Below are 72089 nucleotides of genomic sequence, written 5' to 3'. Positions count from 1 at the left end.
AGAATGTGTCTCTTGGTTCAAAGATAGATTGAACCAAGTACACAAAAAGAAAAAAATAATAATCCTGTACATAAGTAACCTGTAGATTACCTGGAGTCCACATATGCATAAATAGAGGAGTTACGTTCAATGCACCCGGAAAGTAACACGATTTTATTATACTTCAGCATTCCCTAGCTATGGTATTCTACTAAAATCGAGGTCTACTTTTCAAGGAAATAACATGACTTTATAATGCTATGAGGACTGCTTTACGGTCATTGCTATTTTCTAAATTTACTGAAATCCATTTTCTAAATTAATTCTTCTTTATCCTATATGTCCTTATGCCCTTCTCTACTTTATGTGGTGAAATCCTACTCTGAAGTAAATACTCAATTAAAATGCAACACCTTCATCTTCTCCATGGATTCTATTACTGACTGGATCCTTTGATACTCATAATTTTCCTCCATGTTTCCCTAGAGAACTTTGCAAAGACTTTTGCTATAGCACTTATGCTAATTTGTCACTTTTTCTACTCAATGAGATTGGGAAAACTCAAAGCAGAACATTTCTTTAACTTTAAGGATTTTCTCAGAACCTAGCAGATAAGTGATAAATGAAAGCTTCTTAATGACCAATTTAAAAATGAATGAATGAGAAAGTAAATAATGAATCAAAGAACAGATGAGTGAATTAATTTGCAGATGTCAGTAGGCAGGGGAATTATGATTCTTCTTGTTTCTATGCATGGTTCCATTGCACTAATTATTTTCTCTATATAAAATCTGTGTTTGGGTCATTGGCCTCTGTCATCCCACATCCTTTTTCATGGTAATACATAATGTACCCTCAGTTCAGTTTGGATGTTTTCTGTCAATTTGGACTCTTTCTTTTACACACCTAAAATTTCCATCCCCACTTGTCTTCAATAGTCTTTTGACTTAGCATTCCAACTGCCTGGACTCTATCTTCTGTCTTCTTCAACTTCTCTACTGCTTCACTTGTTCTTTGTTTCTGTCTTTACCTATGAGTAAAGTTATTTTTTCCTTTCGCACACTAACTTGGAGCCTCCATTTTTCAGTCTCACCTTTTTATTCACCAATATGTTGCCTGATCATTCAGAGATTCCCAGACATATATCCCTCTACTTTCCTCCTTTCCACACACCTTTATTCTCTTCCTTTTCCAGATACCTGTGGTCCATAATAGCCAACACTTCATTAGAAACATTCTCAGAACCCTTGCTGTATCTCTATCAATTTAACATCATTGGAGAAAATCTTAGAATTTCTCATATTTATGCAACTATAGAGTGATGTTTTTCATCTCAAGTCTGTCAGGCTTTGTTTTCTTCCACAATTATTGCCTCTCCTCTTCTCCGAAGTGATAAAACTGACTCTTCAGTTTCTGTGATGTTTCTTCCAGTGAAATTGCAAATGAGTTTGTTAATCGTCAAAATGAACTTGTGAATAATTTCCCTTCCCTCTTGTTTTATTTTACTTAAATAAATACATCGATTTCTGAATTTGAACTTAGACAGCACTTTTTTGACTTAGTCCTTCTTGAACCCTTAGTTAAAGTTGGTGTTCTCTTCATATTATCTTTTACCATATAGATCTTTACTTGCAGCATTTCAATTTTGATTTAATTGAAGCTTTTTTTCAATATACTGCTTCTAATGAAGAAGGAAAAATGTCTATCTAAAATTTTAAAGATTACATGTTTCTTCCAAAATTGTATGACCCAAATGCATCCTACAAAGGTCAAGTGTTGGAATTTGAATGTCCACCGCAATGGAATTAGGAGCTGTGACCAAATAGGATGTGTTTAGGTCACGAGAGCTTCACTGTCCCAAGCAGATAAATGCACTGGAAGTGGATACTTTCTCTCTTCTGTTCTTCTGTAATGTGAGAACACAGGGTTTGCTCCATTTTTCTTTTTCACCTTTGTCTTATAAAGTGAGCAGCAGGTCTCAAACCAGATTCTGGCAATTTAATCTTGTACTTCTCAGCCTCTAGAATTCAGAGAGAAGGCATTTCTCATCTTTAGGAATTTCCTAGTCTCAGGCATTTTGTTATAGCATCACAAAGCAAACTAAGACACAAAATAATACATAAATATGGTTTAAAATTTAATATTAAAAGAAGCCTATGATATAATAGTTAAGTCCATTCCACTCTAACTTCCAACTGCAAACACCCTATCTTTTCACAGATGAAATTACATGGAGATGTTTAAACTACTTTTATTTTCTACAAAAATGATTATTCCCTGAGTGTATAAAATCATTAACAATTGTGTTCCTATAATAATAGATGAAAATATATCTTTAACATTTTTCCTTAATTTCCATTTAAAAATTACATCTAAAATATGATTGTATACTTTTAACATATCACAAAATACTTGATTTATTTCATGTTTTTACTAGTCTAGTATTTGAAGGCCAAATTTTTGACATCCTGATTTGCTATATGATCATAATGCTTCCTATAGTGCTTCTCCATCATACCTCCAAACTTGCACATTCCTGACAGTCGTTCTTTTAACTTTTAAAAATTGATAACCACACTTTCCCTCCCATATCCATATTTAAGCCTATAATTTGTAGTAAAATGTATGTAGGATTTTCCTTTTCATATTAAAAGAACTGATAGACACTAGGAATAGGACTGTTTAAATGACAGTCACAGCTGGGCATAGTGGCACATGCCTGTAATCCCAGTACTCAGGAGGCTGAGATGGGAGAATTGCTTTGAGTTCTAGGCCAACCTAGGACACATAGAGAGTTCAAGGGAAGCTTGAACTGCCAGTGAAACTTTCTCCAAAAAAACAAACAAACAAAAAGGTTGTTCACATGTGACTTCTTATTCTTGTCCCAGCACATGTTTCAATTAGTTTTATAGAAATAAGCAGATTTTGTAGTTGTTTTCACATTTAATTTGAAGTTCTAGGTTCTCCTTCATTCTCAAACACAGTGTGTCTATTGACTACGGTACTGGTAAGCAGTCTAAAACAAATAGAATGGGACAATTTGAAAATGCCTTTCACATGTTTCTCAGAAATACCACTTTAAAATCACAGAACATGAAATTGAACAGAATTGAGCAGAAGTGAAACAGATCTCAAGTATAACACCAAGCAGACTTTAAAAAATAAAAATAAATTTGAAGAGTCCACAAAAAGGCATGCTGGCCTCACTATCCAGTTTAATGCCTTTATATATCAATTGAAAAAGAGCACAGGCACATAAAATACTCTTAGAATTGTGGGACCTATACACTTTTGAATTAGAAGTGCATATGAACATAGAGACTGCTGCCTGCCTAAATCATTCTGGCCATAAATTCAGGACAAAGAGAGTGAACAGTCTAAAATCCTTCCATCTATATTAGCTAAGTTCTGTGTTTTCTCAGCTTGAAATGGAGCCAGAGAAGGTAGCATTCACTGGAATAGAACCTACCCACCATGGATCACCTATGAAGGTCAGGAAATCTCAGCTAAGATAGCCTCCTGGATAAGAGCAGCCATAAAGCTAGGGAGGCAATGAAGACTGTCAAGCCCGAAGAAGAAAAGGATTGCATTACAAAAGTTGAGATTTTAAAGAACTCTTACATTTATGTAATATGAATAGTGCTGGTGTTAAGAAACTTCTAGTATTCTAGTTATCACAAGGGAGATCATTCCGAGGACATTTGCAAGAAGTTCTCCTTCGATCTTCACTAGCAAACTTTGTCAATGGGCATAGCTGACCAGAATGAAAACATTTGCTAGTAAATGTAGTTATGATTCTGGGCTATGTCGTCCTTCACTAAAAAACAGAGGGAGGATAGGTTATGATGTGATGTCTAGAAGTCTCTATGACATATACTTTTTGTATATTGTCATTTCCATTTTTTCAGGTCAGATGTTTTTCTTCATTGTTTGATTCCTTCCATAAATAGTTTTAGGAAAGTCTACCACCTTGAACCAGAATCCATACTGTCTTACTTAAAATTGAAATTATAGCATGTGCTCTAGAGTCTACCAATTAGTAAGTGCTCAAATTTACTAACTTGATAAATGAATAAATGATTAGCTAGAATTGAAAAGAGCTAACCCATAAGAGGCATGAAATAAATATTAGTTCTTCTCATTACTTTTAGGAAAATGAAATAGTAATTTCTACATGCATTTAGATTAAGTGATAATCTTTTTTTGAGCAGTGTAGATATTAAATTACATATGTATTAATAAAATGTGTACTCTGTTTACTTAAATTCAAATGTTCTGTTAACTGTATTGTTAATTGCACATATGTTCAAAATTATTTCTAATTTTTCTTCTCTAATAATATTCTTATGAATACATAACAAATCTAAAAAATCACAAACTACCATATTTATCCAGGTATTACTCATTACATAGATGAAGTTTTCAGGTCAATTATATAAATTCAATGACAATTATCAAAGTAATATACCACAGTCAACTAATTATAACGTTTTCCATAAAGTTTAATTTGTAATTAGACAGATACATTACATGGAAAAAATGGAGAGTGGAAAGCTTTTACCATGCAATCACAAGACTGATTTTCCTTCAAGGATGGTCTGTGATTGATCAGTAGAAACAGTGCTAAACCAAAGTTAGTTACATTATTTAAAAGTCATGCCAGTGATACCAGAATCAGGAAACCATTTGTTTTCTCAAAATACACATTTAGTCATTTATTTTCTTTTTTATCTTAAATTCTTTTATTGGTACATTTTAGGTATACAATACATTTACATTTATCTTTGGGTGCTTGTACCTTTACATCATGTATCTTGGTTCTTATTTTTTCCCCTATTGCCTGTGCACCCTTCACCCCTAAACCTTTCCCTATTTACATACTTTGTTTCCATTTTTTTTCGTTCCTCATAATTTTTCCTTTCCATTCTTTCCTTTCCCCTTCCCCTCCCACCACGCCTACCCCTTTGGACCTTTTCCTATTTCAAAGTATCAATTATTAGTTATTAATCCTTTTTGTCTTTATTTACACTCTCAATTTCTCACACTAGAGAAACTATTCGGTATTTACACATGCATCTTATTTATTTCACTTCAGAGTGTGGCCTCAGTATGCATCCATTTAGCTATGAATGACTCTAGTTTCTCGTTCTTTATGGCTGAGTAGTACTACATTTTATTTAAAAAACCACATCTTCTTTATCCAGTCTCCAGTTGATGGGCACTTGGGCTGTTTCCAAGCTTTAGCTATTACAAACTGTGCCACCATAAACACGGGTACACACATATCTTTGTGGTATGTTTCTTTTAATTCTTCCGGGAAAATACCCAGCAGGGAAATAGCTGGGTCAAATGGGACCTCCAGTCCTAGTTCTTTGAGGTATCTCCACACTGATTTCCATAGTGGTTGCACCAGGCTGCACTCCCACCAACAATGGAGAAGGATTCCTTTCTCTCCACACCCCCACCAGCATTTGTTACTGGTTGATTTCTTGATAGCAGCCATTCTTTCTGGGGTGAGGTGGAATTTCAGTGTAGTTTTCAAGTGCACCTCTTGAATGACCAGTGATGTTGAACATTACTTCATATGTTTATTTGCTACTTTTACTTCTTTGTCTAAGAAATGTGTGTTCATTTCAGATGCCCATTTTTGAATTGGGTCTTTGAATTTGGGGGGTCTGATTTTTTTCAGTTCTTTATATATTCTAGATAGTAGCCCTTCATCTGAGTTACAGCTGCTAAAAATTTTTTTCCAGATGGTAGGTTGTCTGTTAGCTCTGTTGCTGGTTTCTCTTGCAGTGCAGAAGCTTTTCAATAAGATGAAATCCCAGTTGTTGATTCTTTCTGCTAGTTCCCATGCTACTGAGGTTTTGTTCATAAAGTCTTTTCCTATGCCAATATCTTCAAGAGTTCTACCTAACTTATCTTCCAGCATGATTAGTGTTTCTGTCTTAACATTTAGATCTTTAACCCACTTCAATCTTAGTTTAGTGCATGGTGATAGATATGGGTCTAGTTTTAATCTGACAGGTGAAATCCAGTTTTTCCAACACTGTTTATTAACTAGGCTATCTTTCCTCCAATGAGGGTGGTTGGTTCCTTTGTCAAAGATGAGGTAGGCTGGGGATTTAGCTCAGTGGTTTCGGTGCTTGCTGTGCAAGCACAAGGACCTAAGTTCGATCCTTGGTACCAAAAAAAAACAAAGATGAGGTAGCTGAGTATGTCTGAAGTTGTTTTTGCATCTTCTAGTCTATTCCACTGATCCTCAGGTCTGTTTCTTTGCCAGTACCATGCTGTTTTTATCACAGTAGCTTTGTTGTATAGCTTCAAGTTGGGTACTGTGATACCCCTAGCCATGTCTCTGTTGCCCAGAATTGCTTTTGCTATTTTAGGTCTCTTCTGGTTCCAAATGAATTTTTGGATTGTTTTCTCTAATTCTGTGAAGTATATTGTTCGAATTTCAATAGGTATTGCATTAAATCTATAAAGCAGTTTTGAAAGTATGGCCATTGTCACTATATTGATTCTTCCTACCCAGGAACAAGGGATGTCTTTCCATTTTCTTATATCCTCCTTGATCTCTTTTTTCAAGGTGCTGTAGTTTTCACCATAGAGGTCTTTTGCTTCCTTTGTTAGATTGATTCCTAGATATTTCATTTTTTTGGATGCTATTGTAAAAGGAATTGTTTCCCTAATTTCTCTCTCAATGAGTCTGCTATTTGTGTTTAAGAAGACTATTGTTTTTTGGGTGTTGACCTTATACCTAGCTACTCTACTGAATCTGTCAATTAAGTCCAGAAGTCTTTTGGCAGAGTTTCTTGGGTCTTCTATGTAAAGTATCATATCATCAGCAAATAATGACAGTGTAACTTCTTCCTTTTCTATCTTTATTCCTTTTATTTCTTTCTCTTTTCTGATTGCTGTGGCTAATGTTTCCAGAACTGTATTGAACAGGAGTGGTGATAGTGGGCATCCTTGTCTTGTTCCTAATTTTAGCATGAAAGTTTTCAGTTTTTGACCATTTAGTATGATGTTGGCTGTTGGTTTTTCATAGATAGCCTTAATCAGGTTGAGATAAAGACCTTCTATCCCAATTTTCTGTAGGGTTTTTATCATGAATGGGTGTTGGATTTTGTCGAATGCTTTTTCTGCATCTATTGAGATGATCATGTGGTTTTTGTCCTTGACTTTGTTAATATAGTGTATTACATTTATTGATTTACAGATGTTGAACCATCCTTGCATCCCTGGGATAAATCCGACTTGGTCAGGGTGTATGATCTTCTTGATGACACTCTGTATTCTGTTTGCCAGTATCTTGTTGAGGATTTTTGCATCTATGTTCATTAGGGAGATTGGCCTGTAATTCTCTTTTTGGGTTGAGTCTTTCCCTGGTTTTGGAATCAAAGTCACACTTGCTTCCAGGAATGAGTTTGGAAGCCTTGCTTCCCTTTCAATTTCCTTGAAGAGTTTAAAGAGTAATGGCATTACTTCTTCTTTAAATGTCTTGTAAAATTCAGCAGTGAAGCCATCCGGACCCGGGCTTTTTTTGTTGGTAAATTTTTTATTACATTTTCAATTTCATTCATTGTAATTGGGGTGTTTAGAATTTCTATATCTTCTTCATTTAACTTTGGCAATTCATATGTATCTAGGAATCTCCATTTCTTCTGTGTTTTCCATTTTATTAGAGTACAGGTTCTCGAAGTAGGTATTGATGATCCTCTGGATTTCTGCTGGTTCTGTTGTGACTTCCCCTTTTTCATTCTTAATTGCATGTATTTGAGTCTTTTCTTTCCTTTTTTTGATAAGGTTGGCTAAAGGTTTATCGATTTTATTTATTCTTTCAAAAAACCAACTCTTTGATTCATTAATTTTTTTGTATCATTCTCTTAGTCTCCATTGCATTGATTTCTGCTCTGATCTTTATAATTTCCTCTCTTGTGTGGGCTTTGGGTTTGTTATTCTCTTCTTTTTCTAGGAGTTCGAGGTTCTGCATTATTTATCTGAGTTCTCTCTGTTTTCCTAATATAGGCATTAACTGCTATGAATTTGCCATGTAAAACTGCTTTCATTGTGTTCCATAGATTCCTGTATGTTGTAATGGCATCATCGTTTACTTGTACACACTGTCTAATTTCTTCTTTAATTTCCTCTGTGACTCATTGGTTGCTCAGGAGGGTGTTATTGAATTTCCATGTGTTTGTGGGGTTTTGCAGTTTCTTATGTTATTGATCTTCAATTTTATTGCACTATGGTCTGATAATATAGAGGGGGTAACTTCAATTCTTTTACATTTACTTTGACATGTCCTATGAGCTACCATGTGGTCTATTTTGGAGAATGACCCATGTGCAGTCAAAAAAAATGTGTATTCTGATTTTGTGGGGTTGAACACTCTGTAAACATCTAGTGAGACCATTTGTTCAATAGCTTGGTTCAGTTCTAGAATTTCGTTGTTAATTTTTTGTCTAGATGATCTGTCTATTTGTGATAATGGGGTATTGAGGTACCCCACTACAATTATATTAGTGCTTATTTGGTTTTTCATGTCCATTACTATATTTTTTGTATAGTTGGGGGCATTCGTATTTGATGCACATATATTTATGATTGTCATCTCTTCCTCTTGGACTGTTCCCTTCACAAGGATGTAATGACCATCTTTGTCTCTCTTAAATAGTTTTGGTTTGAAATCTACTTTGTCTGCCAATAAGATTGCTACCCCTGCTTTTTTCTGGGTTCCTGTGGCATGGAGAGCCATTTTCCATCCTTTTACTTTCAGTCTATGAATTTCTTTTTGAGCTAGGTGTGTTTCTTGTATACAGCATATTGCTGGATTTTGCTTCTTAATCCATTCTGTCAGTCTCCTTCTTTTGATTGGTGAATCGAGGCCGTTAACATTGATAGTTATAATTGAGAGATATTGACTCATCCTTGTCATGATGTTTTACTGTTTTTGGCTCTTATTTCTTCTTCCCCCTTTCCCTTTAGTTTCTTACCTTGTGTGGTGGCTTCCTTCTGTTGAGCCTCATGGAGTTGTGACCTTCATTGCCTTCTTCTAGGATATTGCTTAGAATTGTTTGGAGTGCTGGTTTGGTGTTCATAAAATTTCTCAGGTGTTCTTTGTCATGGAAGTATCTAATTTCCCCATCGATTTTGAAAGATAATTTTGCAGGATACAACAGTCTAGGTTAGAAGTTATTTTCTTTTAGGGCTTGAAATACTTCACTCCAGGCTCTCCTTGATTTGAGGGTTTGTGTTGAGAAGTCTGCCGTGATTCTGATGGGCTTTCCTTTATAGGTGATTTGTTTCTTTTCTCTAATTGACTATATTATTTTGTTTTTCTGTTGGGTTTCTGGGATCTTGACTATTATATGTCTAGGTGTAGATTTTTTTTGATCATGGCTAGTTGGAGTTCTAAATGCCTCACTTATCTGTATGTCCAATTCTCCACCTCTGTCTGGGAAGTTTTCTACTGTTACTTCTGTGAACAGTTTTTTTTTATGTCAATTGTACTTTCTCCTGTTTTTCCATGGACTCCTATCAGTCTTATGTTATTCTTCTTTGCATCATCTAGCAGCTGTTGAATTGATTTCTCATGGTCCTTTACTATTTTTAAGAAATCTCTGTTCTCATGGTCCTTCACTGCAATCCTGTCTTTGATATGTGATATTCTATCTTCAGATTTCCTTAATCTGCTGTGCATGCTTTCCATGGAATTTTTAATCTCCTGAATATCTGTTTGAATCTGTTTCATGGATTCCATTTCTTTCTTATGTTGGGCGATCGTATTTTCCATTTCTTTCTTATGCTGGGCATTCTTGGCTTCCAGCATTTTTCTGAGCTCATCTATTTTTTTTATCAGTTTCTGTTCTAGAGCCTCTAATCATGTCTTTCACTCTGCTCATCATCTCTCTATTTATCTGGGAGATTATTTCTGCTTTGAATTTTTCTAGAGCCTCATTCATTTGTTTTGTTACTTCCTGTGCTATCAGTTCATGGTGTCCAGGTGGTTGATTATCAGACTTTTGCACCTCATTTCCCCCAGAAATTGCCTTTTGTTGGGTGGAAGTCTGGGTTTGTGACTTGCTTAAATGACTTCTCATTTTTGTTTTTGGTTCTGTCCCTGGTTTAGTTCCTGAGTTGATATTATGAAGTTGTTTATTGTAAGTATCTTTGTTGATCTATTTAAAACTCTTATGGAATGATTACTTCTGAAAGGTGTCTACCAGATATAGCTGGTCTTTAGGTTTTGAGTCTCTAATGACTCTGAGGCTATCTCATTTTCATTATACCAGGAAGGAAAACTGTTTAGATCAATCACGACACCTTAGCCCAAGTCATACAATCAGCAACACCATAGCATCAAATACCTCTTAAAGAATGACAATTTGTGGTAGTTATTAATCTATCACCTTTAAAAAATAAAGGGCCTCCTTCAAGGTGTGTCTCTGCTGTCGCAGTAGACAAGGTGGGCAGCAGTGTGCAGTTATAAGTCAATGAGTCTCAGTAAGCTAGTCCTAGACCCGTTAGATTCAGGCAGATTTCTTGCAAGTCCCAAGTTGAGCTCCCTGTCCTCCTGCAGGGTTGCCCTCTGCAAGTTTCTACTGCAGGTTTCAGTTGCTTTTCCCCTGAAGAAAGTCCAGTTTCTGATGGGAGCTGATAATCTCTCCAACATACCAACCACGGTGGTCTGGTGTGCCTTTATTGCAGAGATTGCCTTCACTTTTCCAGTGGGCTTGTTTTCCTCAGGGAGCCTGAGACAGGTGCTCTCTCTGTTGTTCATTTCTGGCACTCAGGACAATGGCTTTTATGTCCTGCTGTGCCTCTGCAGTGTATAACCAAGTAGCTGCACAGCCAAAAGTCCAGAGGCCAGGGGAGAGGGTGGGGAGATATTGTTAGCTGTCAGCTGGTGGGCCTGCCCCAGAGTGTGCGTTGGGGGGTCCTCCTCACCCTGTCCTGGTGGCTGATGGAAAGCTGGTGGAGCAAGCCTGAGCAAGCAGGTCCTGGTCAGCCTGCAACCACTCAGCCCCATTTGGCCCCGCCCTAATCATTTATTTTCTAACTGATAACAAAGAATACAAAGGGGAAATATCAACAGACTTAACTCCCACACACTAAAGTTAAAAAAAAAATTTTGCAATCTGTGAAAATGAATAATATTATTACTATGTCATTTTATTATCATACCAAGTATAGATTTTAAAATTAGCCCAATCTGACTTCTGTAAAATCAGCTTCATTGTGGTACAGTTTATAGAAAGAGACAACGCAATTTTTTTAACTTATAAATGTACATGTCAATAATCTTTGGTAAATGTATGTTTATCAAATTATGTGGAGACTTAGAACACTTTGTGTCACCTTTGATTCTGCCTCATGGCACTTCATAATTAATCTTTTATCCCTCACCCTGGTCCACGGAAACCAGGGATCTGAAAAGCAATTGTTATGCTTTTACTAAAATTTTTATATAAATTGAATATGTTTCTTTAGGTTTGATTTTTTTTAGGAAATGCTTTTGAGACTTATGCATGTTTTTTTCCTGAATTAGCACCATTTTTCTTTTTGTTATTTAGCAATGATGGTATTTCCATGCCTCCATATACCTTAATCCATTAATTCACTCAGGATTGTTGACATTCAAATTGTTTCAATTTTAAAGCTATTATGAATAAAGATAAGGACATTTGTTTTTGTCTTGGGTGAGTATGTGTTTTCATTTTTTCTATGGATATATACAGGGGTATGATTCCTGGATTATAGAGGAAGTGTGTGTTTAACTATTTGTGAAGCAATGTAAATAATGTAACTGTTTTTTCGAAGTACACACATCATTTCCTCACACCCAGAAATGTGTGAAAGTTGCTCTTGTTCCACTTTCTTACCAACACATATAGTTAATCCTTTTCAATTTCAGTCTTTGTAGAGGGAGCACACTTATTTCTCACTGATGTTTTTGTTTGCAGCTTCCTAATATAAATGATGCTAAGTATCTTTTCATATGCTTATTTTCCATTCTTTGATGAAATGGCTCTTCAAATCTTGCTCAGTTTTTAATACAGCTGATTTCTTTCTTATAGGATTGTAAACCATTCATTGTTAATATTCTAGACAAATTCTTTATCCCATGTATATATTTAACAAGTACTATATCTGTCTGTAATTTGGCTTTTCCTGTTCCTAAGTGTCTTCTAACAAGCAAATATTTTAAATTTTGATAAATCTTAATTTGTATTCAATTTAATTTATATTGCTTTGTTTAATTTATATTGAAATAACAATTTCACAGTATCTATGTCATGCAATTTTACCTAATCAAAGATCCAACATTTTTCTCATTGAGTTTCTGTTTTACCAAATAGCAATCCAAGTGTTCTAGTAACATTTATTTCAAACATTACTTCTTTCATTAAACTATTTTGGCACCTTTTTACAAACTGACTATGGATCTGTTTCTTAATGTTACAGTTTGGACCACTGATGTATGTCTACTTCCACGCCAACACCACCCTCTCTTGATGACTGGAGTTTGTGAGTAAGCCTTGAAATCAGGTAAATTCTTTAGCTTTATTTCTGTTGGTAGTAGTTGTTTCAACTATTCAAGGAAGTTCATATTCCCAATTAATTTTCAGAGTCAAGTTTTATCTTGTACAATATTTTTAATTTCTAGAAAATTTTCAGTTCTTAAACCCCAGTACCAATAGCTCCATTACCTTCTGTTGTTAGAGAATCTGTCAAACAGATCCATTTTCTGCATGTATAGAAGAAATAATGAAATCAAATTTATAAAGGATCTATTGAATTACTGATAAATAGCTTCACAGTTTGTGACATATTATGTATTCTATAATGTCACTTTCTACACTACGACTTTTTTTTCCTTCCTAAACATAAACAGCTTATAGTCGCATGCATGGATAATTATTGGATTTTAACTGCTTGGACATAGAGATAAATTTAGATACAAATGTAAGTTTTCAAATATTACTGATTTGATTCGATTAACAAAATCTCGCATATGCCTCTGGATGTTTGAAATTACAAAATCAGCTTTCACAAATATAAACACTATATAAATGGACCTTTTTGTAATATGTACTATTATTTTCAAATTGAATGGAATAAAATATATTATTATTTCTCTTTATATCCTTGAATTGTAGTGCATTTTTGATAGTTTATTTTCCCATGACTGTGTTTATAAAATGTTAATTTTAGCTTATTCTTGAAGGCCATATTAAAAATTCTATATTTGAATACTTCCCATTAATTATTTGAAAAGAGAAACTGTGTGCAATCTTCAGTTCTGACCTTGGGAAAATTTATATAATGCTGAAACCCTGCACATATTTGCCAAAATCTTTATCACTTCTCAGTGTGAGGGTCTTTCTTGCTTTCTTATTTTAAGTGTCCAAATTTGCTTTTGTTTGTATGGATAAAACATAAAAATAAGGATGTAAAAAGTAGACAAGTTCTGGTAATAAAATCCAATATTATTTGTTACTCACTATGGATTATATGCTGAGAGTTCCAGGGGGCATATATAATCAATTTCTGTCCTTGCTCACATAGTATTAGAGTGAGTATACTCTAATCATTTCAACTACAACTGAGGCAGACGATAAATAGGCTCCTCCAAATCTCCATGATTCAGGTGAACATTCCAAAGTTTCAATCATTATGTATTTCCTGGATGTCTTCTAAAAACTCAAAATCAACAAATTCAAGGAAATCATATCTTCTTCTAATCTGTATTCTGTACTCATTTTCTTTATAAACACTGACTTTTCTGATTAATAAAACAATTATAAAGTAACTATTGACAACGTTAGAATGACAGATACCTCAATGATGCAATACAAATCATCTTTGGTTTCCTAATTTAGCAGTGAGTTCCTTCCCGGACATCTACACATATAATATATATTTATTATTATAGATGTTAATATCTATTAAAAAGAACTGGCTGAAGCTGAGATAAAAACATATGCCTCCTATTCTTGCTTTACTTATATTATAAAAATCTACACCATTAAATAGTCTTTGAAAAATTTTAATGAGTATATAATAACTTATAAGAAAAATATTTGCCGTGTTGGTGTTTGTATTCTTTATAAACTATGCTGCAGGAAGTAAGCATTCTTTATATTACATCATATATCATACATCTGATTGTAATTTTATCATGGGCTTCTTGTATACAAATTATCACATTATTTAATTCTTAAAATGTTTTCGGTATAGGATCAACTTACATTTCAGAAGGATTTATTTACATAATTACACATTACAAATTGTATCAAACTCTTGTTCTGTGATGATTATCATTTTAAAAGTCTTTGCCTATGTAATGGGTATATTTGTACTTCATATTAATTTTATTCACTTTCTTTACTGCTGCAAATAATCTTGTCACTTTAAATTATTGCATCTCTAAATTTTGAGATATTTTGAGTACTTTTCTCCTTTTAAATTTGAACTGATATTTTCAATGATTTACTGTATGTGATTGATACTTTACTGTATTTACTGTATGTAACTGATACTGTACTATAACTGATATTTTCAATGATTTCTTGTATGTTCACAGATACATCATTTCATTTTTTCCACTCTTATGTTTCATAACTCCTTTTGCACCTTTAGTGTATTCTCATCTAAATTCTGGCAGAATATTTTTTACCTTTCCTTCACATCATCATTGATTTGATTTTTCTGTTTATCTTTCAAAGTTTTCTGCCTACAATGAAGACTTCATTTTGGGTTGTCCCTGTCATTTCATATTTGAAAGATTCTTTCCTTTAATCTCAGTCTATGAATATTTACTCCTCAAAATAGAATCTATTTTAATCAAAGTAGTTTTTCTCTAAATTCTCTTTTTTGTAAATTTCATTCAAATTTCTAGTCCCTCTTTGTCTTCAGTACTGACTTTCCTTTCCTTTATGTTGCAGGATTTTTAGGAGCCCACTATTGTCTTGAAGTTTTTCTTATTTGCTCAGCTTTGGATGTTGAGAGCTCTGCTGAGGTGTAGCATCTGATGACATAGGGGCATTATTAATACCCTTGTGGGGGGTGACCTGAAGGACAGATCATCCAGGAAAATGGGTGCACTATTTAAGGAGGAACATCTATAAGCCAAGTCATGCCTGCATTCTTCCAACCCTGTTAGTTAAATCTCCCTCAGGCACAAGAATGATTTAACTACAGGCTAAGGTTGAGAGAAGACATGGTATATACTTGAGGAAGCTACTTCCTTTCTTCCACTCTTTGATATACACTTGCCTAGAGAGGCCATCTATTCTACATTGCTTTTGTATTCCTTACAGGGACAGATATCCACAGAGCTGGCTTATATTTTGTCCCCAGAAACTATGCATATCTAATTTATTTAAGGAGCATTAGTCAGACTACTGACTCCCTTACAGTCATATTTTTCAAAGTCATCTTTAACTGTTATAAAGATTATCTGGATCTCCATCTGCCTAATTCTTCCATATTAATATTTAGTACTATTTTAATTCAAGAGAAAAAGATTGAACTCCTGAATTTCATAGCATATTTTCATTATTGATAGCCCTACTCTTCTCAGTTTATTGACTTATTTTTAATCCAATAAATCTTCCAAAATCCCATTCTCTCCTTCAAGTAGTAATTCCATATTCCATGCATTTCTTTATATTTAAATGCATTTTCAAAAAGTCCATTCCAGTGTTTCGAGTCTATGTATTTTAATTTACATAAACACTATCATGCTGTGTATATTACACTCTCTCTTTAAACAAATAAACATTTTTTCATGACCCAACATTGATGCTAGTGTACCATTATTTCTTATTTTGAATATATAGTTACATTGTGGAAACTGATATTATCTTAAACAATTGAACACAGGTAAGGGAGTAATGAACATCCTAGAATGTGTCTCCCTATTGAACTATAAAAAGATTTCCCTGAGATCCACATGGATTGAAATTGCTGGTTGATGCAGATTATTTTACTTAATGTCAGTAAACAGTGCCAGCAGGCCGGATGGCTTTAACTCAGGCATTTCTGTAGTAGTTCTTACAATAGGATTTAATTCTGATACTATATTATTTTCCTATCTTTTACCATTGCCTTTTTCTATTTTCCTTTTCTTGATTTTAATTGAAGAGGGTTAAATTTCTTTTGCTGGTTCCAAAGCTCTCTTTTTTCTTATGTTGGTTTTCCTTAAACTAAGATTTATCATAACATGTAGGTACCCAAAGCAATACCTCCTAATAAGTCCTCCTATAAACATGGGTTCTTTCCTTACTGCATTATATTGATATTGTCTATGATTCTAGTTCATGCTTATAATGAAAATACTTTCCATTCCTTTGTATAATCTTAGAATTATAGAAACTATTTGTTCTTTCTTGCTTTTTCATTCAACTGAGGATTTCAAATCACTTTTCATTATGGCTCTTTTTGAGAAACCTAAAAGTTTTATTTCCAATAATATTTATTATAATATTTTGTTCTCTTGAACAACTTTCAAAATTTAAGTGATAAGTTCAATATTCTTTTAAATCAGAACATTAAAATACATTCAATTGCCCTTTTGCTTGCAGTATTTCTGTTGAGAAGCCACATGTCCATTCACTCATTAAAACTTCGAATTTTGTTATCTTTGATAACCTTAAATTCACAGTGCGTTAGGATTTTGATGTAATCCCTACTCTTTGTCATACATATTTGAAGGGGAGGTACTTCACCTGTCTAAATATCAGAGAAATTTATGTTCATATTTCTTCACATATTTTTTAAAATTTAATTTTCTTCTGAAACTTCTGTTGAATTTTGAATGTTATCTAGCATACATAGTACGATCAAAAGACAGAGTGAATATTTAATGTTTTAATATTTATTACAATAAAAGACAAATTGCCATTATTCCCTTCAAAATATTCCCTCTCACTTTAAACACACACATCCCACTGTTTTTACCACTTTCTGAAGATATTCTGGCAGCCACTGTCATGTCTAGTTGCACTGTCCTGGCTGTCTTGATGTCCTTAACTGATTCAAAATATTTCTCCTTTCAGGTCACTTGGACTTTGGGGAAGACTTAGAAGTCACACAGTCCCAGGTCTGTTGAATAATACGAGCAAGGACACACTGTAATCTTTCACAGGTGTTGTATGGCACTTGGCAGCAGCAGTCACTGTATTTTGGTCACACCTTGTAATGACACTCAAGGAAGAGACCTTGCAGAGTGACAAGAACAGGACCAGGGATGTAGCTCAGAGGTACAGCACCTGCCCAGCAAAGTGTGAGGCCCTGAGTTTGATTCCTGGTACCAAAAACAAAAAAACCAACAACAGAATAAAATAGAAAATGACGAGAACAATGATATAAGTGTGTTCAAAGTAAGGGGGAGTATTTTTAGGGAAATTAACGGCAATGTGTCTTTTACCATAATTTTTAATTTAACCATTAATTTTTTTTACCATCCTTTGTATTTTTTTTAAGGTTTTTCTGTATTGTCTCCTGTTTTTCTCTCTCTGCAGGAGATCCTCACTATGACATTCCTATTCATTCATTTAAAATTTGGCTTTATCCATCCTAGTATTTATCTTTTCCTATTTTGGAACTATGTCTTTATATTTGATTTATCCACCTAAGATTACCTTCCTTATTCTTTTTTTAAATGACTAATATCCTTTATCTTCCTAAATATAGTCATAATATTTTGTTTAAATTCATGCTTTGTTTTCTATTGAAATGTTGAAATGTTTCTCCTGTACATTGTACATGTAGTATAATTTATTTTCTTATGAATCATACTCTTTCCTTGTTATGTTCCCCTTGCTTTTTAAGCTACTTTCCCTAGAAAAGAGAAACTAAGAATTGTAAAGTTTAGGCTCCAGTGTGCAGTAATCTTAGAAAAGAGCCCCAATTTGGGTAATGATAGACCATATAGAACCAAATTGACTCCCTTTATTTTACTCAAAAGGCAATTTTTCTATCCCATCATGCTACTAAATCCTCTTATCAACTTAAATCAAGATTTATGTTTTATTTCCAGGGAACCTGGAACATAAGATGCTACTATGGTTATTACATTGGTTCTTTAGATTTCATAGAATTTTCCTATGACTCAACTTTATTCTTTATAATAAACTTCCTTTACTACACAAATAAAAAAATTTTGTATCATAATAAGGCCAATGGGAAACTACTTCTGATATAATTCTAGGCAATAATATAGGAGTTTTGAGAAATATTTATATTTAAAACATTAAATCACTGAAACTATTTGCACTTTACTTAATATAGTCAATCTGCAAGTCCATACTAAAAACATAATTTATAGCCTAACAAAATTTAAACAGTAGGTCTCTTTGTCTGCATTAGATATGTGTTAGGAATCCTAGCAGATGCATGTACTATGTTTTTTCCTACATGTACTTACCAAATATAAAGTTTAATTCATAAATTAGGCACAGTAAGAAATTCATAATAATAATTAATTCAGGCTATTTAACAACATACAGAGATGAATGTTATTTGAAATTTATGAATTTCTTATTTATGGAAATTTCTTATTCATATTTCTAGACCCTATTGACCGTAGTTAACTGCAATTACAGAAGATGAAACCATGAATTACAGAGTGGCACTGTACTGAAATGTCAGTCAATGAAATGGACAGTTTCTGCTTCTACTTCAACTGACCAAATGAACAACAAGAAACTCCTGCTAGCAATGAAAACTTAAGGTGTTTGTTTGCTCAAGTGTTTTATGTTTGCTTTAAGTATTAAAATCAAGTATCAGTTACCAAGTATTTTCCAAGAATCACAGTTTTTACTGTTAACTTTTCTGCGCTATTTTTATAGGTAAATTTTTAGCCATGGTGTGGTTCACTTCTGTTTTTAAATACACAATGTCTTTTGATAAAAAGTAGGATGTAATAGATATCTGACTTGTATTACTTTAGCAATTCATTGTCGAATTTGTAAAATTTTTTCTCCTAATACCTGATGGTATTCTTTCCCTCACATTGATATGATCATTATTCATTTTCCATTTCTGAGACAAGGAAAACAATAGCTTTATGATGCACAGGGAAAGCTCTCTCAGGCCCCAGTCACTTTTCATGCACTAAGGACTGATGTCAGTGACTGTCAGATACAAGCGATTTTCTCCATAAATCTTTTCTTTGCAAAAGTGAATCACTGTTCCCTAACACCTCACAGACTCTTTCTGGTTTCCTGTCGTATAAAATTTAATGAGAACAGCCACAGAAAACATCAAGAAATGGAGTATATGTCAGTGAAAAATTCTCAATTTTGTTGAAATATTCTCCTATAATTACTTGGGCTGCTTTTTAGCTATACTCTTAAAAAAAAAAGTGGGGAAAATAGCTCTTCTTATAAACATCCAGTATTGACACTAATATTGATCAGTAATGTGTGTGTGTTGAATGCATACGTGTAGACCTGCATATATACATATAAGTTACATTACACATACAATCACAGACTCAGGCTCCTGACATCATGGGACTTACACTGAAACTCAAGCTTATAGGATGTCACGGTGGAACATGCTTCCTCCCTGGCCAGACTCTAATTATGAGAATCTCACTTAATTCATTTTTCTCCTCTGCAACAGCTGTCTCCTGCTTGACTGCTCCTGTTGTCTCTTGCCAGGGTCATGCACCTGGAGGCAGACAGCTGGGCCTCTTTGATGGAAGATTCCCACCTCTCTAATTCACCTAGACCTCTCTAATTCCCTGCCACCCATCATCTGCCACAGGTACAGCTTTACGACTGTGTGATCGTCTCACAAGATATATCTGTGCGCTTTGCCCTTTGGGTACACTAATCTTTTGTTCCGAGACTGTGTTTCTTGGGGGAGAGGTTATTGTTTCCAGTCGGAGGGTGTAAAAGGTAATGAGAATGTACTTAATTTATGGTCTCTGTTTTCATTTGGCTCATCTGTGTTTGTGTGTACTTTCAAGATATTTCCCAAAGGAGCACTTAATTCACCCAAAATATTTCACATATAAATCCACCCTTATGTGGTAACTTCACTGACATACGGTATAAACTCATTTCTTTCTATTTGCCAATTTGGCTCAATAAGCTCGGGAAGGAAAAGTTTCCCTGATCAAATGGAAGAAAAAAAGAACTCTAATAGAAGGATGATAGGTCCCTTTTCTACGGCAATTCCCACATTCCCTCCAAATGAAACCCATAAAACACTTGCAGTTTTATTTTTTGCAAAATAATGGAGGGCTAGCTGTTGGATAGAAGAAGGAACTAGTTTAAAGGATTGCTGATGTTGGAGATTTTGAGTTCTTTATTCTCAGAGTTAAAAGCCTTTGGAAGAGCAAAAGATTATATCTGTGTCGGCATTTTACTACGGCAGGATCAAATGCCACTGATTCCTGCTCATTAGGACTTCTTCTGCCTCACCTGGGAGACTTAAAGAAGTCTTTATGAGAGCACGGTGCGGATTAACTTCATAAGCGAGAATAATAAGAAAAAAGTCTGTACGGTTGGTGTTAATTTGTGAGAGAATGAGATCATTTAGTTGCTATGCCCTGGAAACCTTTAAAAATTTAAATACATTATAGTCAGAAATATACTTATTAAATTCTTTAAAGGCTATGAGAGATGAGGTTACTGCAATGAGACTTTACTCTTTTACCCAGTATGAGAAAGACTAGTTTTGGTGATCTCAAAGTAAAAATAATAGCAATGCTAATAAAACTACCAATTTTCTTTGATTGATTTGAGCAAATTAAAGGGAGAGCATAGTTTGCTTGGGTGTGTACTTGTTACAGCCTCTAATTTTAATTCAGAAGACATTTAGCATCATTCTAGTATTTCTACCAATATATAATACATTGTAAGTGCATATAGAGACATTTTCTAAAGATTTGTATTGATCTGATTGCCATTTACTTTCAAGATAATTTTGAAAGGCCCGTAAAACAGATTGTCCTACTATATAGTTGGAATAGTTGAAGCCCAGAAAATAGGAGGGGGTTTCAGGGTCAGAATGTCTATTGGTGTCTGGTTTTCCTTTCTCTAAACTTTACAGCTTCCAAAACAGTCTAGAACCTCTTTTAAAACTGCTGGGTTTTTTAGAGTTAATGTGACCAAATGCATATTCTAAGAATTTCTTCATACTATGCAAATGTGATATTAAGTCCATATTTACAGATAAAAAAATCTCTGGTATAGAACAACAAAATGCCTTCAAACAATGTAGTTACTATTGTCTTTCATGGTATTTTGTTCAGTTGTTTAATAAACAAAAACTTTTTTTAGGACCTATGCTATACTAGATACCAGGCAAGTATGACAAAAGTAAGTAAAAAACAAAAAATACGCAAGAGGCAGATAGTAGCTCACTAGCAGAGCATGTGATTTACTTGCACAATTTCATGGGCTCAATACCCCTGCCACCTAAAAAATAAGACAGTTATTGTAATCAAAAATAATGTTTTTATTATTTCTGTAATTATATTGTGGATTCATTATGTTTACATATCTAATTTACCCTCTTGCCAACTATATTTTAATATTGAAGAATCGAGATTGTTTTGTGATTACAACTGACATATAAACAAAGTACTTTCTTTAAATCATAAAGACACTAATTAGAATGTCCTCAATTGGAGTATTCACAATTGAATCATGTCACTACCCTGATCTTTTAACGATGCATTTTAATGGAAAATTTTAATTTTCTTTCCTTAATTAATATGTAAAAAAGTAGTTTCACTGTCTGCTCTAACATAATAGAAACACTGAAATATCTGATATTCATATCTATTACCTGGTTTAAAGGTCATTCAATGAAAGAGGTTATAAGGAATTGCCACACCTCAAATTCTGCAGCTCACAATATGGAAAAGAAAAGCAAGAGAGGTCCACAGAAATGGAGACACATGGAGCTCTGTCCCTGCTTTGACATTCTCTGATTCTCAGAGATCAAATATTTCCCTCTCTTTCTTTTGCGTTTTTTTAGAATGTACTGGTCAGAGTCTAGAAATCGTACCTTTTAGAACTGTATATAACCTGTCTTTTTCCAGCAAAGTATGTGATTTCACAGAGAAATGAACCTTTGTAGATTTTGCTCACTGAGGTACTATTGATTACGGTTGGATTTTATTCTAAGGCCTCCAGTTGTAAACAAGGTTAGTCTTGCATTATGGCCAGGCTGGTGGATACCTTCTATGTTTCATGTATTCTTAAAAGGTGTATGTCCTTTCAAGTTTAGATGTTATATCCTATAAATATCAATCAGGTCAACTTTGTTAGATTTGTTAATTCATTTGAGAATTTGTTTGTATTTTTGCTGTTGAGAGACGTGTGTTAATCTCCATTATGAACACGTGTATGTCTCTCCTTTTAATACTGCCAACATTTGCTTCAAGTGTTCTAAAGCTATGTTGTTACACACATACAGATGTGTTATTGACATAAATTAAATTTTTTCATAATGTGAAGTCCGCTATATCTCTTGAATATTTTTTCCTGTCATATTTTCCTGGTACACATGTAAATATCTCAGATGTACATTGTCTCTTCTTCTTTAGGACTACTCAGATATATTGACTAACTAAAATTCTTTCTTTTATTGTCTATTTTAAAAATAGTATTATTAGTTGTTCTACAAATGAAAACATGCCACTACCTTTTGTGTTGTCTAATATAAAATGTGTTTTCGTCACTTCCCAGATAAGACTAGAACTCTAGAGCATGCAAGTTTGTTATTATCATGCATTTTGATTATGTATATATTTTAAGCCTGGGAATACAAAAATAGTTTGCAGTTTACTGACCTATTTACCATCTCTGTAGCTCTTTATATAGTGTAACATCGCTCTGTTGTCTCCAGATGCTTTCTTCTGCCTCAGGATCTCTCCTCGGTGTTTCTCTTAAAGGGAACATTCTGGGCGTACATTTATTTTTTTCTCCTCTCTTAATCTGAATAAGTCCTTCTTCATGTTTAAAGGACATTTTTGCTTAGTGTAGAATTCTATGTTGGCTCGCATTTTCTTTCATCAGTTTACAGTTGCTGTTGTCCCCTGGCCCACATTGTGCCTATTGAAACATTAGCCTTCTGACTTATCATTGCTCCTCTGATCATAATATGTGCTTTGTATGTGTCTGCTTTCACTCCTCTTTTGCTTTAGTTTTCAGTCATTTGATTATAAAGTGAATGGCATTTGGGATGAAATGTCAACTTGATTGGCTTTGGAATTGGCCTTGTGGTTTGGTGGAGTACATACACTTCTAGGTAGGTCTAGGTGGGTCACAGAGCCTTGGCCTTGGGCTCTGTATCTGGCCCTTGCCCCTTTTTTCTTTGGCATTGTTCTTCTCCACTACTCCCTGGACAACATGAGCTGAGCAGCTTGGCTCCACCAGGTCCTTCTGCCATGATGCTTAATTGTTGGTGGCATGGAATTAGTTCCCCAAACTGTGAGCTAAATTGAACCTTTCCTCCTTTAAATTGTGATGTCATGTATTGTGGCTCAGTGACAAGAAAGCTAACTCACAGAAAGTCCTCTGTGATTTTTTTCACTGAAATTACTCTGCTCCAGATATTTTTGAATCAGTGCCCAGTTTTCATTGGTTTTGAAGAATTATTTTAGTGTCATTTCCAGTTTTCTTTTTTTACCTTTCCTTGTATCTTTCTAAGACTACAGTTACATAGAATCAAATGCCTACATTACATTTACTATCTCTCATATACAATTTTGTGTTGGACTTGGTGCTTCATCCCAGTTACACAACAACCTATATCTAAATCACTACACATTTATTTTGTTGTGCCCACTCTGTGGCTCAGCCTATTAACCTTTAAATTGTAGTTGAGTTTTTCATACATATAGATTTTACTTAATATTTCCATATATTTCAAATTTCAAGAAAATTCAATATAATACTGATTTTCTCGAACAGATCAAAAGTAGTATATTATTAAATGCAAATTTTATTACAGTAAAAGACACAGTGTCATTAATCTCCCTCAAACTACTCCCTCTTGTTTCACTTATTCCATCATTCTTGCCACTTCCTGAACAGTGACAAAAATCTTCTTTCATGAATGTCTCTACAAGGTTTGATAAAAAATTCTGTGTAGGTTCCTACTGAGTTCCATCCAACAGAAAAGAAGCCCCATGAAAACATTAGGTGTGTCCTCATCCACTTTATTCACTGTATCTCACACCATATGATTTCTGGCCCTTCCTCAAAGTGAAAATGACCATAGAAGATAAATGTTGTGAATGGAATCAGGACTTTGAGGCAGCCAGGATATAGCAACTGAAGACATTCATGAAAGAGGACTTACAGAACTACTTCAGAAACTGGAAAGAATGATAGCATTGGTGTGTTCAAAGGAAGGAGTGTTTTGAGAAGAAATGAATGGCAATGTGCCTTTTACTCCAACAAGTTCTGAAACACTCATCACATATTTTATCAAACTTCTTATTAATCATAGCAATAATTAAAATACATCTGTATTAACTTTAAAATGTCTGTCTCTGGATTTCTTTGTTTTTAAACTTTGTTTCCCCTGTTGGCATAACTTGTGATATTAAATGCATATATATATATATATATATATATATGTTACAATTTTAAAACTCTGTATGATGTTTAATATTTGTAAGTATGAAAAAATTATTGAAAGTAGCAGGTACTATCTAGACTGCAAGGTAGTTTCTTTATCTCACAGTAGTTCATATTTAAACTTAATTCTCCCTAGATAATTTCCTATCATATTTCTGATTTTACTCTTTCCTGTTCATATAAATAGGAATATAGCCAGTACTTTTTTGTTTATGAACAAAAACTACTGTACATTGAAGTAAGCAATTAAACAATTGCTTATCATAATTTATTACAGAGTAATTATAAAACAAAGCAAATAAAGTAATGAATTTAATGTACTGGGAACCTGGATAGGTGGAAAGAAATGGAGACTTCATTGAGATTTTAAAATACCAACATTTCTTAAACATTTAAATATGTCATGGTGGATTAACTAATGGTCAATTAAATCAGCTCAACTAAATCAGCATAGTCTGGGCATGGAAGAACCATCTGAAGATTGTTGCCAAGACCATAAAAAGAGAACAGTAGAGGAAGATCGCTGGCTGTTGATTTTCTTGGACAAGCTTGCCACAGATGGGTGGTTTTCCTGATGAGAACTGGGATGATCTCTCATTGTAGGAGGAGCTCAGGTCCTCCCTGTCATTAGGAATGGCTGCTGTTCTCCTCAGGGGAGCTCTGATCTTTACCGTGTCACTTCTTGGCTCCATGGTAGATTCTTCAGCCTGGTGGCACAAATCCTTCACCCCACTGGCACAGAATTTCTAGTTTCCACCACCAGCCTTTGAGCCTTCCTGGTGCAGATGCTCCATACGGATTTGTGGAGGACATTGCCTTGGACTCTAGGCCTTAGCTGGGTTTGTGTTGGACATTGCTGAGGGATCCAGGCCCTTGGCTGGATTATTTTGGGTCTCTAAGGCACGGCTAGATCTTTTGCACTGATCTGCATTTGACTTTTTGGGTGAGTACTTTAAAATAATCCTATAAATTATGTGCCCTGTATTAAATCTATTCCCTTGCAAACCCTGATCACAACGTATGTATTAGCAAGGCAAATCTAGTATGCCAGGATGAATGAATTATGGACTAAATCCAATAAGAAGTAGGATAGGAGGTAAAAACTGAATGTTATATATAGGGAAGTCCAAAAGTATAAGATAGGTAGCAACAAAGCTGCTGTGTGTGGGGCGGGGGATTTAGCTCAGCAGTGCCTTCACCTGCCGCACAAGCGAAGGTCCTGAGTTCGATGCCCGGTACCAAAAAAAAAAAAAAAGATCCTGTTTGAGACTAACCCATACCAAACCATGAAAGATCTTGCAATCAGTAATAATTTCTCATAGGACACAGATGTGTAAATACCAAATAGTTTTTCTAGTGTGAGAAACTGAAAGTGTAAATAAGGACTAAAAGATATAATAGATAATGTGAAATAGGAAGAAAAGGGGCAAAGGAGAAGGGGAAGTGGGTGGGGTAGGCAAAAGGAAAGAAGGAAATGGAATTAATATGAGAAAAGGAAAAAATGGAAACAAAGTCTTTGCATATAGGGAGGGGTGGAGGGGTTGAAGGGAGGCCAGGGAAATGGGGAAAAATAAGAATCAAGATAGATTATGCAAAGGTGCAAATGTCCAATAATGAATGTCATTATATTGTATACCTAAAATGTATCAATAAAATCAATTTTTTAAAAAAATCAATAATTTCTCAAATTTGGAAGCATGTGAACGTGTTGTGGGGAAGCCATTGAAGTGGTACAGACAGAGAAGGGGCAGGAAAATTGAAGTAATAGGATATGTGAAATATGGAATCATCAGCATGCACATTAGCGGTCCGAATAATTTCACTAAAGAAAGTTGTCTGGGAATTGTAAGTATGCCAGAATATGAAAGGAAAAAGGAAAAGAATTCCACAGGTTACTGGGTGAGATGAAGTAAAACATCTAGGACGACAAACCAAGGGGTCACACTGTTTGGAGCACAAGGAAAGTGTGTTGTCCAAAGCCCAAAGCAGGAGACTTTCCAAAGAGAAGGCATGATCAGAATCCCTGACGTTTACTCAGCGATCATACACTAAAAACTGCGCCTTAGGTTGGGACGTTTTTAACCCCTCAAAACATGAAATTTCAGAATTTGAAGGGATGAATGGATGGTAAATGAGTGAAGGTGACCCAAGCTTTGAGTTTTCTGGGTCGATCAAACAAAAAAGAATTGAGGAAAATTGAACTGCATTGGAACAACGAGCATGACGCATTCAGAGAAACACAGAATAGTAATTACCGTGGTAAGGACTTACCTTGCCAGCCTATTACAGAGTGGAATTGTGAAACTGACATAGGCAGAAGACCTTCAAAGTCATCCAGAGAAATTCACACCCTCTGTAGGAGGCTCTGAGCTTTGGTGAGCTCTCTGACATGTACACGGACATTTTTTGGACATTGTCTAAGAAAATAATATGGCCATTGTTAGTATGGCACCTTAGCAATTGCTTGGGTAAGTTTCTTTTTCCATCTTTGCCAAAAGAGCAAATTCGACTCACAAACATATTTACAAGTTAAACAAGGCCTCTGAATGGGAATGCTCAAGTTATACACACCAGCTATAACACTTTAATACTACATTTTATCTCTGCACACAGCTTGTACCCATGTCTAACAATAAGATTTCTGCTTGACTTTGTTCCTAAATTTTATTCTTTGGGTTTCTATCTTATTGTTCCATGCATGTATTCTGATATGCAAGATCTGCGAGCCCCATCCTTCCTCAGAACCCCTGAAATCATTTTTAAAAGATAATGTATATATTTCATTTACCTCACTCAGATATTTCTTGTTCTTTGAAATCTGATTCAATATCAACTTCCTGCAAGCCTTCTTTTATTAAAGCCTCTCATCTAAAGAGAATTTTCCCCCTTAGCATGCAGTCCTAATTATTTTTTATTATTGCTTGAATAAGCCATATTTTTGTGACCTCTCTTACATCATGTATCATGATTTCATTTAAAACTCTATTCAAATTTAATATGCTCTATGTCAACTATCTAACTCGAAAGTATGATCTTTGCAGAGTTTTTTTAAATTATGCACTCTTCCAAAGAAGCTAGTTTTGTCATCACATTTTTGATAATACATTGATATCTTTCAAATACTGAGTCATCTGTTAAATACTGTATGTTTACTCTCTGCAGAGGATGGATTTACACTCCTAGGTAGATCTGTTGCAAATGTTCAGATGTTCTGGTCGCATGTGGCCTGTATTAACAATTTTGAAATACTAGACATAAGAGCAACTTGTATCTCAGTCAAATTCTCACCATGGCAACAGCTGCTTTTTTCACAAACAATGACACAGATTTCTGTTGTAGGTAGAGCAAAGCTAGATGCTCAAATGTGTTTTGTTTTGTTTCTAAGCTGGAGCTGTACATATACACACAATAGTTTTATTTAAACAGATTAAAAATACGAGATTCTTTGGGAATCACTTTTGTTCAGGACTCATTTTAGAAATGAAAAATGATTTCTGAACGTTATACAAAAGGAAGATTACAGTCCTAATCATTAAGAATAGCATTACCTATATTATCTAAGAAGAGAAGACTGTGAGCTATCTGCTCAAATAAATTGTTTGACCACGGATTTATCTAATTTATTGAGTAAAATGAAAAGATTTTGGGGGGAGAAGGCAGGGGCTAAGTAACACTTCTAACAGGTAACAATGCAAAAATAATTTAGAATGTAGGGATGCACATTTCTTGAACATTCAAGTATCTATATCATATTTTTGGCTTTCTATAACCATAGCTCATTAAACTTTTCATTTTTTTTTAATTTACTAGTTTTGCCAGGATTAATAACACTCTCAATCAAACATTTACACAAACAGAACTGTAAAAATAATAATATTCATTTTCTATTTTTTCTACTATTTTATTTCCTTTCCCCTGAAGCATACTGAAGATCTAACTAACATTATCACTTCAGTGGATTCTTTCTAAGCTTTTATCTGGCCTAACACAACTGAAGTCCACTTCTAAGAATTTCAGTGATTAGAAGATAAGGAAGGGGATTCAAAATAGGAAAAGTCTGAATGTATGGCACTGTATGCTGAAAATAAAAGGTTTTTCAATAAGAAATACTCTTTATTTAGATAATGTTACTTGAACTATAATGTACTTGTCCTCTTCAGCATTTTTCCCCTGTATTTCATATCTTAAAAATATACTTGAAAGTACAGAAAAAACGTTGTAGGTGCCAGTGTCTTCAGGATTCTAAAACTATACACAATGGTAAAGCATTACCTATTATGTCCCAATATCTGATTGTGAATATCTCATCCTAGAAAATGTGATTTTTCTTTTATGATTATATTAATTCATAGGATATATGTACATAAGTTTGGCCCTATATAAAATCTACTATTATGTTGGATATCAAAGTACTTTTGCTGTCTTTGTCAATTCTGCTGCTGAAATGCTATTTTATTTTTGAAAAGACATACATTGGATAGAGGATAAATCTATGTCCATTAGTCAAGCTATGATGGAGTTCATTTGTAGCTGAGTCTAGAGGATTCAATTCATTGCAATAAACTTTTACTGCTTCTTTTGGTTCCATGTCTTTAGATATTATGGATATGGAAATGTGCTGGAGATTGTCAAATGGATCAGAAATACCAGAAAACAGGGTGAACAAAGATCCATAATGTAGCATGATGAACGTCATGAGAGAGGGGTTCCCAAAGATGTTGTGGAACAGATGATAGAGATTATAATTCTGTATGGGGAAGAAGGGTTAGAAAGGGAACCTTCAAAGCACAGCATAGCTAGGTGTAGAACAAATAAAGAACAAGTAAAATTTCAGATGCAGTGTCTTCTTAAATCTATTGCCCTGTATCTTTCACAGGGCATATATATCTAAATTTTATACACTACAATTTGTGCACTTACTTTAAAACCTTTCCAAATTTTCATTTATATTCCTCAAAAAGCTGAAAAATATTATATGAGAATTGTTCTTCAAATGAGTTTGACTCTTATTAGGAGAGATACACAGAGAATTCTAGAAAATCACTAATATTCTGAGACTTTCTGATCTACCTTAAGTATCTTTAACCAAGGAATGAGACACTGAATTAATTAGAATTAATAAGATATATTCACTATTTAATTTTCCTTCATTCAGTGCCAAATCACCAGTGTTTATGTGGAAATAACAATATCAGAATTCCCTAGCTTTTCTTTGTTCTCAAACCTTTAATAGCTGCTTCTGTACCTGAGTGATACAGTAGAGCCAATCACAAAATAACTTTGGTAAATTACTATCAATATAACAATTTACTAAGCTCCCATGACCTTAATGACTTGTTTCCCAATTTGAAATGATTCCAAGGCAAGTGCACTGGATTCCAACCATTCTTCCTGCCCCAGAGCCCTTAGTTCTTTCATTGCCTCTCCACTTGTATCTTCATGATGAATTTCTGTTAATATTTCATTAGCAGACAGAATTTTTATTTTTCCAACATTTACATATTAATAATAGTAATTCATAACTTATTGGAACTTTTCAAGTTACATCACTCTAGAACTTTCTCTCAAGTTCCAATCAAGTCCATCTCCTTGCCCAGCAAAAATAATGCTAAAATACTGTGCTTCTGGGCCAGGGATTTAGCTCAGTGGTGCCATCGCCTGCCTCGCAAGCTCAAGGACCAGAGTTCAATCCCCAGTACACACACAAAAAAAAATACTGTGCTTCTGAGAATAGTATCATTATTAAAATGAAAGAGAGAATGAGGAATTAGGTGTGCAAGGCCAATGTACTAAGCAGAACACTGGAATCTGTATGAGAAGGCTTGCTTGATAAGGGAATATCTACACTTAGATCCTTGAAATAGAAAACCAAGAGCAAAAGACACATAAGGAAATACCAATGTGAACATGCACTTTTAAGTTCAAGTGAAAACCCCAAAATTTGAGTAAGAACAAGAAGACTGAGATGAATGTGAGGTAGATCTGTAGTAAATCTTGTAAGTAAATCTTGGCTCTTTCTCATGCTATTCTCATTAATGGCCCAGTGGTGGCAAACCACAGCCAGCTGTTTGTTGTTATTGAAAGCTCTAAAAGGTTCGCCATCTCTGAAAGGCTGTGTCCTCACGGGTGTACCTGCACCCACTGCAAAGGAGCATGTCAGTGGATTATATTTAGGTATTAAAATACAGATTCTAAAGAAAGTACATAATAATTTGTGGAAGGGGGTTCTAATCAAAACCTAAAAAGCTATTCTTCAATCAAAATTAGAATCTTTTCTAATTAAATGTTCCTTGCTGTAGGCATGCATGGATATTCATCAGTCATATGCAAAAATGTACTTTTAGATGACAGTTACATTCTCTGTACAAAGAAGAAAAGAGTCATAAATCTCTTCTGCAAATCGAAGTTCGTTGTCTTTGCTCTGATTGATTTATTACTGCATATTAGAGACTTTGGGTATATTTGAAGTTACAAACAACATCTTTAAAATTTTCTGCAGATATACTTTTATATTTAAAATTGATGGGCTACTACAGAAGACTTGCCTTTCTGTTTTATGGACTGTTAGAGACAATTTTGATATCATTTGTTTAAACTACATTTGTTGGTTTTCCTTTGACTATTGTATTTCATATTCTGATATCTGAGAGTGGGCAAAGATTAATATTCCTATAGACCAATTATAATTTTAAAAATATATATGGCTTTTAACTAATTTTGGGGGGTATAACAAGGCTCCACGAAGAGATACTAGAGAAACTGGTTCATATAAAACCAAAGTGTCAAAAATAGCAAATTCAATTCTGTAAAAGAGAGATGTTAAAAAAGTCCAAAACTAAAGAGTTAAGAAGATGTCAATTTAATTATGATAACAATCATAAATCAGCCCATTTTGATTGGAATAAACTAAATACAAAGATTGTTACTATTTTGTAAAAGGCTAAAATAATAATATAACACATATTCCTATAATATAAAATAGAGGCTGAGAGAATTTGTAGAAGTAAGGCTTCAATTATTTAAAATCAGCAAAAAGCAATTAAAATCACTGAATAAGAGAAGCTAGAAAAGTACAATATCCAAGAAAATGAGGATAAAAGTAATGATCAAGAGAGGTGTTAATGTATTTTGATAAATTGAAAAAAACAATTTATATAACAACCAAGAACTGTTGAAAATAAATAAAATAGAGATCTTCACAAACCTGAAATAATTAGGACATTGCTGTATGGGCCAGTGGTAGATATGTAGATCAATAGAGCAGAAGAGAGAATCTAGAAATAAACTATACTCATACAAGCAACTCATTTTCAATGTAGGTACATTTCATTTTTTAAAAAGGGTAGACTTCACAGTAAATGGTACTGGAGTAATCAGAAAAATAATGAATCAGAAAAAAGAAAAGTATCACACAGAAACATTGACTTAAAATTGATCTAAAGTTAGATGTATAAAATTTATTTATAATCCAATGGAAATACATTTGAATGATTTGGGATGTGGAAAATAACCTATGCAGTGTAGATTTTTAATTTCAATGCAAGAAGACATTGAAAAACTGCTTAATAATAGTGATAGAGGAGACAGAAAAGTCATGAGTCTCACACTGCCAAATAAACAAAAAATCACGGCACTTTTGCCCTGTACAGTTAGGGCTATAGGGACTATGAGTAGCCACAAAGACTTGGGGCTTTGAAACTCTGTCTCCTGCTTCTGCTCCTGTCTGGGCATCAGCTTCATTCTCTCCTGCTGGTCTCTATGGCTCAGAACTGTGGTACAATTCTTTTTTTTTTTTTGTACCTGGGATCAAACTCGGGACCTTCTGCTTGCAAGGCAGGTGGCAGAACCACTGAGCTAACTAAATCCCTGGCCCATGTGGGGCAATTCTTACAGCATCACTGTCAGAGAAGAAAGGACATCTTTCAGGGCCATCCTTTTAGAAAATTATGGATATAACGATATTGGGTAATATTTCCATCTTTAAACCAAAACTGAAATCAGTATTCTGTAGTACACACACACACACGCATACACGCATGCACACACACACATACGCACACACATGCTTAGTGTGATCCACAGTTTTACTTTCTGCACTTTCAGTTATCCATGTTCAACCACAATTAAAAAAAGTTAAATGGAAAAGTACCAAAATTAAAATAGTCAAAATTGCGCATAACTTTTTGTAGTATATTTTATAATTATTCTATTTTATTATCAGTTATTGGTATCTAGCTCTTATTATGACTAATTTACAAATTAAATTTTATCAGCCATGTGCATTTAGGAAAAAAACATCTTATGGATTATCTGTGGTTTCAGATAGCTACTTAGAATCTTTGGTGTAGCCCTGTGGATACGAGGGGAATGCTCTATAATATAGAAATGAGTTTGAAGCTATGCAGTCTCTGATACTGCAACTCACCAATCTTAAATGAATACATATATATATATATATATATATATATACAAATACACACATGTACACACACTCCATGAACATATACGTGCCATCAATCACAAAAAAGTGATGTTAAATGTCAATGTCAATACTGTAATTGCAGCCTAATAGTCATTAAAGAATGACTATTTTGAATAAGTATAGTTTATTTCAGAAATATGTTGGCTGATAATAGAAGAATGCATTTACATATATCAAAATATTCCAAACTTTAAAGTAAATAATACTATTGTGCTGTGGATATCATTGTGAAAAACAGGTTTAAAAGGAGGAATCTCATAAGGATAAAAACTTATTTTAGCAATATATATGATGAAAGACACTTCTCAATGGGATAAGGAAGCTTTCTGTTCCAAAGTTACATCGTCGTATTTAGTGGTAAAATAGTGAAATTTTGCTTCATATTAAGGAAAAGTCCAATGTCTGCTATAATCATCATTTAAAATTAATAATCCTTTTTTAATTGAAACCAATACAAGAAATAGTATTATTATACAGGGAAATACATGGTCTGCAGTGGTAGAACACTTCTTGATTTTTTGAAAATTCAAGAGAAACACTCGTAATATTTCACACTTAATCAGAAAATTCAATAGTCATTTAAGAAATATTAGAATAAAAATAATTTGCAAGGAAAATACAAATATAATGCTGGCCGGTGATGAACTGGGCTGATAAAGACGGACTGTACCCTCTTTCTAGGCTATGGGAATTCTGGATAATATACTTTCAAATATATTTTATAATTAACTAGTAAAATGGTAAAGGAAGAAACCACAGAGTACTGTGAATTCAGAAATAAATTCAAATGCAAATGATGCAGGAACCTGGTGCTTTGTTATTCCAATGAGATTTAGACACAAGGGGTTACAGACTGAGAGGTGTTTCAACATCAAGCAAGACAGCCTAAGTCAGAAATCATAGACTTCTTTACTCTCTTCCTGGCTTATGATTAAAAAAGTGTTCACCCAGGAGCCTGGAGAAAGAGTAAGAAATCTTAAGTTCAAATTGTATTTTAAATGGGGGGGGGGGAATATGGATGAGACAGAAGCCTCCAAAATTAATCACAATTTTGAAAAAAAAATAAAACAAAGCATGGTTACACAAAGAAAACACATGGAAAAATTCAAACTACTTTCATGTTTTGAAATACATAAAAAGTTTAAATACAGAATCTAGAGCTAGTGAACACCTGGTATCAGTTGAAGTAATGCAGGAATACTTTCATAATTCAAGATATGTAGATATAGAATAAATCATCTATATTTTCAATTTTTCAAAGTACATAAGAACAGGCAAGTGACCAATAACTATGGAGAGTCACTTAATAAAGCAAGTGCAATATTCAGGGCCCCAGAAACATAAAACAACACTACTTTCTGAAAAATGATCTCAAAGTAAAAAACAACAATGAAAGACATAATAAAATAAGAAAATACATACAATATAGTGAAAATCAAAGTTAAAAAATCCTAATATAATTTCTCATAGTAAAATAAGCAGTATTTTACACAAAGAAAGTGATGTAGGAAATAAATATAAGAAATGATCCAGAATGTATTACAAAAAGATAAAGATACTTATAGACTGCTCAGGAAACAGAATAGTAAAGAATTGCCAAAACCATTATCATAAGAGTTAGAGGATGAAAGAAATATGCAATAATAATTCAAAGAAGAATTAGTGAGAAATTTTAGAATTAACTAAATATTTGAGTATTCAGCTTCAGGGAGTACTGCAAATAAATATATAAATATGTCACGGAAAATGAATGTTCCAGAAAAATAAGGATATATGTATAGCCTTAATAATTTTTTGTATCTATACAGTTGAAATAATATATTAACAGTATACTTTAAATATTTAAAAATCAAATTAATAAGGAAAAATTATCAATCTTGATGAATATATGCATCTCAATTATTCTAAGATAAAGATAAAATTAAAATATTCACATAAATAAAAATATAAATATATTCCCAAACCCGAGTGACTCTGAAGTCCACAGGCTCTCACTAAAAGGATTCCTTTATTTTTCATTTTTATTTTTTACTACCAGGGATCAAACTCAGGACCTTCCACTTCCAAGGCAGGCGCTGGAACCACTGAGCTAAATCCCTGGGCCTGAAAGGACTACTTTAAAGGCTTTCATCACTTACCAGTCCAATTATTTAAATACAGAATGACCAAAATTGCATTTTTTAAATTAATTTTTATAAGACAATGTAACAGGAAATATAAAAAATGACAATTTCATCAAATTTATTCAATAAAAGTATCAACTGGTGGATATGATACTAGCCTGAGTAATGCTCGCGATAGTCAGTATTTACACAAACATGGTGCCCCAGGTAAACTCTTAAGTGGTTAATAAAAAGTAAGGGCCAGGGATGTAGCTCAGTGGTGCCATGCCTGCCTGGCAGTTGCAAGGTCCCAAGTTCAGAAAGTAAGACAAACACAAAGGAGACAGTAATGTACAAAATACAATGATAAAAAATGAAATCAGATCAAGTATTGTAAATTTAGTACTCACTAGTTCTTAGGTTACCATACTACTATATCCTTCTCTATAGCTTTGATGTTTGTATCATAATGACAGAATGGCAAGGACCAATGTACAAATCTATAATTATATTTGGCAAAATAATCACCAAGTATCAATACATAAAAAGCATAAATTTTGCTAAGATCAAATATTTAATTCCAGTGGACAACTATGAGAACTCAAATTCAACATATAATCATCAACAATGTTGGTCCTGAATGTGACTTTTGCAGTTCAAACACAAGATCTGCTGGTTAAACTTGAATTAATTACCAAATGTTCCTTATCTGTAAAATAATAACAATAATAATATCTACCTCATAGGATTATTGGAGTGTTAACATATTATAAATGTGTCAAGAACAAAATCAGATGCATAATTATCAATTTACAGATAATTTTAATTTACCAGGGTATGAGCCAATCTAACTTAAAAAAAAAAACAACTATTAGATAACAACTAATATTTGAGAGTATTTAGAAAAAGCTAACCAAAACCCTCAAAAGTTTTGATCAGAGTCTAAAAGCTCCCAGAAAGCCATGAGGAATTCTGTGAGAAATTATTCTGTCATCATTTCACTATCTGGGTTTACAACATTATCTTTGCTTTCTACTACATGGTTTTTGTTTTTTCTACTGACCTTCTCAGCTTCTTCTTCCTATAAGTGTTTGAAATTCCACTCTTAAATTTATATTGGTTTAGTTCCAGCGACATAACCAGACTGACATAATTTGAACATGCACTCAAAGTTACTGTGTTAGACATCTAATCCCCAAAATCCTATGCAGATGGTACCAAAGGGGGCCTTTGGTAGGTAATTCAGGTTCAATGAGTTATAAAGGTGGGACTTGATTAGGCTGTAGCTTTCTAAGAGGAGGACACACTCACCCTCCAGCCGTGGTACCTCAGCCTTCCAATTATAATATAGCAGGAAGACCTCTTCGAATGTTAACACCTTGATTTTGGACTTCCCAGCCTCTGGAATTGTGAGGAACAAATGTCTCGTATTTATAAATTACTCAGTCTTTGGTATTCTGTTATAGCAACAGGCAGAGGACTAAGATATGGACGAACAGGGTTTAGATCCTAATTTTTAAGAAAAATGACTTGGATATTCTAAACTTGAACCAGTTGTCTGACTACTGCAATCCATTCCCAGAAAGCCAGGGTTAGAAATTACAACCAACGGAAGGCAGCTCCTTGGATTAGGAGTCATTGTGACCTAGGAAGGAATCAGTACTATCAATACTATAATCAACACTTTGCCTACACAGTCCTAAATGATATGCTATTATGTTTTACTTTGCAATACCACAACATAATTAGTTTTTTTAAAACGTTAAGTGGTGAGAATTCAGGGTGGTTTAGGAAATCATAAATGTAAAAGTAACTGAATTAGCACTTTTTCATGCCAGTAAATCCAGGTTGAGAGGAAAGCAGTATTTTTCACTCATGATAATATACTTTCATATATCAAGATAACATACTATCAAATATAATTATTATTGTGTCTTTAAGCAACTTCTCAAATTAAAATACATCATTATCATAGGGGCTGGGGATTTAGCTCAGTGGTTTCGCCTCCTGCTGAGCAAGCACAGGGACCTGAGATCAATCCCAGATACCAAAAAAGAAAAACAAAAAACAAAAAACATCATTATCTTGGTTTTATTTAAAGGGTTATAAAATTCAGTCTCTGTGTCTTTGTCTCTGTCTCTGTCTGTTTCTCTGTTTCTCTCTCTGTCTCCACCCCCGCCCCCCCATAGGCATATACAACATCTATACATTCAGCAGGCCAGCCTGTGCTAAAATGACTTTCAAGAATTATCCCAGCTTCACTCCTGCATGTGTATTCCATTCAAAGTTTCAATTTTTAACAAAGGAAGATGTTACACTTTTCAAGGAAACGAGGCGCAAATATTATCCAATTTAAATTTTCTTCATATGTCAGTATGTGTTGATTATGCAGAAGATATTTTTTATGAAACTTACATCATCCCAGACATTGATCTAAATATTTTATATAACTCATTCCAGTTATGAGAGACTGGTTTTATCATCACCTTAATTCTAAACGTGAAAAAATTGACAATGAAGGCCAATAAGTAATTTCCCCAATATCATACATAGAGCAAGAACATAGCTAGTATCCAATGCAAGCACTGTTAGAGAGAGAGAGAGAGAGAGAGAGAGAGAGAGAGAATCTTATATAGAGATGAAGCTAACCAGATAAAATAGGTGAGGGATAAAAGGAGAGAAAAGAAGAGAGTAATCATGTAATAGATAACATGCAAATGCCCCAGTATTTCTACGAAAATCAATAGATTTGTCCTATTTTTAACTTTAAAGTGAATACTTCTAAATAGTTTTTTCAAACAATGTAACTAAGGACAGTTATATGTGTTTTAATAAAAGTTTAAGTACATACAACAGCATTAGCTGCCATTCTATACAAGGAAATACTGCTTAACTTAATTTTTGAAATTTCTTAATTCTAGGTTTTATAATAATTTTATTTAAATGAACTTATTAAGCCTCAATCTCTATTTCAATATTTTGAGATGTGATATGTGATTCATTAAAAACAAAGTGCTTTAATTATAAGAGTCACATTAAGATATATTGCTTAGGAACTGCTTTTAAATTATTCTTTCCAGTCTATTACAATGTTAATTAGATTTCAACTTTAAACTACACACACACACACACACACACACACACACACACACACATATATATATAAAATACTAAATTCATAATGGTATTTAGTACTCATTAACTCAGTCTGGCTGGGTTACAATGATTTTACAGTGGAAATGAAAGATTCATTTTTACATATGTAATGTTGAGAAGTATATTAGACTCAATTATGATATTTTATTATAAAAATTAAAATTCTGGCATTTGATTAATTAGATTATTCTTGGTAAATTAAAGCCATTATTTCCATTACCTCTAAATCATATCGCACTACTGTACATACATAAAATATATTTGAATTTAATTCATATAAGTTGAAGGGGCTATTCTTTCCAATATGAAACTATTTCAAAACCTTAAGGATAAATAAAATAACATTTTCATGCAACTTTGTACTAGGTTATATATTGTGCTTCGTGACTTCGCCCAAAGCCATGCACATTTGGCCACGCCAGTATTTAAGTAGCAGTTTACAGAAAGAATTCAGAAAATACTACTGACAGTATGGTTGTTTTCTACAAACAAAAAATGATGTGTGAATTTGTAAAGAATTGTGCCTTCCAAAAGGAAAGTAAAGCTGTAAATAATGCAAATTGGCAGGGTTATAGAATATAAAGATTTCAGAGACTATTCTCAGTTATAATTGGAAATCATATGGAAGGAAACAGGTTATTCCATTTTATGTATTGCTAAGTGTTGAATATATAACTTGCTAAGGAATCCATGTCTACCAGAGAACATAAAAACATTTTAATATTATATTTCTTAATGATCAGTTATGAAACTTCAAAGTACATCATGTGGTAGCTGAAGAATAATATTTTCTGATGTCCTAAAATGCTAAATAAAATATAAAAAGGCTCTGAGTTTAAAAGTCATTTAATTTACAGTTTATACTAGATTAAAGAATATTTTATATGTTCAGATTTGACAATGTTAGATATGGAAACATATGACTAATATTTTACAGAACTGCACGGCAAATAGTACTTTAAAAATTAAATGGAAATCATTAGCTGTTTAGCAGACAACTGAGGGAAACAATTTATTTTTATTTTTTGTTTATTTATTTTATTTTATTTTTTGGTATGGGGGACCTTGCGCTTGTGAGGCAGGCGGCGGAACCACTGAGCTAAATCCCGGCCCTACGGAAGTAGTTTAAAGAAGGAGACTAATTCTCTTAACTAGCTGATATATAAGGTTCTGTATCACAACATTTAAAAAGAAGGAGGGAGAGGTAGAGAGCAAGAGAGAGAGAGACAGAGGGAAGGAAGGAAGGAAAGAAAGGAAGGAAGGAAGGAAGGAAGGAAGGAAGGAAGGAAGGAAGGGAAAGGAAGGTGAAAGACAGTGGGAGAGAAAGGAAGAGAGAAAAGGAAGGAAGGAGGGAGGGAGGAAGGGAGGGAAGGAAGGAAGGAAGGAAGGAAGGAAGGAAGGAAGGAAGGAAAAGGAAAGGAGCCAGAATAGTCTGAAAGAAAAGAATACCTCCCAGTTTTGAGAGTGAGAAAGGAGTGCTAACCATATCAACTTTCAGATACAACACCTAAAGGGGATAAATTACCCCAGGCAAGTCTCTCTGAAAGTGATTTCCAGGGTTGCTGTGATGGAAGCTCGTTTTAATGGAGAATTCCTGACATACGCCCCTGCTTGGGACTAAAGTTCAGCTCTGAAATCATTTTTCTTTATGTGGTGGTTCATTCCACAGAAATGGCTTTGCTCAGAAGGGTCTTAACCAGGTATAGACTACTCTGATGTTCTCTGTCAAAAGGTCAGGAAAGAAACAGAAACAGGCCCAATGAAAACAACGGAGACTAAAACATAATGTGCAATGAAGCAGAGAGAAATGGGCTTCATGTCTCCCAGATCTGAAAATTAAAAATATATATATATATATATATAAACAAGCTTATGTTTATGTGCATCTTTTTAATCACATAATCACTTTATTTGCTAAGATTTGAGTAATAAATATAAAAGATAGTAAACTGTATTTTTCTTCTCAGTCTCCAATGAAATTATTTTAGAATACATTGCTTTATAATGTTGACCAAACTGATAAGACAGTGTCCACAGCACTTGCTTATTTCATGTTATTGGCAGAATTATAAACACTATATTGCCTAGAAACTGGTGGAATGAAAATTTATGCAAAGTAATATCAATCCAACTAGGTTACCTCAATCTATTTATACTCTTTATAGAGCAAAGCAGTCGTTTCGGGTTAAGCAGTCAAAAGATTAATAGAGATTATGTATTTTCCAAATTTTTATGAGAAAAAAACTCAATAGGGTTATATAAGCATGAGTTGCTTTGAATACTTGTGACATCAATCATGAAAGTTTTAATATTTAAATTTTGAAGTAAACTAAAAATCAAAGTGGAAATACATAACTGCACATTGATTTTATCTTTAAAATTTAAAACAAAAATTTGATTTTGCACAACTTTAATTCATTGAATAGTTTAAAGAAATGGAGCATTTTATTATTGATATAGATTGCATGCAAGCCCAGTGAGCATAAGAGACATGTTATTTTTTGTTTGATTTATATCTTATATTATTTGCTCTTCTTTTCATTAGTTAAAAGTTTACATGATATAGTACCTAGCTATTTAAAAAGAAAAATAAGGGGAAGTGGAGAAAATGGGTTAGAGGCAGGCTATGCTCGCAAATCCTTTACAAATATTCCTCCAAAGCAACCGACTGAGACAGCTTTGGATTGCTAAGCCATTTTAGATGGAACACCACCTTCACCACCACCTTGTTAGAGCAACCAGAAGATGGACTTGGGGCCTCACCTGGGCTGGGAAGGACTCTTGAGTACCTCCCTCGGCCTAGGCACAGTAATGCCTATATTTTCCATAACTCCAAGATGTAACTGTCACCATCCTGCAGGGAGGAAATTGCTTCCACCCTTAATATTAGAAGGGGCCACTGTAATGCTAAAATCATGAGCTCAAAAAAGAGACCTCACCCCCAACTTCCTGGAGCCTAAACCCTGGGTGAGGGGATTCTTACTGCAGACAGACAGCAAGAAGCCAAAGGTAGCAGCAGCTACTGAGCTCTTGAGGTTTTTGAATAGGAGGGGTCTGGGATGCCTGCCCTGCAGAGACCGGCAGAGGGCTGAGGATAGTTCCCACACACCCTCCCTCCTGCAGTCTGGTGAAAGACACCCCAAACCAAGGCAGCAGTGGGCAGACACCACCCGGACACACTTCTGAACACACAGTCCTGACTTTTGCACCTGCCCCAAGCTCCTGTCAGGCCTGAGCATTACTTGGATGAGATTCATAGGACAGTCTAGATTCTCCAGGTACTGAAAAGTTTAAAGGAGGAAATGGAATTTAATTCAGCCACCGGGCCACCCACCCATCCACAACCACAGAGGGGAGGCACTCTCTAAGGACTCTCTCATTTTGTATGAGGCAGAAGATAATTCTGGACAACCTTAAATTCAGTATAAATGCCATCATAAGGAGGGATATTGGACCTTTTCTTTCTTTAAATTTTTTGTGGTGTTCCTTTCTGAGTGTTTATTTTCTTCCTTCTACATCATGCAATGTCATGCTATGTTTGTCCTTATATATCATACAATATCCCCTACATCAAGGGATGCTTCATAGGGTTTGATAGAAATGTTTCCGTTATTTCATTAAAGGAATTCAGTCCCTATTTTCTCTTTCCATTTATATTCCCTTCCCGTCTCTTCTTTCTTTCCTTCCCCTCTTCACCTTTGCAAATCCCCTCCCTTTCTCATTCTTTCTTATTTATAAATACTAACATTAAAGCCGACTTCTTCCAGTTTAGCATGTATGCATGGGGTGTATGTGTACAGGCAACTGTGTGTTCATGCTCATTACTGCTTTTGCTTCCATTCAGTCTTGACTGGTCAAGTTTTCTCTTATCAAAGATTGGTCTTTGATCTTCTAACTTTGTATTTTTACTATTTATTAATTGGAGTCACACTTCATATATCTTCACTTACTTTCCATTTCTGTTTTCTTCTATTTTCTTCTTTCTTTCTCTCCTGTCACATAATCTCTCAAACCTTTTCTCCCCTCTCTCCACATTTGTCTGAGAATACTGTGTCACATATTTTTATCTTTCGCTCTTTCCTCACTCTTTTTCCCTTCCTTTTCTTTCTAATTTTTTTCTCCTATTTCCTTCATTATTACAGTCCCTCTGTCTTCTTGGGTTATTGAAATAGGAGAGAAGATTTTAAATAAGACTTAAATTGTATGTTGATAAATGACTGGTTCTTTAAATGTCCATTTTACAGGTAGTTGCTCTCTCCTCACAGCTACTAGGTAATGAACCTAGTACTCTGAGTAAGTTCAGTGGGTTTCTGCAGGCTAAAACCACCCAAAGCCAAGGGCACATTGCAGGGAGAAAAGCAATTACTAAAAAATTTACACAATGATGCTAGAGCTTTCTATCCCAACCAACCTAAAATCTTCAAGACAAAAACACAAAACTGATGGCAAAACAAGGCAAAAACATGCCTCCAAAGTCAATAACTCCACAAAAGATGATTCCCACATACACTAAAGTGGATGAAATTCCAGAAAAAGAATCCAAACCATTAGTGTTAAAATGATTAAAATAAAAAAGAGGCAAATAAGCAGCAGAATGAATCAATTATTGATTGTCAATGAGCTTAAAGAAGATAGATATAAGCAACTGAATGGATTAAGGCAGATAATGAAAAATATTAAAGACCATTTCAATATAGAGAGGTTATGAAAAAGAATCAAGCAGAATTCCTGGAAACAAGCAAACAAAACTGAGACCAGCAGTAGGCCATATCGGTCAGAAGAAAGGATATCAGGACTCGAAGACAAGGTGGAGACACTAGAACATTCAGTCAGTGATAATGAAAAAATAACAAAAGACAATCAAATGATTATCCAAGTTCCTAGAGGACCGTAAGAGAACAAACTTAAGGAACTTCAGACTTGATAAAGGGGTCCAAATAGAGCCTAACAGCATAAAAATTTATTCCCTGAAATTTTTGCAGAAATTTTCCCAAACCTAGAGAATGAGACACTCAGTTAAAGGAGCTATTTAGAACCCCAAGCACAGCTGGATGTGGCAGTGCATGTGCAAGGCTGAGGTAGGAGGATTGCCATGAGTTTGAGGCCAGCCTGGGCTACATAGTGAGTTTAAGTCCAGCTTGAACTACATAGTGAGATCCTGTCTCAAACAATAACGACAACAAAAAGAACAGCAAACAGCCATACAGACATCACCAGAAAAGAACTTCTCCATGAATGAAATATCACATTTAAAATGCCAAAAGCTCAGAACCAAGAGAGTACTAAAAGCTATTAGAGAGAAGGACTAAATCACCTATAAAGGCAGTCCTATCAGAATAACAACAGATTTCTCAAGACAAAATTTAATGACCAAGAGACCTGGGAGAGAAGATTTTTAACTCATAAAAGAAAATAATTGTAACCCAGATTATGATGTACTACTAAGCTATCCTTCAAAATTAAAAGAAAAATAAAGACCTTCCCCAATAAACATAAGCAAAAGAAATTTAAGACCACAAAGCCAGCACTGGAGAAAATACTTAAGGCACTCCTAACGAAGGAGAACAACATCTATGAGGCCAAGGGAAAGAATAGATCTCACCGGCAGACTAGTTAAACAAATGGAAATCAGAAAGGAACCATGCACTGCAAAAATAACATAGTGTCAGCTATCAGTACATACCTTTCACAGATAACACATTTTATCTTTTATTTCTAGATACTCCCCCAAATCTCATGCCCTGGTAGGTGGGGCTTTGATAGGAGATTGAATCATGAGGGTGCTATAGCTAAACGGAATATTAGATGGAACCCAGTTAGACACTAAGGGCATGGCCTGGGAGGGCATACCTCCCTCTTTGGCTCTTTCTTTTCTGTCTGCATCCTGGATGCCATGATGTGAGCTGCTTTCCCCCACCCTGCCCTTACATTATGCTGCCGACTATGCACAGACTAAAACATCCAAAACTTGAGCCAAAGGAAAGCTTTCCTTCTTTCATTTATTGGTGTCACTTGAGTCTCAGCAACAACAACAACTTAAAGGAAGAAAGGTTTATTTTAGCTCACAGTTTTAGTGGGTTCAGTCCATGGTCGTCTGGCTCTGAGGCAAAAACATGGTGGAAAGACACGCCAGAGTAAAGATTTTCACTCCATGGCAGCGAGGGAGCAGCATGAAGTGACAAGCTAGGGACAAGAAAATACCCTCTAGATCATGCCCCCAGTGAGCCAACTCTTGCAACCCAACCCCATCTCCAAACAGAGGAGACTTTTGGGGGGAATTTTCAATCCAAATCATGATAACCCAGAGAACTACTGTCAATGTCCCAGACTTGAACCAGCTTCATTTTGATCTCTTGATTTAGTGTTTGCTTGAAATTATTAGTAAAACTAAATATTAGGTAAAATCTCTAGTTCATTTGAATTTGATTTGAGGTTCCAGTTCTTTGTGTGTGCTAATAATTACCATGAGCAAGGTTTCTCCAAACATTCTGCTTTGTTCTCAGATGTACACCAGATATTCTCTAATATATACATCATTTACGCTCTCACTGTATACCTCAGCCATCACCTTTTCTCTCTGTGGAGATCTGTCCCATACAATTAAAACCTACCTTTGCCTGAGGACTTTTTCTAGCTCTTGAAGCATACCCCACCTCTCACTAGATCAAAATTCCAGGGCAATTAATGGTGTTGGGCAGTGGAACTCTACCATTGATGGAAGTGGTTGTATAAATAATGTGTTCACACTCAACACAGCTCAGGTAAAATGAACCTATCTTGCTTCCAGACTTGTCCAGTATGATAACTCTGTAGATGCCTACAGTGGCAACTTCTTTCATACTGTACTCTTTACTGGCTTTCTTTACTTTTTCTTAATTTGCCACTGCCTTATTGGTGTTTCTCTCAAGCAATTCTCAAATTACTCACACTTTCATCTCTGACTCAGAGTCTACTTCTTAAGAAAATTCCTAAAACATATTCAGGAGTCTAATATCAGCATTGTTATATTAAATACATGTTCAATTTTATATGGACAAGCCACATAGCTCCTGAAAATGTTCATATTTACATGGTCAATATCAGTGAATAGTGTTCCCACTAATTCACATGCTCAACCAAAATTTTCTAATTTCTGTCAACCTAGTTTATGAAAAATAGTATCTTATTGTGCAGTTAATTTGCCTTCTTGTATTTTTGATGAGGATAAATATCTTTCCAGGCTTTTAAATGCTAATCTTCTTTCCTCATCAGAACAAACGCATATTTGTGACTTTTCTGTGAATTATGCAAGTCTGCTAGGCTTCTTTTTATAAATTCTTAACATATATGATATTCTAATTATTAGTTTCATAAAATATGCTACATATCTTCTATGTATTTTTACACCTTGTCATTTTCAGCTGTTTCATAAACTGAGTGTTTATTGGAGTCATCTATGAATATTTTATTTTATAGTAAGTGCTCTTGGCTTTTGATTAAGAAATCCTTTTCTATGCTAAAGCAATGAATATATTTTCCAACATTCTCTTTCAGAGGATTTAAATTTTTCCCTTTCACATTTTATTATTCAGCACTTAAAACCTGATTTTTCTTTATAAAATAAAGCATCAACCCACTTTCACTATTTCTCATAGGTTGATTAATTTTTCTGGTATCATTTGTAAATGATCCTTCTTCATTTGTTCTATCAAAATTATTTTCCTCAAGTCAAGAGTCAGTATATGTTTGCTGTGAAGAACTTGTAATAAATACCTTGTTGCCCAGATCACCTATAGTTGTCCATCAAATTATTCTTTGTAGATTTTTACATTGAAATAAAAAAGATAAAAGATAAAGAAATAATGCCCATGCTGCACAAAATAATGCCACAGCTCTTTCTATTTGGTTACCTGATCTACAAGTTCATTTTTGCATCCTGCTTATTCATCTTTTGCTTTTTTCATCTTTGTTCAAATGTCTTCACATTTAAAGCTTTTCCTTAGCAACCTGTCTATAGATGCATTTCTTTTCTGTTACTGTTATCTACTCTTACACTCAGATCTGTTTTTTCACTGTGGAATTCATTACCTTCCCGTATTTTATACATCTTTTGTTTTATTTTGCTTATTTTTGCATCCTCCTTTGCCAAACATGCAATAAAAGTGGATAAAATTTTGTCTACAAATGGATAAAATTTTGTCTTTTTTATAGCTGTCTTATCACCTGGAAAAACATAAAGCACACGCGCACACACACACACACACACACACATATATATATCTATAAAGAATTTTATGGATGAATGAGTTTTTATAGTTGTAGAAATATTATTATAGTTTTACAAGGATTATTTTCAAATCTACTGGAATAAATTATTATATTTTATAGTTCTTTACTTTTACAGTCATGTATCCTATTTATTTTCCTATCATTCTCCATCAGATAGTATGTTTATTTTGTCTTTGATAATTACTATATTCAAGATTTTAAGTAAAATAACTAACTACATTCTTTTGGTTGATTATCATTTGTGAGTTCTACCTCCTCATGATTGTCTGTTTTGAGTGAGTTTGTTAATGTTTTTATACATCCATGTATGGAAAATTTTGACTAAGAATATATAGTCATTTCTATCTGTCAGAGAGAATGTTGTAAGTTTGTCCTGAAGAGTTCATTTCTGCTGAGGATTTATGGTTTTATCTGTCAATTCACAATGGTAATAATAACCACTATTAAAATAAATTATTAATAAATAAAAGATTTTCCTTGTATGCTACAAGAATCTCCCCTTTGCTAGCATTCATAGGAGAATCCTTTAACTTAGTCATCAAGACGTCATAATTTGTGCTTCAATTGCATTAGTTCCAATCTTCAGTCCATCCATGTAATTTTTAAGATTTTCTGTTTCAACAATTCACTGACACTTTTATTTTAGCTGTTCCTTGTTTCACAGTTTTAGTCCCCTCCCAAGCCACTTGGAGAAAATTACACTGATGTCAGAGAATTTTGTACTATATTTATTATATATATATAAAATATATATTATATACTATACATTATATATGTCATATATATTTCTCATATATACATTTGTTAGAAATTGTGACTATTTCGTTCCTTAGTTCTCCATTTTTATGATTTTGCTTTTCCTTAAGCAGTGGATTGTGTCTCTTTAGTTGACATTTTCTGTTTTCTCCCTATTTGTGAATATGCACTCTCAGAATCAATCTATGCATATGTCTCTGTGGCCTTTAAAATGTTAAGCCATTAAGGATATTGGGAGTGTGTAGCCATCCATAAGTAACAAAGCTCCAGTACCTGTGGAAGTGTCCCAGTGTCAGTGGACTTCCTCCTTTATCCTGGCTCTCAGCCTTGGTCCACAGCTAACCACATTATAGGGATTGAGGAGAACCATTTTATATTGCTTTTCAGAATCCAGGTGACCATTCTAATTCCAGGATTCCCCCTGCTTCACTGATTGCATAGCAATTTTTGTTTTGTTTCTTTTGTCCATTGAGGTTTTCCACATTTTATAGGTTCATATAGTTTCAGACTGTCTGATCTAAGATGTGAATTGTATGCTTCTCTAGTGATTTTTCTATCAGTCCAAGAGATTTGGGGACTATCCACGAATAGACATATATCCTCCTTCCACAGCTGTGTTGTAATGTGTCTTTGTCCTATCTTCACCTTTCCTACATTCTACACTGGATTTCATCATTGAAAATTTACATTCCTCTCTATACTAAATACTCAAAGAAAAGTGCAGTTTCTTTCTGTCTGTAATTTATTTGATATTTTTCATGTGTTTATATTCTGTTGAGAAATAATGGAATGAGTTTTAAAGAATAAAATAGGATGACTTAAATTAAAAATTAAATGTGAATAGGTTTCCTTTTCAGTTCAGGAATTCTCTTTTGGGTAAATTTTTAATGCTCACATTTCTGCTTCCCTGCTTTTTAGGGTGATGAAGGATTGAGCATAATGCATTCATTTCTGTTGTGGCAGTAAAGAAAGAAATAGGTGCTGTCCACAATGTCATGTGCAGCAATGCTTACATCCTTGCAATCTCTTGACCAGTGACAAGGCATTGTGATATTCCACACCTGGGCTTTGACACTGCTGTACTAATACTCATAGCTGGAGAATATCAGCTTCAGTATTTGCTTCCAGCTCTAAATCAATGAATAGTGTGCTTTACCCATTGTGACTATAATCATTTGCTCTCAATGTGCTCTCTTGTTTGTACCTATTCCTTCTTCGGAGCATGAGAAGACCTCCAGATCCCTTGATTACAGCACACAAAGAGGAGGCATTCATAAGCACACCTTAAACTCACTCGTTCACAGATTCTTCTGTGATTGCTGCGTTATTCATACTTCTGATGGCATGTGGTCACCTCCATCCGGGTCTCTTCTCATGTCTCTAAATAAAAGATGATAGAGAGATCTTTTCTACTTTTAGGTTTCTCCTTAAACAAAAACACCATAGTTCTCAATTTCTCATTAAACAAAATACTATAGCAGCCAACTTGGGCACCTAAAATATAGAAATCAGGGCCGGGGATTTACCTCAGTGGTTCCTGTGACCACCTTGCAAGTGCAAGGTCCCCAGTTCAATCCCAGGTACCAATAAATAAATAAATAAATAAAATTAAATATAGAAATCAGAGAGTGTATTGCTTCTGACTTCCTCTGTCTAATTCACTTTCCCCTCCAATTCAGAGAGAATTGGTGGAGTGCTTTCCCCCAATCCTTGTGGAGGATATTTTCTCTATATCATATTTGAGTTATTTTTAGGGTTGATTATTTCCTCATTGAATGAACCAATAATCCATCCTTACCTTTTCATGGGGCAATTATAGACTGAATGTTCTCAAAAAAAGGAGTGCTAGTTTATAGTTTGAAAATGGTATTATCATTGAATATTTTTCAAAAAATGTTTACTGCTGGTGTTTGTCATACACCTGTAATCTTACAACTAGGGAGGCTGAGGCAGAAGGATCACAACTTCAAGGCTATTCTTGGCTAGGTAGCAAGTTCAAATCCAGCCTGTATTTATAAAGAGATGCTGTCTCAACTTACTGAGAGCTCATAAGATTCTCAAAGTCAGATATTTCCAAAGCAATGCTAGAAAATACAAAGGAAGTATGGTAATGACGCCTTTTTGTGTACCCTTTGAATAAGACTTCCAGATTTATCAAAGAAAAATTATAGTTTTTTTTCAATAGAAAGATAAAGATTTCTGTCTTAATTATTCTCCCCTTTTGAAATAGATGAACATTTAAGCTATTTTGATTATTTTCAAGATAATTTGACTTAAAGAAAAAATGATTCTTCATTCTAATCTGCCTCTGCTATTATCTAACTGCCCAATGTTTTACAAGAGTCCTTTCTTGTTTGTTATTTAATTTCTTCCCACTCGATTAAAAGTTATTGTAACTAGAGAACTTATTTATTCCTTCATATGTTTAAAATTCTATGATTCAGCTTATCCCTAGGAATTGCACAGTACACCAAATATAGAGAAATTTTAAGGAGCTGCAGTTAGAAACACAGGGTGTAAATTAAGGTTAAATGAAAGCAAAGAGAATTTTCCATCCACTTTTCTAACTACCCCTTTCATTACCATCCAAATAGCACACTTTCTGTTCAATTGTCCCCTTGGACCAGTCCAAACTTTTGAATAGCCTTGACTCGAGTTACTTACTTTACTTTTCATTAGATGCTGTCATTTGCATTTACTCAAATGGCACTGAAAGAATGTGTCAAAAAGTATATTTAATATTACACTAAAGTACCTTATCAAGCATATTAGAAAATTGATACTAATGGCACTTCTTCTCCAGAGAGCTGGAACAATGTTAATGGTCCAGCACTTGTCACCATTTTGGTGAAGTCTAAAATCATTTCTAAAGGTCTTTTTAAAAATAAAATATGTTCTAAAATTTTTTTATGAAACTTCATTGTTTTCCAATGTATCATACTTTCTTTATCTTGTGAACTCTTCCTCACTATGTAAAACTGGTATGCAAAGCTGTACGCAAAAAGAGAAAAACTTGGAGAATTAATTTGTGTTAAGTGGCAACAACTGAATTGATTTTTAAAACTCTGAGATTTATCGCATAATAAAACTTGAAAAGAGCTGTTGAGTTATAATGTCATATGAGGTCCCCATGCCCTCATTAGAGGTCTGCTTTGTGAAATCATAGACTGGTGAATTAGGGACTGGAAAGTTAGAAGTGAAAAAAGAAAAAAAATGTATCCTTTTTCAGCTTTCACTTGCTATCAATTATATTTGCATGAATCTGCTGGCATTTCAGAATATGATGCATCAGGTCAGCACTTGTCAGGTGAGTAAAGTGTTCCCTCCATGCAAATTAGCATTTTAGGAGTAAGTTTCAACATTCATTCCATTGGGCCAACACTCAGCACACTAAAGTGGCAGTTTATTAAATAATATACCTGTTCTCCAAGGTAGGAAAATTTTTTTCTAAAATTCATAGACTTGTTTCCTGGGGTTCAAGGGATTGATTGTATCATAAGATTTAGCTCATTTTAGGTAGCACCACTCCCAGTGCAGAGAAGGAGGGTTCTAGGTCACCATAGCACCACTCCCAGCTCAGGAGATGTAAGTCTCATGGATGGTAGCAGCACCCCGCTCACACATTGAAATGAGAAGACACAAAAACAAGCCTCAAAAACAGACTTCCAGGTGACCTACAGCAACCCCAAAGTGAAATGAGATGGAAAAATCTGATACTAAACCACCTGGACTCCCTGAACTGGCAAGAAAAGAGGATCTAGAAGAAATGAAATCAGAAATACTTTCTCACATAACAGCAGAGATTGTGCCCATAGTGCAAGATATGATTAATAAATCTAGAGAGAAAAAAGATAAAAAATATAGGAGCTCAGGAACATGATGGAATCTCAACACAGGAAACAAATGGAATCCATAAAATAGATGCAAACAGATTTCCAGGAGATTAAAAACTCCATTGAAAGTCTACACAGCAGAACACACCAATGTGAAGACAGAATGTCAGATATAGAAGATAAGATTGCAATTAGTGACCAGAGAAAGAAAAATTTCTTTAAAATTGTAAGGGACCATGAGAAATCAATCCAGCAGCTGCAAGATGATGAAAAGAAGAATAACATAAGACTGATTGGAGTCAATGAAGAAAGAGGAGAGAGTACAGATGACATAAAAAAACAGTTTACAGAAGTGATGGCAGAAAACTTCCCAAATAGGGGAAAAGAATTTGACATAGAGATAAGTCAGGCATATAGGACTCCAACTAGCCTTGATAGAAAAAATTCTACACATAGGCATATAATTGTTAAGATTCCAAAAACCCAACAGAAGAACAAAATTCTACATGTAGTTAGAGAAAAGGAACAAATCACATACAAAGGAAAGCCCATCAGAATCACAACAGACTTCTCAATGCAAACCCTCAAGGCAAGAAGAGCTTGGAGTAATTTATTCCAAGCCCTAAAAGAAAACAACTTCCAACTCATATCGATGTACCCTGCAAAACTATCTTTCAAAATTGTTGGAGAAATAGGTTACTTTCATGACAAAGAGCACTTTAGGAACTTCATGAAGACCAAATGAGGACTGCAAAAAATTTTAGACAATATCCTAGGAAAAGACAAGGAGGATCACAACCCCAGGAAGCCTGACAGAATGAATCCATCGGGCATGACAAGAAATTAAACACAAAGGGGGAGAATCCATCAAAAAGAAAAAGTCATGACAGAGACAAGTCGATATGTATCAGTTATAAGCATCAATGTTAATGATCTCAATTCACCAATCAAAAGAAATAGACTGGCAGAATGGGTCAAGAAGCAAGATCTAACAATATGTTACATATAAGAAACACACTTAATTAAAAAAGAAACTCATACACTGAAAGTTAAAGGGTGGAAACCAATACTCCATGCATCAGGAACCCCAAAAAAAGCAGGGGTAGCTATCCTCTTTGCAGATCAAGTGGATTTCAAACCCACAAACCCACACTGATTAAGGGAGACAAAGGAAACTATATCATTGTAAAGGTAACAATCCAAGATGAAGACATGACAATCATGAATTTATATGCACCAAACACTAGTGCACCCAACTATATAAAACAAATACTAACAGACATGAAAAATCACATAAGCACTAATACAATAGTAATGGGGCACCTCAATACCAACGTGTCACAAGTAGATAGATCAACTAGACAAAAAATAAACAACAAAATACAAGAACTCAATCAAACTCTTGAACAAATGAACTTAAAAGATGGATACTGGGTGTTCCCCCCCAAAAAAATCAGAATACATATTCTTTTCAGCTGCACATGGGTCATTCTCCAAAGTAGACCACATACTCACTCATAGAACATATTTAAGTAACTGTAAAGGAATTGAAGTTATCCCCTGTATATTTTCAGACCATAGTGCAATGAAATTGGAGATCAATAGCAAAAGAAACCACAAAAATTTCATAAACACATGGAAATTGAACAACACACTTCTGAATAACTGATTGGTCACAAGGAAAATTAAAGAAGAAATTAGACAGTTCCTTCAGTTAAATAACCATGTCAATACAACATATTGGAATCTACGGAACACAATGAAAGCCATCTTAAGAGGGAAATGCACAGCAGTTAACTCTCATATGAGGAAAACAGAGCAAGCCCAATTAAACAACCTGATGCTGAACCTCAAGCTTCTACAAGAAGAAGAGCAGGACAAACCCAAATCTCATGCAAGGGAAGAAATTATAAAGATCAGAGCAGAAATCAATGCAGTGGAGACTAAGAGAACCTTAGAAAAAAATCAATGAAGACAAGAGTTGGTTGTTTGAAAGAATAAACAAAATTGACAAATCCTTAGCCAACTTTATCAGAAAAAGGAAAGAAAAGGCCCACATCCATGCAATTAGGAATGAAAAGGATGAAATTACAATGGACCCAGGAGAAATCCAGAGGATCATCAATACCTACTTCGAGAACCTACATGCCAATAAGATGAAAAACACAGAAGAAATGGACAGATTCCTAGATATGTATGAATTACCAAAGTTGAATGAAGAAGACCTAAATATTCTAAACAAGCCAATATAAATCAATGAAATTGAAAACATAATTAAAAACTTAACAACTAAGAAAACCCCAGGTTCTGATGGCTTCACAACTGAAATCTACAAGACATTTAGAGAGGAACTACTGCCACTACTGTTTAAACTCTTCCATGAAATTGAAATGGAAGCAATACTCCTGAATTAATTCCTGGAAGCAAGCATCACCTTGATCCCCAAAGCAGAGAAAGACCCAACCAGAAAAGACAACTGTAGGTCAATCTCACTTATGAACATAGATGCAAAAATCCTTAATAAGATACTGGCAAATAGAATGCAGAATATCATCAAGAAGATCATGCACCCTGACCAAGTGGGATTTATCCCAGGAATGTAGGGATAATTCAACATATGCAAATGAATAAATATAATACGCTATATCAATAGAGCCAAGGACAAAAGAAAATGATCATTTCAATAGATGCAGAAAAAGCATTTGACAAAATCCAATATGCATTTATGATTAAATCCCAACAAAATAATTGGAATAGACCATCTCTACCTCAATCTGATAAAAGCCATCTAGGAAAAACCAACAGCCAATATCATACTAAATGGTCAAAAACTGAAATCCTTAACACTCAAATCAGGAACAAGACAAGGATGTCCACTATCACCACTCCTGTTCAATATAGTTTTGGATACATTAGCCAGGGCAATTAGACAAGAGAAAGAAATAAAAGGAATAAAGATAGGAAATGAAGAAGTCAAATTGTCATTATTTGCAGATGACATGATACTCTATATAGAAGACCCCAAAAACCCCACCAAAGGTCTTCTAGACTTAATAACCAAATTCAATCAAGTAGCTGGATACTAGATCAACACACAAAAATCAATAGCTTTCCTCTACACAAATGACAGACTCACTGAGAGAGAAATAAGGCAAACAATTCCTTTCACAATAGCATCCAAAAAACTGAAATACCTAGGAATCAACCTAACAAAAGAAATCAAAGACCTCTTCTCTGAAAACTACAGCACTCTGAAAAGAGATACTGAAGACAATATCAGAAAATGGAAAGACATCCTGGGTAAGAAGGATCAACATAGTGACAATGGCCAGACTTCCAAAACTGCCATATAGATTCAATGCAATCCTAATTGAAGCTCCAGCAGCATACTTCATGGACCTTGAGAAAACAATTGAAAAATTCATTTGGAGGAAGAAGAGACCCAGATTAACAAAGGCAATTCTAGGCAACAGAGACATGGCAAGGGGTATCACAATCCCCAACTTGAAACTATGCAGCAAAGCTACTGTGAAAAAAACAGCATGGTACTGGCAAAGAAACTGACCTGAGGACCAGCGGAACAGATTAGAAGATGCAGAAACAACTCCAGACACACTCAGTCACCTCATCTTTGACAAAGGAGCCAAGCACCCTCACTGGAGAATAGATAGCCTCTTTAATAAATGATGCTGGAAAAAATAGGTTTCAACTTTTCAAAGATTAAAACTAGACCTATATCTCTCACCATGCACTAAACTAAAATTGAAATGGATTAAAGAACTAAAAATTAAAACAGAAACACTGAACCGGCTGGAACAGAGCTTAGGTAGAACTCTTGAAGACACTGGTGTAGGAAAAGATTTTTTGAACAAAACCTCAGTTGCCTATGAACTAGCACAATCAAAAAGTGGGATCTCTTCTTACTAAAAAGCTTCTGCACAGCAAGAGAAACCACCAACAGAGTGAAGAGACAACCCACAATGTGGGAAAAAATTTTCACCTGCTATTCTTCAGACAAAGGTCTACTATCTAGAATCTATAAAGAACTTAAAAAAATCATATCCCTCAAATTTAAAGACCCAGTCCAAAAGTGGGCATCTGAAATGAACAGACATTTCTCAGACAAAGAAGTAGAAATAGCAAATAAGCATATGAAAAAAAGGTTCAACATCATGGGTCATTCGAGAGATATAGATGAAAACAATGGTGATATTCTACCTCACCCCAGAAAGAATGGCTGCTATCATGAAATCAACCAATAACAAATGCTGGTGGGGCTGTGGGGAAAGAGGAACCCTGCTCCACTGCTGGTGGGAGTGTAGACTGGTGGAACCACTGTGGAAATCAGTATGGCGATACCTCAAAGAACTAGGACTGGAAGTCCCATTTGACCCAGCTATTCTCCTGCTGGATATCTTCCCCAAAGAATTAAAATATCATACCACAGTGATGCATGTGCATCCATGTTCATAGCAGCCCAATTTGTAGTAGCTAAAATTTGGAAATAACCCAAATGCCCGTTAACCAGAGACTGGATAAAGAAAATGTGTTTTTTTTTAAATAAAATGGATTATTACTTAGCCATAAAAAATGAGAAATTAGAAATATTTGTAACTAAATGAATACACATTGAGGCGATACTCTTAAGTGCAAAAAATGGGACACACGTGTAAATACCAAATAGTTTCTCTAGTTTGAGAAACTGAAAGTGTAAATAAGGACTAAAGGTTATAATAGATAATATGAAATAGGAAGAAAAGAGGCAAAGGGAAAGGGGAAGTGGGAAGGGTAGGGGAAAGGAAAGAAGGGAATGGAATTAATATTAGAAAATGAAAAAATTGAAACAAAGTCTTTGTAAATTAAGAGGAATGGAGGGATTGAAGGGAGGGCAGGGGAAAGGGGAAATAATAAGAACCAAGAGAGATTATGTAAAGATGCAAATTTCCAATGATGAATGTCATTATATTGCATACCTAAAATGTACCGATAAAATTAAGTTTAAAGAAGATTTAGATATTTTAAGAATTTTCTACTAAATAGATTAAGTTATCATTTAAAACTTGCAGTCACTCTTGTCCATAAATTGGAACTAATTATGAAAACTATGGGACATAATTACTTTAAGATCCTTTAAATTATTTATTGTATGTTTAATTAGAATACCAAGTCAATACTGAGCTTAATTAATTAGCTTTTGAAAAAGACTATTCAGGAATTCATGAAATATTTGGATTAATATTGGATTGCCTTGGCATCATTCTAATAGAAAATAATAAATAATTTCTCAGCTGTATTTTAAATATGGCATAAGCTTTTCTTACAAGGATATATTCTTCGAATAGGCATTATCAGTTGAAACAAATTTACTAGTTAAACTATAACAAAAGATCAACTTGCTGACAAAGTATCCAATACCTAATATTTTAGTTTAAATTAGACAGGATATATTTAATTGATTAACGTAATATCCATTTATACTATACATTTATATGGTACAAAGGCTTTAAAGATAATTTAAGTAGATTCATATCTCATAAACTATTATTTAATAATAGAAAAATTAGTTGAGTAGGTAGAAAAGGAGTTTGGAGAAGAAATCTTGTGCATGGGTGCAGGAAAATGTGTGAGTGAAAACATTAAAAACTGATCATATTTTTTCTCACTAAGCGAGAAAGAGAAGAAAAAAATACAAAGTGAGAAAATCTGACTTTTTCTGCATACAAGACAAAGTTTTTGTTTGTTTGTTTGCTTGCTTGTTTTTAGGTATGTTCAGACATCAACAGATGGCACATGAAGTAACCCACATGGGCGCTCAGGGGCTATCGTCCGGACCATAAATGTCTCTCAGAAGTTCAAGTGCTACAGGCTTGGTGCCCAGACCCTGGCACTTCTGTGAGGTGGCAGGTCCTTCACATGCGACATAGATTCTGGGATTTAGATCACCGAGAGTGTGCCCCTGACGGGGATATCAGGACATTGGCTGCTTCTCCTTCTCCTCTTAATTCCAAGCAGTTTCCTCTGATATTTGCTTCTGCCTATGTTCTGCCTACCACAGCCCAAATTCAGAGGATTAACGGACCATGGACTGAAACCTCCAAATCCATAAACCAAAACAGAGCCTTTGGTCTGTTAAGTTGGTTATTTTAAGTATTTATTCACAGTGACAAAACAGGCATATTTGAATATAATTTTGCTTAGAAAATGACTTGAATTTCATAGGAGGAACACAAAGTTAAAATGAACGAAACACAGAAAATCAACAAATATGTTTCTAGCAAAAAAGATACTACCTCCTAAAAAAGAATGATTTGAACACAAATTTGTGACACCATACTTCCTGCTCTGAAAACATTTGAATAGATTGGTGAGTGTGTGGTGGAAACTGAGTTCAATGAGTATTAGAGATGAATGAGATATTAGAGTGATCTGGACATTCTTATATTTAATCTCTTTATTTTCCATACGAGATAACCACACTGTCTTTGGCCATACCACCCTGAATGCCCCTGATCTCATCTGAGATAACCAAGCCTCAAACTCACTCAGTTATGTAACTTTGTATTTCTCTCTCAATTTAGTACCCGAACGTGATAGTAGATATTTTAAGTCATTTTTTAATAACTCAGCAGGTTTTTGTACTTCAAACATTTGTGTCCTAAATAATTCCAATATTTAATACAAAAATAAAACTATTCGTATATCTCATCAGCAATTCTCTTTTAAGGATCACTGTTACCAGAAACATTATTTTCTTAAAGAAAATCTGCCAAGAGTTTCTATGTATATTTCTAAAGTGATGATCAATAAACACATCCTAAATTTGAAGCCAGATTTTGTGATTAATACCTTGAGCTCTTTTTTGCAAAGTGGAACTGTGGATCCAACCCTGTAGAAAATGTGCATTGTTCCTATTCATATCTCTAACTCTCCAATCTTACAGATGTAGTATATCAACTCCTAACTCAAACATCACTTCATTATTATAATTTAAAACGTCAAAGCGGAGGGTTCAGTCATTTTCATTCACCATACAACTAAATTCGTGCCAAGTCATTCGTTTCAGATTGCATTATTATTACCTGTCTTCCTCTCCCTTAGTTCCCAAGACTCTTGTAAATTAATTTCACATGCTATAAGTAGAAAGGACATTTTGATATCCGGTTCTTACCCTTTGTTTCAATTCAATATTTGTTCGATTGAATATTCCAGTAGCAGCTTGGTCTTTTGATACTTCCAGGCACTAAATATAAAGAGAATAAATACCATTTTATATGATTGTTGTATCCAAGAATTCGCATCATTTACGTATGTCACAAATATTGCATCTGAAAATCCCTGTGCTAACACAAGTTCCTTGTTCTGATTCATTTGGGTTTTTGCTATTTATGTCATTTGATATTCAGTTCTCATTCGAAAAGAGTGTGGAAACTAATCCACTTCCTTCAGAACCCCTCCCAAACACATTCACTTCCCTGAATATACTAAACTGGACCTTAAATTTGCTGCCTATGTACATGAGAATGAAAACCAGATGTCCATTGATAATGGTATTGCTGAGGCTGACACTTTGCTAAATGAAAATTCCTGCAGTATTGCTGAAGAAGCAGAAAGTGTAATGTCTCTTATTTGAATGAGTTTTACCTTTTTGTCTGGAAATTCTGTATAGCTGAGTAGAGTCCCAGAGACATAAGTACTCCAGTGCGCAAGAAGATTATAAAGACTTACCTAACAGTTCCAAAAGTTATTATTTTGACCTGGGGTTATACAAATTCCAATGCCCTGAAAGTTGAACACAAGTTGGAGGCTATAAAAAAAAAATTAAGACTGACTTCTGGAGGAGCATTAATCAGGCCATGCCCTATTTTTTAAGCCTTGGTTTAGATTTTATTTTTAAAATAATAGTTAAACACACATTCAAAATGCTCTATAAACACTGTGAAATATATAGTGCACCAAACCATTCTGACCTTTTTAAAATTCTTCATCTCAGTTGGCCAGTCACTTCAGTCTCTGCAACAGGTTTACTGTACTTTTTAAAAGGAGGAGAAGGGGATGGTCAGCTCTTTCAGAGTCTTGGTTAGAATACTGAAAAGGTCAACCCACTGCAGTGGGGGAATGTAAAAGAGAGACCATTGAAATCTGGTACCTCGTTTTTATGATGAAGATTTTGCAAGCATTGAAAATGTCACAACACAAAGTCAATTTTCGGGAAGAGCCTGGGACAAGGTACAGATGGAATCCATCATCACTACACCATTAGCTTGTGATCTCCACTTTGTGATTAAAAAACTGCTTGGATAAAAAAAAATATAACAAAGGTGTTTTCTGTCTTTTTTATCAAAGATACATTCTGTGAGAACACAGAAAAGAAAAAAAAAGTAAGATTCAGTGGTTTTCAGCTACCGTTGCTTTTCTCCCCAAGGGAATAGTTACCACTTGATAATTTCTGGAGATATTTTTAATTCTCATGATTTGGGGCAGTGGATTGCTTCTGGCATCTAGTGTGTACAGGCCGAAGGTGCTGCTAATCTTCTTGCAGTATGCAGGCTAGCTCCCTACCACAAAGAATTATCTGGCCCCAAATAGCAATAGATTGAAATTGAAGAAACTTAAAGTAAAATAATGGATAGTTTAATAATATTTCCATCAGTTATATATTTCTTCAAGGTTAAGAACACTTTAAAACTTTATTAACAAACTGTTTCATATACAATAGGTGTACAGTCACTCTCTCTTGCTACTGTAACTGTTGAACAAACAGAAAATGTGCATAACAAAGAGTGGACCTTCTGGTTTTACAAACTATTGATCTTGAGTACCTTTCCAAAATGGCTCTTATGAAACTGCTTCTTCTACTGCATCTATAAGTTTAAATTTTTTAGTAATTACCAATATTGGGCAAGTGTACAGAGTATCAGATTCTTAACCTTTTCACATTGCTCCACCCATTGCTAGTTATTTCCACATGTTTGCCGAAAGCTTACTCGAACTGAGCACCTAGATGAACTCTCACCTAAGGGTCCTTCCCAATCCCCTGCACCCTGTAGCCCACTCACAGTCTTAGTCTCCCTCTTCTGTGTTTGTGTGTATCCTGGGTGGGGGGCTATTATTCCATTTTACAAATATAGATAGAACTTATTTCATTATCCCCTGCATGCAAGACATAACCAGGAAATAGAACTGTCTAGAATTTAAAACTTTGCCTAAATATCATAGACATCTAGTAATTATCTTTTGGACAAAATACATTTTAGCCCAGTTTAAAGTTGAATATAGTTTTCTCCCAAAACAGATTCTCTTGAGCTGTAATATGTAATATGTAGCTGTAATATGTAACCATATATAAATATGATCTCTCTTAAGCTACATTCTAGAAATAAAACATATCAGTCATAACATAAGCCTGTTGACTTCAAGATAATCAAAGTAGAACTGACAATATAGAAATCATTAAGACAAGAAAATGGAGCCTTAATTAAGAAAATAAATGGAACATAAAATACAGATGATGTTGGAGTGTAAGAATGACAGCAAATAATGATCATCAGCCTGTAATATTCACAAGGTTCCTGGCATAATGTTTAAAAGCTCAGTAGAACTTTTAATTTCCATTATAATAATAACCTCCTTGTCCTGTTACCAACTCATGAGTTAGTCTTCTCATTTTAGTAGTGTCTGCCTTTGATGTAGCTAGTCCCCAGAAATACTCTAAATATCACACCATGAAATAACAGATCCTTTCGAGGACAATGTACCTTAATAGTCTACACCTTTCAATATTCCATTTTTATTGCATTATTTCTGTCTCAGAATCCTATTCCATTTATTTTAGTTGTTTGGCATCTGGATTTTGGTTTCCTTTTTTAAAAAAATTCTGAATTGAAAACAGTAAATATTGATGCATTAGATAGTATGTCAGAATATAGCTGGGTGGTGAAAAGCCATAATTTTCATATGCCTGGCTTCAGATTACTTCGGAAACAAATTTCGAGAGGCTGTATATTGAAGAGACTAAAATTGGTGGAGGCAAGAGGAGGAAGTGCACCGGAGGTGAACGCCAACTCTTGGGAAAGTGAGAAGTAAACAAGGAAAACACCGCTAAGCCAAACATTTAACTGTGTGACCCTCACTAAGAATGAGAAATCGCTAAGTGATGTGCTCAGATTGGGTGTAACTCCGAGAATCAAAGGGAAGTCAGAGAAGAGGCAGTTTGGACAAGATTTGTGAAAAGCTTCCTGACCATGAAACCGCTGTAATATGGAATTATCTCTCAAGAGATGTGGTAAAAATCCACATCACTTCAATGGTTGAAATCAAAAGAGACAAAGCACCACTGAATGTTATTTATTTGTCGATTCTGCATAGCAACTGTTAAGGTCCCTTAGGGAAGTGTTTTATCAAACAGATGAGATTTCTGAATCTCCCTTCAGTTGTTTCTGTTTTTCGAACTCTGTATACACAAAAGAAAAGAATCGTGAGTTTCACACCTTATTAACAACATAGTTGAATTTCTTAAATTAAAAAATGTTATACAACACAAATTATATTTGGTTTTTCTAGAAATAATATGCTTTTTATTCTGTTGTACTTTATTTGAAAAAGATGGGATTTGTATTTTAGTATCTAAGATTTATGCCTTTGCTTTCATGAATGGTTGTAGGCACGAAAATCCTGTAGTCTCTCTGAGGTTTAGTTTCCTCACTCATAAATATGGTGATGAAAGGTGATATGATCTTTATGAGAGTTAGATGAAAACAAAACAATACAAACACCATTTACTAAAGACTAATTATATATTGTACATAATACTGTTTTCAACTTCGCAGATGAGATTACCACCTTGTTCTAAATTGATTATATGTTTGTTTTTTTCTTATAGTGATGAAGACTGTTGCATACTCTCATTGTTATTATTGATGTCTTAGGCATAGTAAAGGAAGAAGATAATGGCAATTAAACTTAATGAAGCTCATCTAGAATTGAATCATTGCTTTCCTCCCTGTGAAAGAAGAGCTTTTCTAATAGAGCTGGGTAGCTGTAGATGTGTGTATGTATACGTGAATCTGTACACAAATACATGTTCACAAACTACCAGATCTCACAGTAAATTTTGGACCATGGTTGGCTACTCTTATCAATTTAAAGATAGAAAAATTTCAAATTTGGATAGAGAAGGTTAAATCCTCTAAAGTTATTGTAAATATTACCTTTTTATCATATACTACCTGAAGCAACAGTGAATCTTCAACTGAGATAGGATTGGCTGGGGTTCAAACAGAATGGTAGGAAAAAAAATACCTAAGTCTGTACATATTATTGAGTACCTCATAATGCAACTATAAAACTACAAACCTATTTGGGGTAATTCTAAAGCGAGAGCCAAGTGCGGACCAACAGGAACTATGATAAGAACATCATTTGGCTAATGTGCTGTTTATGTATACAAAATGCTTTCCAAATGGTAAAGGGAAAATCACCAGCAAAACAGTTTCTAAAAGCATCTTAGTTTTCTAAAGCCATACTTATCTAAAATTGTAACAAAGAACAGCAGGAGCTGTGTAACAATGAAGCCAGTACAAAATGAACGAAGTTTCAGCCAAATGTCAAAATATAAGGAAGGAATTTCTGAGGCACAAGAAAAAAAAATTGTATTGGGAAATGGGAATACAGTAGTTTTATAGAGATTTGGAACTTTAAATTATTCAGAACTGGTACAATCAAAACTAAAACACGTGCATATGTACCATCTGCTTGCCTCCAAAGAGGAGTCTTTGGAGAATTAATTTCAGCTGCCAGAGTTACAGGAAAGGAAACTGATCTCTAGTTTATCTGAATCATTACTTGAAAACAGGAACACAAAAACAGAGAAGAGACTTGGACTGGCTGGCTCGTCTCCATGGAGAGATTCCCTTAGAGATTTCAGCAGCTTCAGAAAAACACAGGTAGAGGAGAGATGAGGAATAGCCTGCAAAGTTAAATTCAGGCTGACAGAAGTGCTAAGTGTTTATGGCTCAAAACATGTTTTAAGGAGAGTTTCTAGTACTTGAACAGTGGCTTAAACTGTCTCATGAATGTTTTTTCATGAGGCAGACCAAGTTTTTTAGTAATGCTTAATCACATTTTGCTAAGTCATTGGTAGGCTAGTTATTTATTTTTCTTGTCTACTAACGAGAAAGTAGAACCTGACATTCTTGGACTCCATTAAAAACTCGAGTATCAATGTTCTAGGGAATCATGAAGTCCCATTTTAATTGAGATCTTAAAATAATATTAATATTTCATGTGTAATACTAATGAATATGTCTACATATGCTGTCTTTGGTTTAGATTATACTAGTCAAAAATAGTTATTCTGTTCCTATAAGTAGACATACAAAGAAATATGTTATAGTTTGGGTGTTGAGGACTTTAAAATTTAAGTACTACGTAAAAGTTAAACATATGAGATGTGATCAAAATATATGGTAAATATTCACATTTAAAAAAATATATACTGTAAATGACAATTTGCAGTCTCACGCCCCAAATACTTCTCTTCAAACATGTCTACCCCATCATTCTTGCCACTTTTCAAAGCAGTTCAGGAAGTCTTGTGTGTCTTTATGCAGTGTGATAAAAAATACAGTGAATGCTGTTGCTCAGTGCCATCTAATGGAAAGGCAGACTCATGAAACCATTATAGTGTGTCTTCATTCACCTTATTCACTAGATCTGGCATTCCGCAACTTCTGGCTCTTCTTCAAAGTAAAAATGAGCATGAAGCATAAATGTTTTCAGTCATTTCAGGACAACGGAGACAGCTGTGACAGTGTAATTAGGGGCACTTATAGATGTTTGAAATCTAAAATAAGCATGAAAAAGATCAATAGCAAGTCAAAGAATATCAAAAACAACATATGACTATTGATCAAGCAAAAATATACCTTGTAGGTACTGCATATTCAAAGGGAGATGGAATAATGTATGAGCCATAGTAGATAGGATTGACTTTGCAATGCTAAAATTTGAATCTACTTGTCATAGAAGCTGGCAACACTAAACTAATCTATAGAGATTCCAATAATTGCAAGAGGATTAGCTTTATTCACTAAGGAATATGGTGAAAAGTTAAAAATTAGTGCATGTTTAGATAGACAGGTAGGCAGAAAGATATTACATTATGGAAGTGTTCCTGGGTGAACCATCTTGATATTCCCGTTTGTGCAGTCATATTATTTATTAATACTAATATCAAATACACATGTGCACACTCATATAGGAAATCTTTTAAAGAATAAAACTGAGAAATAAATTTATACATAAATGCTATATATGCTAAAACACTAATTCAAAGGATTGGAGATATTAAACATTAAATTATCCATAAAACTGCATCAATCTTGAGTAGCACAGACTCAAGGAATTTAGACTTAAGTGTGTAGGTACATACAAACCAGCCTCTAAGCTGAGTAACAAAATACAAAAATCATAAAATTTAAAAAACATTTCCTTCTAAATGGGAAATGTATATTAGGGAAAAGAGATTAAAAGATTGTGTTTGGTAGTAAAAGTGATGCTCACATATTAATGTTCATATATTGAGCAATAAATATCTTTTTTGCACTATATAAGATCCCTGATACACATTATTTCTCACTGTACTATGTGTTATACACATTAGCTCTATTTTTATGTGAGAAAATAAGCCTGCGAGTGGTTCAATGACTTGTTGATGGTCTAGAAAGTTAGGAAATAGAGAAGACAGAAGGATATCTCAGGTTTCTCAAGTGCTGGGTTTACTTAGCTTATCTCACTTGGATTTTGACCAAGATGAGATGATAAGAAAGCATCCTCAGGTGACTGAACTTGTGGGTAATAGAACTCTTCAAAACTCAAGTAATGACCTGGACGTTGCTTAAGTAAAAACGAGTAAGATCTGAAAAATCTGAAATATCAACAAATACAAAACGGCAAAGTGTTGGTATTGCAGGAATATACTCTTGAGGGAAATAACAAGGTCTATGTGTGAAAAAGAACAATATTAATACCAAGTTTTTCTGATTCACTTGGCATAACAGGATGAAAATACATGGTTATCAATTTTTTCTACTACTATGCACAGCTGACTCTCAATTATGCAGGAGTTTTTCAGAAATTCAATAATCAACTAATTAGCATCAAAACTGCAATCTGATGGCTGATAAAGAAATGCATTTTTTTTATTCACTGATACAGAAAAAATAAATCATTTGGGGAGAGAGATCAAAAGCATAGTAATCATGAAGTTTCATGCTCATAATAACAGGGAGTTGTCGGCTGGGGACTTTTTGTATAGGGTGAGCTTATAACAAATCTATTCCACTTTAAGCATTTACGGATGAGAAAATTAAAGGCTAGTGAATGATGAACACATTGAATCTCTCAATTTGTAATTGTGATCTCTGTTACAAAATATTTGAATTATATGACCCCTGCATAAGATTACCAAAAATGATTTACAGAAGCATTAGTTATGAGGAATTTAAGATAAATAATACTTGAAGAGTTTTCAATGTGATAAGCTGAAATTATATCACACATATCTATAAAAATGTAAATAGATTTATGTGTTTGGGAGGTTATGCTTAAATGTTGTATCCAATGCACTAGAAACCAACTTGAAAACTCAACTTCCTACATAAGTGGATTCTCTATCAATATCAACATGGAGTTTTAATATTCATAAGAGTTATGCTTTCTGGGACTATCTTAAAACAACTGTGATTCCTAATAAAGAAGATCTAGGTCCTTGAATGTTGTCAAAATTTTATTTCAGAAGGCACAAGCCAGTTTTTTCACTGGCAAATGTCCAACTCCTACTACCACCTGTCTGTGAAAATTTTGTCACAGAGACTTTAAACTCAGTAGTCATGTGACTGTAATATAAGCTTGATGCAAAAGTAAATTATTTGGCTATAGGTAAAAATCAGATGAGATGGGACAATGATCTTATTACCTTGACAACTCCCTTTTCCCTTTGTTCTGTTAAAAAGAGTTACTCCTACACAAGTCACCACCATGGGAAATCAAAGACAACAGTTTGAATCATCTTAAAGCAGTATGGAAGTTTCCAGTACAATTTTCTTTCCTTGAAGTCAAGTGAAAAGTTTTTTTTTTTAGTTTCTCAAGATCTTTCCAGTTTTACAAAAATATTAACATGTAGCATTTGCCTTCATTACAGTCATTAGATAAATGCCAACTTAGTGCTAGGAGAAATACATTTTTAGCTGAAAAGGACCCAGATTGTCCTAGTTCATTATGTTCAAGAGAATCAGAAATTAATCAATCTACTATTAGGGCACAGCTGTTTTTCAAATGTTTCTTTGATTTTCAAGAGTTTATATCTTAAGGAGTTATTATTAAGCATAATGGTGAGCCTAGAAGTAGAGACAAAAGCATAGTTTAAGCAAACTGACATTCATAGAAGAACAAAAACAATTTCCTCCTTCCAGTTACAACCTTTGAACAAATTATTTCTCACCCTCAGATCTACTAAATAGAGGTGTAAACCTGGAGATACCAGGGTACGGTGAGGAAATTCAAGAGTTTGAATAAGCTTCCTTCTGAAGTTTGGAACCTGCATAAAAGAATTCTACAATTCCCACACTCCCAAGTCATAGCTACAATAACAAAATTCATTAGCTGAATATAATGACATAGTAATAGTCTTGAAGCCAACAATAAATACCTTTTTGAAAGCACTGTGTTTAACTTAATAGCCCTTTTAGCTCGAAGGCAAAGGTTTGTGTCATCCTTAACTGACGCACACTTATATTGTCTCTTGCTGAGCCGTTGAGAGCAGGTTAATGCACTGCCACAGTAGTGTATTTTTTAACATTCTTTCCCATCTCCAACAGTTGAGGAGAGCATTTGCATCAATGTCATGACACATGGTATAATTGGAGGGTTCTGGGCCATGAATGCATATCAAGCTGTTAGACCCTTGATATTTGCTTCAACAGTAGGGGAACTAAAGCAGAGCAGATGCCCTACTTTCAAAGCCAATGCACCACTCCAGCCCCTCAAGCTGCCTTTTGTAATTTTCAGTTCCATATCAGTATCAGGGTCAGAAATGGTAAAGAGTTCATTACAGATTTCCTTCCTTCTAATAACCTCAGAGTGCAAAAAGGCATGCCAAAGATTTATTAATTCTTTCACTGCTTAATCTCCCACTTTTAACTAGATTACACTCCATTTCTCAAATGCTACACCTATCTCTTTAATATTTATCTTTTAACATTCAAGACTGTCTTATGCATTCATTGAATGGAAGGTTTTAAAAAATTTTTCATTTCTTCTTGCCTACTGCATAAAAGGAATTTGGTTTGTCCAAAGAAAAGACATTGTTCTTTTCATCCACAGGCCAGTGCTTGCAAAAATCTAATAATGCTCCTTATGTTTTATAATTAAATCAATTAACTATGGGCTTTCATCTTACAAAAGCAATTCCTTTTTGCCCTTACTATTTCTGGGCATAGACACTGACAACTAGAATAAGTAAAGATAAAATATTTATTGAGCCACTAAGACCCATACTGTTCACTAGCATAACAAACATTTCCTGAATATTCACCATGTGCCATGCACTGTGCTGTGTATTTACATGTTCTGTTGCATCTGCATCTTACACTAGCCTGGTTCACTTTTAGCACACACTCTGTGGATGAGGTTCCTAAGTTAAGTTTCTGGTTGCCAAAGGTCTATTAAGCATAAAAGCAGAATGGGCACCGACACTGCTTCACACAGGGCCCAGTGCTGCCTCTTGCCAAGGGCACAAGGACATAGACCTCGTCAGGCAGGGGTCACACAGAGCTTTACACCAGGCCTAAATGAGCTGTGTGATCTCATTACAATTACTTCTCCGTAGTGACAGTAATAGTCTACATCTCTAAACAAGGGAGGTTGACTGACCTGGTCCTCTTCAGTTCTAAAATCCTAGGTTATGCTACCATGACATAAAACAATCTTATGAAGCCTAATTTACTGGCTTTCATTCAAAATAATGAAATAGTTAATGGTAATATACTGTATCTGAGCAAAAAATACTGTACTCCAAACAAACATATTTTCAAGCCCTACTCAGTGAAATCGGAACAGTCCACAGGAAGTCACATAGGTAAACATTTCTGGGTCAGCAGCAGTGGTTACAAAATCAAATAAGCTGCTGAAGTCCATAGAATTCTAAGTGTAAGCAGCCAAATGCCAGTGAACAGCTGACGGGGCAAGAATCTCCGGTACTGCACTGTAGAATTTAGAGAAAGACTTTTGCCATATGAAAGTGCATTTTTCTTCTCTTCCTCAATGAAAAACTGCTTTATACTGATATCTAGGTATCTAGGTAATACTACACATATAAAATTCGATGCATTTATATATATATATATGCATTTATATATATGTGTGTGTGTATACAATGTATGTTTATATACATATAAACATATACAAATATATATGTAATATTTATACATATATTTAGTATTCTATTTCCTGTAGAGAAAGAAACAAAGCAAGATATTGTAAATGGTAAAGTCTTTATTATTTCTCATATAACTTTATAATTCCATGAATTTTGGAAATACTTAGAAATACAGCTTAACGCTTGCTTTTAAGGCTCAGATTAACATGTATTGTATTAAAATTAAAAGGCATAATTTCTACAGTGCATCAACAATAGGAATAAAATTAAACTACTCCTTGGGTTTCAAACTTGGGGAATCAGTTTCACTTTCATGCTGATATTTCTTCCCATAATCATATGATCACCAGTGAATGTTAGTCTTGTTACATTTTCATTAATTTCTGGAAAAGTCAACTATTTCTCCCTTTTATCTAGCTGAAGAGTCATAATTTTAAAATGAAATATGAGTTTTCTGTAGTGAATACATTTTATATATGCTTTTATCTCATAGATTTTTCTTTTTTCCTTCAGAAGAAAGTAACCCTGAGGAAAAAGGAGGAAGAGGAACAGAAGTAGTAAATCTGCTTCCAGAAGAAAAATAGACAAGTGTGAGTTTGTGGCAGATCCTGGCAAAAAGGAGTCATAGGTACTATTTTTAATTCCTTCTGAAGTAAGGGTCCTGGCTGCTGCTGTTTCTAGAAATATTTACTGGCTCCCTGGCCCTTATAGTTTGTAGAAAAACTACGAGTCTTACAGAGAAAGTCATACTTTAGATTGAAAATATCCCTCAAGAGTCTCACGGATTTGGACGGTAACTGGATCATGGCGGTGCTATACTTATCAGTAGATTCAGCCTGTGAAGAATTCAACACCAGAATGTGTTAGGAATTGGGTCTGGTCAGAAGATCCAGGTCACTGGGGGCATGATCCAGAAGGATGTACTCTTGTCTATCGGTCCTCTTCTCTCTGTCCACCATGACCTGAGCAGGGTTTTTTTCACCAGGTCTTGTCACCATGCCATGTCTGCTTTGGGCCAGCTCACCATGGACTGAACTCACTGCAAATGTGAACTGAAATAAATCTCACCTTTAAATTTTGGACGTCTAGTACTTTGTCCTGGTAACAAGAAAGCTGACTAATGCAGAGAGGGTGGATATCTATTAATTACTTTATCTTACAAATCTAGAACATGAAGGTAAAACATTAGGTAGTGCATTGAGAAATTACTCTAAATAAAGGATGAACCTATGAATTCATTGTAAAATGAACATGATATGATTTCCTCTACAAGACATGCGAAGTAGTATAAAAGAGTTAAAGGATGAGAAATGCTATTATGCAGCTAGCATAATGTTACTGCTAGAGGAAAGTGAGCTGTTATGATTGTTGGTGGTAGAATTAAAGAACTAGGAGTAACCACAATGGAGAAAACAAAATTTTTAATAAAATATGGGAATTTAATGATAAAGTTAAAAAAGACACAATCTTTGCTGTGGAGGAATTCATGATTTGTTAAATAAGTGGTTGCATACTGGAAAACAAGGAAAAATAATAATGTTATATGGGAGCAGTTATGACTAAAGTTTATGGAATCAGAAACACTTCCCAGAAAGAAAACAAACAACAACTATGATCTGAAATGGTAGACAGATTTTGCTACAAATTTTCAGCAAATCAACTCCTCAGATCTTCAGGTTGCAAAATTATAACAATGTGACTACTCGAGATACTTCCTACAAGTGCAATAATACAGTGTGTTTTCTTTAGTGACCAGTTTTCTTCTCTTCATAATATATATAAAGTACTTCCCTGCTGTAGCGTGCATCAGAATTTTCTTGCTTTCTAGGGCCAAATAATATTCATTGTATGTGCGAACAGTACCACAATCGATGTATCCATGCAACTCTCCCTTCACACTTGGATTGATTTCATGCAAATAATGCTGTTAGGATATGGTATATAACTGTGTCCTTGAATCTTTGCTATTGATAGCAGGTGAAATTAATGACTTGTACTGTAATTCTATTTTTAATTTTTGAAGAAAATTAAACTACCATAGTGTTTTGATAGAAATTGAAATGTTTAATATTCTTGCTAGCAATTGCAAGAGTTATGATTTCTTCATATTCTGAGCCCATTTTTTTCTATATCTTCATTCATAGATTTGTTCAAAGTAGCCACTTTAATGGATGTGAAATAATTTCTCATGATCTTCATTTGCATTTCCCTAATGTCACTGATGTTGAACATCGTTGGCCACTTGGATCTATTCTTTTGAAAAATATCTACTTTGTCCTTTCCCAGTTTTCTAACAGTGCAGTTTGTGTTTTTTGTTGCTGGGTTGTAGGAATTCCCAATATATCTTAGATTAAAACTCCTTATATATGATTTCCAAATATTTTTCTCTTATTCTGTGTGTTTTCTTTTCCTTATTGTTGGTAGTATCTTTTGATGCATAAAATTCTTAAATTTTTATGCAGTCTAAATTATTAAGTTTTTGTCTTTTTTTTGCATGTGTCTTTGGTATCATATCAAAAATATGACTGCCAAGAAGATATTTCCCCTAGGTATTCTTCTAAGGGATTTATATTTTTATCAATAACATATAGGTTTTTGATACTTTCTTAGTTAAATTTTGTATAAGTATGGTAAGTCTCCAACTTCTTTGTTATGTATGCAAATATTCACTTTTCCTAATGCTATTTGTTGAAAAGGATATTTTTCCTCACTGAACATTGGTACACTTGTTAAAAATAATCATTTGACTATGTGTGTGTTTTGTTTTTTATTTCTCTTCCATTTTTTCACATGTCTGTTTAGGACAGTAACTGTGGTTTTGTAGTTAAGTTTGAAATTTATATATAGAGAGAGGGAGGGAGGGAGAGAGGGGGAAAGCTAACCATTTTATATATGATCTCACCTATATACTGACATAAGTTTATATCCCTTTTTTTTCCAATTTGAATATACTTTACCTTTTCTACTTTCCTATTGGTTTGTCCTAGGATTTCAACCTCTGAAGTGCATAGAAATGTCAAAAGAGGCCGCCTTTGTCTTCCTCCTGGTCTTAAAGAAAGGGCTTTGGACCTTTACCACTAAGTACACTAACTTTGTTTTTCATATATGATGTTTATTATTTTAAGGTTGTTACATTCTGTTTCTAATTCTTTATCCATGTTTCCTTTAGCTCTCTGTGCATATTCAAGATAGATGTTTTAAGGGTATTATCTAACAAGTCCAATGCCTGCATTTTATCGGAATAGTCTCCAAGATTTCATTATTTTTTGAATGACCATGTTTTCCTAGTTTTTGTATACTTTTGATCTTTTGTTGAAAATCAGGATTTTAAAAATAAGCTTCTTCTTGCTTTGTAACTGGCTCTGCACAGGATAAGACTTTATTTAGCAGTTCTGAGTCCTAGAATTAGTCAGAAGTTAAGGCCAATGGTCCTTCTAGATGCCCGGTGGGCACGTG

At 34.3% G+C, this 72089-nt stretch overlaps 1 pseudogene; it reads right to left on the bottom strand.

Moving 5' to 3' along the window:
* Positions 1-36116: 36116 nt before the first annotated feature.
* On the bottom strand, positions 36117-36188 carry LOC147827588 (small nucleolar RNA SNORD36; annotated as a pseudogene).
* Positions 36189-72089: the final 35901 nt, after the last annotated feature.

This window comes from Heterocephalus glaber, unplaced genomic scaffold, assembly GCF_053883595.1.
Source record: "Heterocephalus glaber isolate CG9 unplaced genomic scaffold, H.glaber_assembly_v1.0 deba00001442, whole genome shotgun sequence".
Lineage (NCBI taxonomy): Eukaryota > Metazoa > Chordata > Mammalia > Rodentia > Bathyergidae > Heterocephalus > Heterocephalus glaber.
The sequence above is the reverse complement of the archived record's forward strand: the minus strand, read 5'-3'. Positions and strand labels throughout refer to the sequence as shown.